The sequence below is a fragment of the Pan troglodytes genome, chromosome 5 (assembly GCF_028858775.2).
Source record: "Pan troglodytes isolate AG18354 chromosome 5, NHGRI_mPanTro3-v2.0_pri, whole genome shotgun sequence".
Classification (NCBI taxonomy): Eukaryota; Metazoa; Chordata; class Mammalia; order Primates; family Hominidae; genus Pan; species Pan troglodytes.
This window is the reverse complement of record NC_072403.2, coordinates 37,127,876-37,191,104: the sequence shown is the minus strand read 5'-3', so window position 1 is coordinate 37,191,104 and position 63,229 is coordinate 37,127,876. Positions and strand designations below refer to the sequence as shown.

The window sequence follows — 63,229 nt, the reverse complement described above, 5'->3', positions numbered from 1 at the left end:
AATACTGAATGTTCTTACTTATAAATGAGAGCTGAGCTAAGCTATGAGGACACAAAAACATACAAAATGACATAATGGACTCTAGGGGCTTGTTGGTGGAGGTTGGGAATAGGGTGAGGGATAAAAGGCAACACTGGGTACAGAGTACACTGCTCGGGTGACAGTGCACCAAAATCTCAGAATTCACTACTAAAGAACTCACACACATAACCAAAAACTACCTGTCCCCCAAAAACTATTGAATAAGTTTTAATAAATGTGGGGTTGTAATTTAAAATTTATTTTAAATTCAAAATAAATTCAAAATAAATTCAAAATTTATTTTGAATGTCTAATACAAGAACAAGATTTAAAAGATTATAATAATAAAAATGTGTATAGTGTGCAAAGCAAATTTCCTCCTCCACCCCATCCACAATTCTTCCAAATTCCTTGCCTGGACACAACCACTGTTACCAGTTTCAGCAAGAAATTAGACAGAAATTAAAGTTCTGCTCCTCATAATAATCAGGATCAATTATCCCTGCTTATACAGTAATCCCTCCTTTTCCCAACAGCCTCCTAGCATGAGGAATCCTAATTGAACAGGTAACAAACATACCCCTAAACATAATGTAACTTGTACTCTGTTCCATGGTAGGAACTTCCTTCTCTGGGATCTCAAACTCCTAGACCAGCTGAGTTCGTTGAGGGGATGGGAAGCACCAACACCCCATGTGGATTACTGGAAGTGCTGGTGAGTATAGTCCTTCCTTCTTCCACCACTGGTGGTTAGAGACTTACTTACTCTGCCTGTTGGAGACTTGGCACCATATAACAGCTGCTGGCGTAACCTTAGTGTATGCTTCATCCTGAAGGACATTACCTATCCTGATAGGATGTGATCTTCAAGATAAAACCCAGCTGCACCCTCAAGAGACCATTCCACTGCTCTATCAGCTGGCAGCGTGTGTGATGCAGTATGGGGTAGAACCAGGAGATCTCATGGTCCTGTGCCCACTACCAGACAGCCTTTGCTGTAAAGTAAGTCCCTTAGTCTGGGGCAATGTTTTGTGGGTCCCCTATTAGAAGATCATACATATGTGAGCCCTTAGATAATGTTTCTGAGTGTGGCACTGTGGGAAGAAAGAACAAACTCATACCGCTAATACAAGGCAACCTAAATCTGACAGAACCCCTGCATTTTTCATTGTGAAAAAGTAGGCATAGAATCAATTTGCCATCAAATTGCTCATTGGCCTCCATAAGCGAAGGTAATCTGTTGGAGTTTATTTATCGCTGGAAGGTAGGTTGTGACAATAACCATGTCAGTCATGCTGAAGGGATCCCAAGCCTTGGGACCCACCCACAGTGCATCTCTTCCACCATAGATAACTGCTTTCAAGAGCCTGTTTCATGAGCACTGGAGTGGTTAAGGACAGAGGCTGGCTGATGTGTACCGAATGATTCATCCTGTACACGTGGTTGTTTAGACTACTTGTATAGAGGGTAATTTTTGCTGAGTATTAACATCTGATACAAAAGATCCAAGCACTTTGTATCTACTGTATGCCTTTTTCCAGATATTCCTGTTCCTGATCTTCCTATCTTGCTCCTTCCAGGCCCCGGACCCGCTATTTAAGCCATTTGCCGTTGCCTATGAGTCTGTGCATATTCTCACCTCAGGCCACTTCTGTCTACACAAAGTGGGCGAATCAGAGCCCCACCTGCCTATTGGCAGGACCCTCTTCAATGCTGTGTCTGCTCATTCCTGAGTTGCCCACACTGCAGACACACTCTACTGCTGCCTCACACCAACACACTAAGCTGGCATGTTTATGAAGAAGCTCAGAATTTTCCTCTTAAGTCAGCTGGTCATAGAAACTACCCATAAGGTCATTGGTGAGAGTCGAGGTCAAGGCAAAGGTCCAGCAGTGTGAGGTGACATGGGGTCTGAGCAAGGTCTGTATGTAATTAACATCAGTACTCAGAACATACATACTTTAACCCAGGGGGTCAGTCAGTGGTTTCAGTAAAGGCCCATATGGTTTCCCTTTGCTGTATGTGTGTTCATTCCCCTCTCCGAAGCTATGTGTAACCCCATAGGGATCACAGGGGTTCCCATCAACCACAGCCAGTTACATCCACAAAAGCCTTGATCCTTGTTAGCAGATGGGAGAGGGTGGCTTTGAGGATTGAAATCCCTACTTCATAGGACTCTGGATACTTACACAGTTGCTTCCTCCTGTGCTTCTACATGAATCTCAGCACTGTATTTGGGACACCGTCTGCACTCTTATTCTTCATGCAATTCTGTTTGCTCCTCAGATGGCCGGTTTTCCTTTGAAGATCAACAGTGGCCATCACGTACTTGGGCTGAGGGTTACTGGTTAACTCTGTGGGATTCTGGAATCAGTTCCTTCCCATTCTTAGTCATCCCTGTGCTTTGCAAAACTTAGCTTCACAATTATACTCATCTCTCTCTCTCTGTGCACCTCTAAGAAATTACTGATAATACACTTGAGTTTTTTTGAAATTACAAAAATATATTCAAGAAAATGTTTATGGGGCCATTGATTAGCACGGAAAAGCATAAACTTTCCTGTTTTCTGCCTGTCATTAGAATTTAATCCCCCAAAATTGAACTCATTTCAAACTTCTGGCTTAACTAGGAGTTGCCGTAGCCAGCCTATTCTAGACAGCATCCTGTAAACCCCTGGGATTGGCAGACACAAGACCACTTTTTCCATTCATATATGTGGTTCTGTTCTGGCCAGATCAATGGACTTCCAGTGCCCTTCTTGAGTCATACTGAGGTAAATTACTCAGACCACGAACTCACATTTTTAAATAAATAAAATAGCATAGTTAAGAATTTATTTATCCCATTACTGGGTATATACCCAAAGGATTATAAATCATTCTACTATAAAGACACATGCACACATATGTTTACTGCAGCACTATTTACAATAGCAAAGACTTGGAACCAATCCAAATGCCCATCAATGATAGATGGGATAAAGAAAATGTGGCACATATACACCATGGAATGTTATGCAGCCATAAAAAAGAATGAGTTCATGTCCTTTGCAGAGACATGGATGAAGCTGGAAACAAACATTCTTAGCAAACTAACACAGAAACAGAAAACCAAACACTGCATGTTCTCACTTATAAGCAGGAGTTGAACAATGAGAACATGTGGACACAAGGAGGGAAACATCACATACCGGGGTCTGTCAGGGGATGGGGGCAAGGGGAGGGATAGCATTAGGAGAAATACCTAATGCATGCGGGGCTTAAAACCTAGATGACGGGTTGATGGATGCAGCAAACCACTATGGCACATGTGTACCTATATAACCAACCTATACATTCTGCACATATATCCCAGAACTTAAAAGTATAATTAAAAAAACAATTTATTTCATTTGTATAGTCCATTAAATTTTTTGTACATTTTTTAAACCTGCACTTTTCATAGTTTTTGATACATCCTTGCTCCAATAAATAGCTTGCTAAAACTACTAAATCTCATAGATGTACCAATGGTTTGCATCATCTAATGGCACATTTGCTTGTCAAACTGAGGTCAGCCAGTCCTCCTTCATTCACTGTTAGTAACTCATGTGTTGCATTGTTAAAAACCCAGTATCACCTCATCTCCCCTCTAGCATCTTCTCTGCAGAGGAGAAGCCAGGCACTATATCTCCCAGGATCCCCTTCCCTGGATAGTTCCAGTTTACATTTTCCAGTGAGAGAGACTTGCATAAGAAACGGGGCCCTGGAGAGATGGCGGGACAGACCTGTACCCATCAGTGGTGGCTGCAGGTAGAGGAGCAGGCAGATGTCAGGTTCTCAGTGGCTTCCCTGCTAGGCTTAGAGACCCACCTGCTTTGCTTGTGTGGACTAAGATGAGTGATAAGAGCTTTCTCATAGGTTCTGGAGAATATAGCAATCTCGCAGCAGGATTCTGAGAACCTCCCATCCATGCTTCAAGCTGAAGTCTTCAGTATATGCTTCCCTGACCTCCCTACTGCAGCTTCCAGGAGCTCCAATGGTGACTGGTATTATTATAGTATCCCACTGCTGCTATAACAAACAACCACAACTATGTGGCTTAAAACAACACCAATGTATTCTCTTATAGTTCTGGAGGTAAGAAGTCAAAAATGGGTCACTATGGGCTAAAATTAACATGTCGTCAGAGCTGCATTTCTTCTGAGGCTCTAAAGGAAAATCTGTTTCCTCGCCCTTTCCAGCTTCTTGGGGCTGCCTGCATTCTTTGGCTTGTGGTCTCTTCCTCCATCTTCCAAGTCAGCAGTCACATCACTTTGACCTCTGATTCTGTTGTCACAGCTCTAACTCTGATGCTGCTCTCTACTCCTTTCACTTATAAGGACTACTGTGATTACATTGAACCTGCCCAGATAATCCAGGATAATCTTCCCATCTCAAGAGCCTCAGCTTAATCACATCTGAAAAGTTCCTTTTGCCCTATTAGCAGACATTTTTATAAGTTCCAGGGTTTAGGACACAGACATATTTCAGAGACCATTATTCTGCCTGTCACATGACTTCACCAATATTTGCTACCTGTGGTTTCCAAACATTAGTGTATGCTCTTATTTCTATTTATTCCTGAAATACCAGAGTGAGTCTGTTTTTCTGAAAACAGCTCACTAATGCCCAGAGGAGCTCAAAAATTTTCTGTCTGTTGTCTCAAAGTCTCCAAATTGTACTGATTCTTCAGTGTGCATGGCTGTAAATTAGGCAATAATCTTGCTGGGGCGTTGGAAGGAGAAGAAAGGGAATGATTAGACAGCCCTTCTGATTCGGGACAGAATCTGATTCGGGACACTGTCCCTGATGGCTGGCCATCTTGGGCTGTAATCCAGTTTCCCTCCCACGTAGACCCAGTCATTTCTGACTCCCCAAGAGGTTTTCACAGTATTCATGTCCACTTCCTTCATCAGTCATCTTCTTGTCTTATGTCTCCATGTTTACATTTTTCTTCTCTTCTACCACTGTAGTTCTGCCTTGATTCTTCAGCTATTGCCTTCCTTTTGCATGCATGTGCTTCAGCCAGTTCTCTAGGAAGACATTCCAGACAGCTCATTATCATTTGTTACTATGTTTATTTGACTGCAGAGCTTTCAAGATTTGTAACTTTCTATTTTTTAAATTTTAGTGTAAAAATAATTCATGCTCACAGTAGGAAATGAAACAATCAAAATATGCATAAATATACTTTTAAATCTCTCCTTTCACTAAATCCAAACCCACTTAACCAAGGTGATTACTATTGTATCAGCCTACTCTCTGCATTTCTGCTTTCTTCACTTGCACGCAAACCATAGTGAGTGTTTTTATCTGGTAGCTTTTGTTGAGCTGTAATGACTATAAGTTTTATATGTAATTTAATCATTTTCAGGGCAACTTGAGATATAATTTAAATAGTATAAAATCTGCACATTCAAAATATACAGTTCAGTGGCTTTTAGAATATTCACAGTTGTGCCTCCATTACCACAATCAATTACAGATCCTTTTATCTCCTCCCAACCCTGCAGAAAAATCCATATCCAAACCCCAGCCCTAAGAAACTACCAACCTATGTTTTAACTCTACAGATTTACCTATTCTGAACATTTTATGTAATGAAATTATACAACATGTGGCCTTTTGTGTCTGTGTTCTTTTACTTACCAGAACGTTTTCAAAGTTTGTGTGGGTCGTAGCTTGTATCAGTACTTCACATCTTTTTCATCGCTGAATTACATTCCATTGTATGGATATATCACAGTTTATTTATTAGTTGGTGACATTTTGGTCCTTCTCATTTGGATTGTGATTAATAATGCTGCTATAAACATGGCATATAGGTTTTTATGTGAACTTATGTTTTCATTTCTCTTGGGTATACTGTATCATAGGAGGGGATTGCTGGGTCATGTAATAACTTAATGTTCAACAGTTTGAGCTACTGAGAGCCTGCTTTCTAAAGGGGCTATGTCTCTTAAATCCCCACCAGCAAAGTGTGAGTATTCTAGTATCTCCACATTCTCATCAACACTAATTATTATCTTTTTAATTATAGCCATTCTAGTGGGTGGGAAATAATATCTCATTTTTGGGTTGATGTGCATTTCCCTGATGGTTAATGATGTTGAATACGTTTCTATGTGCTTATGGGCCTTTTGTATATTATTTGTCTTATTATTATTTTATTATTTATTGTTTATTATTATCTTATTATTAATATTATTATATTGAGTTACAACCATTCTTTATATATTCTAGATACAAGTCCTTTCCTTGCCAGATATAAGATTTGCAAAACTTTTCTCCCATTCAATGAGTTTCTTTTCACTTTCTTGATGGTGTCCTTAGACTCACACATTTTTAATTTTGATGATGTTCAATTTATCTTTTATTTCCTCTTTTTGCTTGTGCCTTTGGTATCATTTAAGATCAGGTATTTTTACCTAATCCAAAGTCATGAAGATTTATGCTTATGTTTTCTTCTAAGAGTTCTCTAATGTTAAGTCTCACATTTAGGTCTTTGATACACTTTGAGGTAATTTTTATATGTGGTGTGAAGTAGGGATCCAGCTTTATTCTTTTGCATAGGGATAGCCTGTTGTCTCTGCACTATTTGATGAAAAGATAATTTCTTCCCCTCACTGAATTATATTAGCACTGTTTTATAAAACCAATTAACCATATAAGTGAAGAGTATTGCTGGGCCCTCAATTTTGTTCTGACTTCATTCTTTTTAATGCTGTTGTAAGTTGGATTTTTTAGTAACATTTGTATTAATGCATTGATACTCTATAGAAGCACACTCAATTTTTGTATTTTGATCTTGTAGCCTACCAATGTGCTAAACTCATTTAGTATTAGTGGTTTAGTAGTTGCTAAATTTGTTTTTAGTGAATTCTTTCATATTTCTATATAAGATTTTATCATCTGCAATTGAGATAGTTTTACCTCTTGCTTTTTAATCTAGATGACTTTTATTTCATCTTATTGCTCATTGTAGCTTTTGAAAAATTACATTGTATTCACAGTGCCCTACCATTTGATATTTTTATTTCTATTATATCATGAACATCCTTTGAATTTCACAGAAAAATGGTTTAACTCATCATTTTAATGCTGTTCCATAGTATGTTATATGCACCTACTCCCCTGGGGTAAATATTTAGGTGGTTTCATTTATTTGTCACCCACTCTACAGCCGTCTATATGCACATATTCTCCCAGCCATCCCAGAGTTTTCTGATTTCCCATAACGTCAGTGATTAAACTCCTGATCTGTCTGACTAGCTAGACATGCTGACTGACTGACAGTTCCATTGCTACTTTGCATAATTTAAGATCAACAGCTACATTTGGATCTCAGATCATCTAGGCCCAGCTGCAGTTCGTCTTTCCTAGTCTCAGAGATTCCCTCTCTGCCTGTTAATTTCTCTATCCCTGAAACTGCCCTTGTACTCCAACCCAAGCGGTTTCCTAGCCCAATAGTCCTAGATCTGCCACTTGCTAACTAGAAGGTGTCATCCGCAGAAGGTATGTAAGGCATTTATCTCCATTCACTTTATATTTAGTTATCAAATCTCCATGTAGCTCAGGTAGATCATGCTGAAAACATTCTTGTGTTTAGTAATATAGCCATTAAGCACACCATCATTGCTCTTTTCATACCTTAGTCCTACTCAAAGATTAAAGTGACAGCTTCCCAGTTATGATAAAAAAGTATAAAACATTCTGAGGGACCTGTAAGCTATAAAGCTAAAATATCAGCTTCTGCATGCAACATATATGTCAAATTCTATGTCCAATACTCTTCTCGTTTTTAGAATTAATTCTGCAAACTTGAAGACTGAGCTTTTTATGAACTGATTGGCATCTGCTATGCTCACCAGATTATTCCCACTTGACTGAGAGGATGGTGGTAGCAAGAGCTCCTTCCTTTCAGAGGCTTTTAAAAATACTTATTGGGAAGAATGTACCACATAAGGCATTTAACTAATGAAACCACAGATATAACCACTGGCAAAAAAATCAAACAAACATTTCTTTAACTGCCCTGTACTTGGTACATTCTCTTCCTCCTGCTAAGGAAGTATCTCCTCTCCCTTCACTTCACAGACTGGAATTTTCCAAATTCCTAGTCTCAACAAGACAAACTGTATTTTGAAATCACTGTTTTCCCAGAATACCCGGAGTATTACCATGACTCCAGAAGATGCCTTCAACCAAGACTCATAATCTGAGTGTAAGAAACCTTCAGATAAGGTATTGGGGACTTCTGTAAAATTGTAGCTGGGCTGTGATTAGAGAATTTTCACAATATCAACAAATCTTACAAAAGAGCTGCTGATCCAACAGGTCCTCAGAGATCCTGTGTGGGAACCAGAAGGTATTCTGTGAAAAACAACAATAAGAATAACCATAATAACAATAATGGCTGCATTTAAAAGGCTCTTGCTATATTTCAGGCACTGGCTTTAGTACCTACATGGATTATTTTGTTCAATATTTATCACAACCATATGAGAAGGATGCTATTATCCACAATAAATAAATGAAATCTGTAAACTATAACTTGTTCAAGAAAATTAGGTACAGAGATGTTAAGTTACTTGCCCAAAGTTCCATAATTTTGAAGATATGAGGTTAGAATTCAGTTCCAGGCCATTTTACACTAGATCTACTGCTTTAGCCACTGTATGATTGTACCAAGACTGACCTAAAGCTACCTCCCCTTCCCCAACAGGTTCTTTTATGACAGTGAGTATAAAATACAGGGCTAATGAAGTATTGGGTGCAGAGAGGGGTTGGAAAGAATGTGGTATTTCAGACTATGCTTACTATGCTTAAAAATCACAATTCCGTGGTGACTAGAGTTTATCTTAAACTTTCCTCCCTGGCATTCCATTGCATCCAGTTGAGAAAGCACTCTAGCTCCCTACATCCCAGAACATGTAGATCTGTCCGTGGTTCTGAAAGACACACTGGCAGGTCCCGCCAACTACATGAATGGCATTCATATTGTGGAAAACTGCCCACTAGTAAAAATGTACAGTTGAATTTGTACATTCGTTACTTACAAGGCTGGAGAACGTGAAGTACTGGACAATCCAACAATAACTTGGAAAGATACCATAAAAAGACCCGCAGAATATTCTTTTATATGCATTATACTGAAATGTACAAAACAAAACCAGAATAGGACACATTATGAGTGAGAAGTTTATCTTGAAATTTTAATCAGAATATGAAGAAAAGAAATCCAACATTAGACCTGGAAAAAGATAAAATAATTTGTATTTCATTTAACAATATTTATAGATTCTCAATATATACACTATCCTTTTAAACCTCAATTTATATTTAACCATCCATTTACCTTTATTTTTTGTTTGTTTTTTTCTTTCACCTCATACTTTCTACCTGGGATATCTTTTTGTGACTAAAGTACATTCTTTAGAACTTCTTGTACTTTACTAGGTGTGTTTGTGTTAAATTGTTTGTCTTCAAAATTCATTGAGATTTAAATTTTATTATTATATTTTCATGCTTAAGTGTTATGTGTTTGTCCTTCAAATTTTTCTGAAGATTATTTATAGTTTTATAGTCACTAAATGTATTTAACAATCTGTTCTTTAATCATAGCCCATTTAGCAATTTTATATCCTATATGATTATTCTGATTTCTCAGTTATATGATTGTATGAGTCTGCTGTCTGTTGTACTTTCTTGTTCTTTCACGCTGCTTTGTCTCTTATGAACATCGTTCTCTGTTGTTGTTCTTAACTGTTAACTGCTCCTTTTGCTGGTGTAATGATTTTTTGGAATTTTCAGAGTGCCAATGACAGTAGAAATTTTCCAGAGAAGTTTTGCTTGATTTTCCAAGGTTCCTTGGAGTCTGCACTACTTTGAAATAAATTCATGGCTTGATGATTTTCAGACCACCCAGGGAGTGTGAACTCGGGCTGCAAATCCACTTCTCTTTAATCTCAGGAAAAGGTTTTGCCCCTCTCCACTCAGCACCAAGGTGACTTTCTGGGGAGACCTTCAAGCATGGATGTTTTCCTTATACTGAGGAGCTGGCTTTGGGATCCTGGTGAAATGAGGAGAATACTCTATTAAATTTCCCACTCTGAGCGCTACCTGAACTCTGTCTTCTATTCCAAATGCCTTAGGAGGCCATGAAAACTAAAGCTTAATTATCCTACATTAAGTAAATAAGCTCAGCAAAAAAAGTAAATGCACAATTCCGTGATTTAGGATTTGACAATTTTTATTAAAGTTTAAGCCTCTCAATGCTTCTACATTGTGTTTTATTTTTTCACCATCCATTTTTGTTAGCATGAGGGTAGGTATGTTTACCTAAATGTGCCATGTGAGTGGTTCAAATCTCCTCCGCAATGCTCCTTATCACAAACCTTCCCATCTTATTCCTTTAAAGTCACTGACTATCTAAGCAAACTACTAGCTACTGCTGTGCATTGATTAGGACCCAACAGTAAGACGTTTCTCCTTTTGGTGAACTGCACTTCCAGATGGTCTAATTGAACATCTTCTCACTGGAAGTATTTTTATTTCCATTACTCTTAATGATGATTCCTGAAAGAGACTCTAATGCCCTGACAGTTAACTCTGGGGTATCCAAGCATACTCAAATTTTTTTTCCTTCTACAGTCAATTGTCCTTAGGGAACTCCTCAAGACCTCAATAATGAGACAAGGGAGAGTGGACTCTCCAGTGGTAATAAGAACATTAGGAGTATAGTACAAATTATTAGGCAACTTACCTGGCCTTATGGAACCTGCTAAAGTCTGATGCTGTGTATACCATTTCCCCTTGCAGACTGAGGGCTGGTGAGCATGAGTGACCTGATAAAACTCAGGTCATAATGGGCATCTCAAGTGACTTGGTCATTTTCTGTATCATGATCATAGAATTCAGAATCTACCAGGGCCCAGTAGTAAGCCAGAAGCTATTACTCAAATTCAGAAAAAGAATGGAACTTTTTCCCCAAACCCTGAAACTTGGGCAATGAGTCCTATGACTGCCACACACAAACACACACACACACACACACACACACACACACACACACACACACTCAACAATATCCAAATAAGCATTTAGGGCCAAATGGCAGATATGCTTGACTTTTGCCTGGATCAAAATGACATTTCCATTTGTTATGGAATGTTTCTGTACTTGTACTAGCTCATAGGATTTTGGATTAGAGAAATGCCCTTGCAGGATATGAAGTCATACTTTTTCATTGGTGAAATCATCTGTCCTCATTAGAGTTTAATAATATCATGCAGTTATTTCTCAAAGAGCTTGTACTCCTTAGATTTGCTGGAATTCCTCAAGTTAAAAAGACCAGGGCCTCAATAATGGGAGGTCTCATTGCCAATGGCTACAACCGGCTGTAGAATTTATTAAAAACATGTGAGTGCATTGTTTGGGGAAAGAATCAAGAACAAAAGCAGTGCTTGTTTTGTACTTCACTGAACTACTTCCATGGCCTCCATTCAACTTTAGCTGCAGTTTTGGTGACTTGATTCACAGACTGTCGGAAAGTTATGAGCTATGGAATGTGCTCTCTCCAATACTAAAGAGGCCAGTCATATATATGTAGGGTGTCCTTCTTTATCATTGTAGGTTGTATGAAGTCAGTGATTCCCATAGAACCTTGGGGTCACAGATGCCAGGCCTAATCTTCTTTTATTATTCATTCAATCTTTATTTTTTCAAACAATGGTCTCACTCTCTTGCCCAGGCTGGAGTCCAATGGTGCGAACACAACTCACTGCAGCCTCGACCGCCCCAGGCTTAGGTGATCCTCCCACCTCAGCCTTCCAAGTAGCCGGGACTACAGCTGTGTGCCACCGCACCTGGCTAATTTTTGTGTTTTTTGTAGAGATGGGTTTTTGTCATGTTACCCAGGCTTGTCTTGAACTCCTGGGCTCAAGCAATCCACCCACCTTGGCCTCCCAAAGTTGTGGGATTACAGACATGAGCCACTGCACCCAGCCCTAATCTTATTTTAATTTTAGAAATCTAACGACAGTTTCTGGTGCCTGGATCCATATTTGTCTCAGAAGATTGAATTGTGGACTGTGACCTTCTCTCCCAAAAGTCTCTTTCAGGGTAGAACTTCTGGTTATGGCAACATGAAGAGATAGACCAGCAAGTTTTCCTCCAACAGCAACATGAAAACTGTACTAAATACTAAAAACAAACATTTGAAGTCACTGGAAAATTAACAAAGGCAAGCAATATGTGATAAGAGCTTTCTTGTTTAAGACTCCTTCTGTCTTAGGTAAGGACTGCAAGTTGGTGGCCTTTCCTTCTTACCTATGAGTGCTCTCCAGCCTCCCAGCAGATAACTGCAGCCCTAATGGCTCAATATGGGCAGTTTATAGAGTTCAGAGCCCAAATCAGCTAGAAATGTAAATGAGAATGTTGAAAGAGAGCTGCAGAAGAGTTGAGATCAACAATGTGAATGCAAATTATGCTCATCCCTAGTTGAACACTAAACTCTGCATGGGTGTGGGCCACTTGGGAATCTGGTGAAAAACCAGAAAGAAACTAGAGGGAGGTCTACCCTCCAAAGAGACAAATGATCCTGGTGAGATCTTCAAGTCTTCAGTAACATGGACTGAGTGCATTTGCCAACCTGCACAGAGCTCAGTAGGAGAAAGCAAAAATCTTACTGGCTTGAGAGGTGAAAAGGCAGGATTTGAGGCTAACAAAACAATTGGAAATTCAAAGAGAATTCCAGAAACAAAGCAACCACAATGAAGTTGAATCACAAAATCTGAGTATAAATGACCCAAATACTTGGTCAACCTCTAAATTACACAGATGCAGGACACACACCCAGAAACCCCTGCTGAAACCCGTAAGATACTAAGTGGAAATTCTCAAACAGAAAAAAAAGAAAATGAAAGTATTCTGGAAGAGGTCCACAGAAGTTTTGAGATGGCAGAATAAAGAACAAGCCTGTGACTTTGAATATAAATCTCTAGAATGTGCTCAATTCTAAAATCCAAAACACAGATTGAAATAAGATTAAAGAAAAAAATGAAGAGAACCTCATGAACCCATCAGAGAATATAAAGCAGGTGACCAGATATGCAAGTGGATCCTCAAAAGAAGACAGAGACACAGGATCAGAAAAAAATATTTGAGAAAATAATAGTTGAAAGTTTCCCACAGTTGGTGGGGGATTTTAGCTCATATCTAAGGTGTTCAATAAATGAAAGCAAAATAACTGCATAGAAAATTACAAATAGGGTGACCAAGGCCTTGGCCTGGCCTGAGGCAACTTAGCTAGCCCCAGGGATGTGTGTTCTGGTGTGGAGTAAGATCAGGGAGCTACCAGTGCAATCTCTGCCTCTACATCAGCGGGACTGATCATTTTAATTTTGATTGCAGTTACTGTTGGTATCTGAATCAAAGTGGTGATGCTTCCTGAGGAAATTTCTGAAGCCTTTAGTCAATTAGACCATTATAAGCCATGCCTCCCGTGAAGAGGAGCATCTAATCCCAGCATTTGCACCAGGGAGCTCTGCCTGAAGGGATTACCAGTGACTTGAAAGTGTAACCAACAACAATCTTGTCACTATTACGCACCAGCTAAGCAATCTGAACATACATGCTGAAGACATATTTGGTGATCTAGTTAAGGAGGCTAACTACTTCCACATTAGATCAAATTCTCTTAGAATTTGTTGCCTCATGGTCAAAGTCACTCAGCTGGATTCAGCAGTGGAAGAGGTGTCACCACAGGACATCAACATGGAAAAAGCCCTCAAAAGTTCCCCAGCCCAAGACCAGCAAGCAGTTTCAAAGAGCAGCATTCCTACTCCTGCTGCTGACATTTACAATCAGAGTGATTGACCACCTCCCCTGAATAGCATGAGAGCACACGGAGATGATAAAGACAGGCTGAAGTTCTATACTGATCCTTCCCATTTATTTGACCTCTGGAAAGAAGAAGTGCTGCAGGACACAGAAGACAAAAGGAAAGACAGAAGGCATCAAAAGCAGCCAAACCACATAGATGGCACCACTTATGATGTGAAAAGGATTACAAAAGCCAGAAACAAGCACCATAAGTGGAATATGATGGCATATGACAAAGAGCTTAGACCCAGCAACAGGTTGTCTCAGTGTGTACCATGGAGCATCCTCCAAGAACCCCTGTCCCTAGACAGCAGGTCCCATACAATGGATGTTAGGGATGCTCTTATTGAGCTACTCCAAACCATTCTCACGACCCTTCCTAGGCAGCTGAAGATGCATCTCCACATGGGCCCACAAACCAGTCCCCTGAGCTTGAGTGCCACCCCTCCTCTGCCTCAGTGAGGCACATGGCCCTAAATGGACCTCAAGAGCAGCCCCCACTTCCCTGCCTTACCCCAGCTGTGTCCCAATCCTGTGCACTCATGGCTCCAGGAGACTACAGGATGCTCCCAGCACAGGTGCTTGCATATTACAACCCGTCAAGACCTCCTTCTCTTCCCCCTTTTACAGTACAAACTGCCTTTGTTGCCTTCTGCAAATCCTCCTGCCGCCTCCTTCCTCATATCAGCTGGCTCCACACACCCTCCTCCTCACCCTCCCTCCACTGGCCCCTGGGTCCAGCATTCCCTCCTCCAGCCACACACTTTCCCCACCAGGCCTCTTGGCTCAGTTCTTCTTTTTTGTCTTCCCCATGCATTCGCCCCCACACCACCACCAGTAGCTGAGGCAAAGTGTCAAGAACCTGCACAGCCACCAAAAAGTGATACTAGAAGTGATCTCCTTGCTGCTATTGGAATGGGGATTTGAGTGGAAAAGGTGCAGGATCTGTGTGAGCAAGAGGCCAAGAGTGAGCCCCTTGGGAAGGACAAGGTCACAAGGTCACAACCCTGTCAATACATTGCAGTGGAGAAGTACAGAGATTCTGAGGGAGACTTAGAGTTTGACAAAAACAACCGGCCCAACCAAGGCAGTGCTGGGGCTAGCTCTGTGCAACAGGTGGGTAGCTGGTACCAGGCTGGGTGACAGCCAGGAGACCATATGCTAAGAATGTACTTAAGATTTCAAGTGGTCTCAGCACTCAATGGTATTATAATCCCGCAGCTGAGCACCTTTTGTATTAATGATGTGATATTGCTTCTGCACATCCAAAAATTCTGGGTTTTCTCAGTATTTACTGTGTAACATTTAAATGCCATTAAGCATAGAATATCATGCTGCACATGAAGAAATAGGATGTAACTATTACATCGTCCTGAAAAGAGCGTTTTGTTTTCCTGTAGGCCATGAAAGTATTTAGTGTACTTTGGGTTTACTCTTATTGATCATTACAATTCTGCAGATGTGCTGTGTGAAGCTGCCTGGTGCTAGGCCTTTGAAGATTAATAACTGTGTTTCAGGTGGATATCTTCAGATGAGTAATTGATACTGTTTTACTGTTTTGGGGTGTTTTATGAGTTTGAAAAGCTGTTGGTTCTAGAGGGAAAGGTTTAACAAATAAGGAGAATCCAATATTTCTGCTTTCATTTTCTTGGCGTGGTATCCTCTGCGTGAATTAGAATGCTCGGTTGAATAGTTTTATTGCCTTAGTACACACTTGTCAAATGTAAAGTTGGAAGGACCCTTTTCAGGAAGGGTTTCCTGTGAACATTCACTTAGTAAATTCTTGTGGATGACTCTTGTAAGAGGTCTCAGTCCTTAGAAGTAATGAAAATGAAGAACAAGATCCTTTCACCTTCTAGGGCCTTTGGGACCAATACTCAAAATATTTGCCAGCCCTTACACCTTGGGCACCAGCCAGCAGGAGCAGAGGTGAGTGGTCCAGGAGCTGGGCAGCTCTGGGCAGAGCAGCTGCATGTGGGCCCTGGGTGCTAAAGCAGGCCTGCTCATTGTGTGTCCTGGAAGAGCTGTGTTCTAAAGGAGGCCACAGGAGTTCTTAGCTCCTTAGTGTGTGACAGACTGTGCTTCAGAGGGCACCGTGCTCCACTTGGTCTTAATTTTGAAAGTTTACATTGAGGTGAAAGTAGATATTGACAGCTGTTCACTCTTCATGTGCTGTGTTCAGATTACGGATGAATCCATGAGCAGGGCCTTTGCCTTATCCTAGAAACACGTAGTTATCTTCCCTCATGTTGTTGCTGGCACACCGCATGTTGATAAGTACCTCTCAAGATTACTTTGATAGACCCGTAGCTGTAGAAGAGCACTTAGTTCTCACCTCTGCCCTTCCCCTTATTCTCGCACCGTGGTCATGCTAGAGACCCATGGGGTTTATTTTCCTGGCTAAGGCAAACTGTTGGGAAATGCAACAATGAGAGCTTCTATTGTGTAATTCTGGATGAAGAATAACTGCTTGTTTAGAACAAATAAATGTCCCAGGCTTTGATTATAGTTATGACTTCAAAAATACGCTAAGACCATTTACTTACTGAGGAAATCTTACCTACTTACAGTATTTCAAATTGATTGCAGTCATTAGTGACTTTTAGTTACGATGAAGGGAAGAATCTTGAGCTAAATGCAGGGTTGTCTGAGATGATGATAGGAGTGGAAACAGGATGGTAACTAATGGATTTAGGTTAATGAGTTCTGAGAAAATCAACCAGCCCCTGCAAGTCACAACTCTGTGTCTCTGGGTGACACCTGTCTGTCTGGAGGCAGTCATCATATAGTACGCATCACATAGATTTTAGTCATATGGATTTTGAAACTCTGGAAACCATATGTCTGCAGCTCCCTTTCATGACCATGCTTGTGCTGGTTTATCTGATCTCCTCAGCTGTACCAGCTGCTGTGGCATGAGCTTCTTGAGCTTCTCTTTTTAGAGCTGATTATTATCTGGCGGCTGTTGCTATAATTTTCTTGAATACAAGTAAACATTATTTATAAACTTTTAAATTTCTCTGTTTAATTTTTCTCTCTCTTTTTTTTTAATGTAGAGGCCTACTTTGCTGGCATCTTTGGGTCCTACTCAGTCATAAACCACCCTCCCCACCCTAGAGTAGCCACTCTTGATTTCTAATACAGATGAATTCTGCCAGGTCTAGTTGAATGGCATTATACAGTCACCATCATGACCCTGGGTCTCATCATCTCGCTGTGTGTGGTCGTAGCCTATTCACTCCCATGGTTGTCCAATGCTCCACTTTATAAATAGCTCACATTTCTTGTCCTTTCACTGTTGGTAGACAATTTTGTTGTATCCAGATTTTACAAATCGTGCTGCTATGAATAATATTTTCATATAGTTTGGCACACACATACATGCATTTCTATTGGTTTAGAACTAAGAGTACTATTACTGGATCATAGGTGAGTAGATGCTTGGCTTAGTCTCTCAAAAACCAAGTTTCTAGTAGTAAACAAACAGTAGAGGAGGGTGAATCTCTTACTTAGAAATTATTCAGATAATAAATGAAGAACGAATGAGAGACAGACTATAATAACTCCTTTGCAACCCATCATGAATTAACAGATTTAGCCATTGAATAGCAATGGCAATTAACAACACAATAAAAGAAAAAACTAATGTGAGTTTCTTCCTCTTGATGGAAGAACACAATACAGCACCATCAAACAAGTCCAAGTGAGAAAGAAACCAAGCCTGAATAGAAGCTGATCTCCATAGCCAATTACCAATTTAGAGGCAATACAGATAATAGAAATACATATTAAACTATGCCTTGGGGAGCAATCAGCAAAATGCACGCTATGGGAAGCTCTACCACACAATATAAATTTCAAGGAAGAATCTATAGAATAAAGACAACAAAAGCATATTTCTAAAGGTAAAACTAAATCATAATATTGGATGATAAAAATAAAAATAGAACAAAGAAGTGATGATCGTAAAAGTCAGGTTGTGTTTTTATTTGAGGGAAGAAAGAGTTTATTGCTAAGCTGGAGCAAATGATGGGGCTTCTGGTTTGCCCCACAAACATCTATCCCTGGTGATTAATGGGTGTTTACTTTGTATTAAAAGACACAAATTTTAGACATTTTTTTCTTTTGGAGTCCTATATTTTATTTTATGACACAAAGGCTAATGAAAAAATGATTTATAGAGTATGGTTACTGTTTTGCACAAAGCCTCCTCCCCATCTTCTTTTCTGGACACTGAGCACCCAGAACAACCAGCAGCCCCAGGACCCCCAGCAGGGGTGACCTCACTTCTAGGTGTGCATGCAGCTTACGTCACCAGAGGCAACATGCAGGTCTACTCCTTGACTCCTGGAAGAACCTGATACGACACAGCTGAGGGGAAGCCTTCTCCGCCATCTGCAGGCTCTTGGCCATCAGTGTAGAGGGAGCGGGTCCTCACTTCTCCACAGGCGTCTTCACGGCCATAGCCTCCTCTCTGCATGGGGAGTAAGGCCTGGCCCTTCGCCTGAACACGGTGACAGGGATCTCGCCAAAGGTGGAGATCACACCATTCCTCCTTTAGCAACCTCACGCTTCTTTTGCTTTATAGGAAAGTTGACTCAGGCTGGTGTCCAGTAAAGAAATCCCAAGGAGAGGATGGGTGCGGTGGCTCACGCCTGTAATCCCAGGACTTTGGGAGGCCGAGGCGGGCGGATCACGAGGTCAGGAGATTGAGACCATCCTGGCTAACACGGTGAAACCCCGTCTCTACTAAAAAATACAAAAAATTAGCCGGGCGTGGTGGCGGGCACCTGTAGTCCCAGCTACTCGGGAGGCTGAGCCAGAATGGCGTGAACCCGGGAGGCGGAGCTTGCAGTGCTCCTGCTCCCAGGAGGCGAATGCCCAGGATGAGCTTTAAGGTGGAGAGAGGAATGTCATTGCTCATCCTCCAGGTTCCAAGTAAGAACCTTCCTGCCCAGCCCATCTCGATCTCCCTGAATCCTCAACGCTAATGAGGACTGTCTCCTTCTCACCTCCCTAGACTGGGCTTTTTAACACTGGAAAGTGGATGTGATTTCTAGTTTCAGCATGTCCTGGTTTATTGTGCTGCCAGTAAAATAAAATCAAAATACACATTGAATAAATAATAAATAACCCATAGTGAGCAAAGGCTTACAATGTATTTTTTTGAGTCAAGACCTCACTCTGGCCTGGGCTGGAGCCCAGTGGTGGGATCGTAGCTCAATGCAGCCTTGTATTTATGAGCTCAAGGGATCTTCCCACCTCAGCCTCCACAATACCTGGAAATACAAGCGCCCACCACCAGGCCCAGCTGTTTACTTATTTTTATTTTTTTTTAGAGACGAGGGTCTCACTATGTTGTCCAAGCTGGTCTCCAATTCCTGATCTCAAGCAATCCTCTTGCCTTAGCATCCTGAATTGCTGAGATTACAGTTACAGGCGTGAGCTGTCATGCCCAGCTTGTAATGTACTGACACTATCAAGGTTTCTTTTTCCAAGTGTGGACACAGCAGCAGACACCCCTTGTCTCTTGGGTCAGGACACTGGGTAAAGTGGCATAGCAAGGCAACAAAGTCACTGCAGAAAGCACCCACGTGGAAGAGGTCCATCAGGGAGAGCCACCTGTTCCAGGGACACCATATTTAGGGATAACTCCTCTTTCTGGGCAGGACTGTTCTTTGATTACTTTTGTATTCACAATAGTTCTGAAATCGTAGGATGATGAGACTCAAGACTGGCTAGGGTTTTATTTTGGTTTAGTTTTTAATTTGTTTTGTTTTGTTTTTTTCAAAAAACCGTCATGAGATTTGTTAATCTTTTGAATGGTTTTTGCGTCTCAATTTCCTTCAGAACTTAACTCATTCTTAACATTTCACAGTCCACTTTCAGTTAAAAATGTACTAGTACCCATAAATGGAGAAATCTTGCAACCATTTATCCTCTATAAAATGTCTATCTTTATGGTACAGATATTATATGTAATATATCTATATAGGTTATAAGTCCCACAAGAAAAAAACTTCTTATCTTTAAACAGTTCTATGTATATAAATTAGAGTAAATGAGGGGAACAAGTTAGCCTTTTGCACTTAGCTCAGTATTTACCATTTTTGATCATCTTCATCTTTTCTGATAACCTCATTTCCCACCTGGTATCATTTGCCTTTAGCCTGAAGAATTTTCTTTACCAATTGTTATTGTGCAGATCTGCTGGTGACAAATTCTCTTAATTTTCTTTTACCTGAAATATCTCCTTATTTTGCCTGTCCTTGAAGGACATCTGTGCTGGATATAGAATTCTTAGTTGTCCTTTTTTTCTTCCAGCACTTTGAAGGTGTTATTCTACTTTCTTTTGTTTTTATGGTTTCTAATAGGAAGTCGTTGGTCAGGACAAGAGGAACAGAGAAACCAAAACTGAGGAAATAAAAAGGTAGACCTAAAACTTATCAAAAATGAAAAAAAAAACCTATATGAATCAACACTCCAATGAAGGGCAGAGATTGTGTGAATTGGTTAAAAAAAAAAAACAAAACACAGAACCCAACCATATGCTCTTTCCAGATATGCACTTTCTTTGTTTCTTTTTTTTTAATTTAACTTTTATTTTTAGTTAAGGAGTACATGTGCAGGTTTGTTATATAGGTAAACTTGTGTCATGGGGTTTTATTGTACAGATTATTTCTGTACCCATTAGTACCCACCCAAGTATTAAGCCTTAGTACCCCTTAGCTATTTTTCCTGATCTTCTCCCTCCTCCCACCCTCTACCCTCAAGTGGACCCCAGTGTGTGTTGTTCCCCTCTGCGTGTCCATGTGTTCTCATCATATAACTCCTACTTATAAGTGAGAACAAGTGGTAGTTGGTTTTCTGTTCCTGCCTTAGTTTGCTAAGGATAATGGCCTCCAGCTCCATCCATGTTCCTGCAAAGGACATGATCTCATTCTTTTTTATGGCTGCACAGTATCCTATGGTATATATGTGCCACATTTTCTTTTTCTTTTTTTTTTTTCAATGGAAAATAACTTTTATTGAGACCCCACCAGTTGCAAAATCTGTTCCCGGCATTAAGCTCTTTCTTCCTTTGCAATTCGGTCTTTCTTGAGTGGTCCCATGAATGCTTTCTTCTCCTCCATGGTCCGGAAGCGGCCATGGCCAAACTTGGAGGTGGTGTCAATGAACTTAAGGTCAATCTTCTCCAGAGCCCGCTGCTTTGTCTGCACCAGCAAGGACTTGCGGAGGGTGAGCACCCACTTCTTGGTTCCCACCACACAGCCTTTCAGCATGACAAAGTCATTGGACACTTCACCATAGTGGACAAAGCCACCAAAAGGGTTGATGCTCTTGTCAGACAGGTCATAGTCAGTGGAGGCATTGTTCTTGATCAGCTTGCCATCCTTGATAAGGTAGCCCTAGCCAATCCTATAGATCTTCTTGTTGATCTCAGTGCGGTGACGGTAGCCTTTCTGCCCACCACGTACCACAGAGAAGCCCACACGAGCAGGATGCCATGCCCCAATACAGGCCACCTTGCACAGGCCTTGGTGGGTCTTGCGGGGCAGCTTCTTGGTGTGCCAATGACTGGTGACCCTTTTGTAGCCTTTGCCCTTGGTCACCCTGATGACGTCGATCATCTCATCCTGCCCAAACACTTGGTTCACAGGTACCTGCTGCTTGAGCCTCTCGCCAGCCCAGTCCAGCTTCTCAGCCACAGTGCCTCCATTCACTTGGATCTCCATCAGGTGGGCCTTCTTCTGGCACAGAGGAAGCAGGTGCATCTGGGTGTGGGCAATGACGCGGATGACTTGGCAGTACTTCTTCATGCTGCTGAAGTCCTTCTCCAGCTGCTTCTTGCCATCCTCATCCTGCCATTTCTTGCAGTACTTGGTAAAGGCCTTCTTCTTAGATTTTTGCCAGTTCTTGTAGAAACGCCTCTTGCATTCATCACTGATGTGCTCAGCGAAGACAGTCTTGCAAGTCCGGAGGCCTTGAGGGGTTTCCACGTAGCCCACAATGCCCACTGGTGGCCTCTCCACAATGGTCACAGCCTCCACCACCTCCTTCTTGTTCACCTTGGATCCTGGCCTGTTGACTTCCCTCACGATGTGGGTCATGCCAGCCTTGTATCCCAGGAAGGCTGTGAGGTGGACCGGCTTGGACGGGTCATCCTTAGGGAAGTTCTTCACCTTCCCACGATGCCTGCTGCTGCGCTTCCAAGGCAGGAAGCCGAGGGACCCATGTCTGGGAGTGGAGAACTTTCTGTGAGACATCACGCCATCAAATCCTGCCGGTAGAGCATATTTGCCATATTTTCTTTATCCAGTCTACCACTGATGGACATTTAGGTTGATTCCATGTCTTTGCTATTGTGAATAGTGCTGCAATGAACATATGCATATATGTAAGACATGGGCTTTCTTTTTTTAATTTGCTTTATTTTATTTTACTTTAGGTTCCAGGATACATGTGCAGAACCTGCAGGTTTGTTACATACGTATAGTCTGCCATGGTGGTTTGCTGCACCTATTGACCCATCCTCTAAGTTCCCGTCCCTCGCCCCCCGCACTCCTCAACAGGCCCTGATATGTGTTGTTCCCCTCCCTGTGTCCATGTGTTGTCATTGTTCAACTCTCACTTAGGAATGAGAACATGAGGTGCTTTGTTTTCTGTTCCCGTGTTAGTTTGCTGAGGATGATGACCTCCACTTTCATCCATGTCCCTGCAAAGGACATGAGCTCATTCCTTTTTCTGGCTGTGTACTATTCCATGGTGGTATGCACCACATTTTCTTTATCCATCTATCACTGATGGACATTTGGGTTGGTTCCAAGTCTTTGCTATTGTAAATAGTGCTGCAATAAACATACGTGTGCATGTGTCTTTATAGTAGAATGATTTATATTCCTTTGGGTAGATACCCAAAGGGTCAAATAGTATTTCTGGTTCTAGATCTCTGAGGAATGGCCACACTGTCTTCCACAATGGTTGAACTAGTTTACATTCCCAACAACAGTGTAAAAGTGTTCCTATTTCTCCACAGCCTCACCAGCATCTATTGTTTCTTGACTTTTTAATAATTACCATTCTGACTGGCGGGAGATGGTATCTCATTGTGGCTTTGATTTACATTTCTCTAATGAGCAGTGATATTGAGCTTTTTAAATTTTTCTCATTAAGATTTTAATGTCTCATTTTTAAAAATTAAAGGAAGTTTCCATTTATTTTTTAGGATAAAGATTTAGCACACCCAAATGCCCCCAAAGCCAACAGAAAAATAGCTTTGCCCTGTCATTTCCCTAAGAAAGCACTGCAGTTACTCAAAATATGCTCAAAGAAAAAAATGCAATCCTCTGAGTTCTAAGTTTCACGAAAGGACCACATGTTAAACTATGTACATCGATTTGATGTGTAAGTATGCAATAAATATGTACACATACATTCCTATCTGCTTCACATCATTCTAGAGTATTCATAGTATATGAAGATGGGATTTAGAAATGTGAAAAGGCTGTAACAGTGAAAAGGAAAAAAAGGGTACAATGGTTTTTAGACCAGTAGAATAATAATGCTTAGCTAGTTAATTATTTTAACTTTGGAGCAGACTAAAAAAGTTGTTTTGAAATAAATGGTACCTGTAAGTGATGCTTACTGCAATACTTGTTAAGTGTTATTTGTCACCACTGACAGGAATTATATAGTGCTAGTAACACAGCTCCCACTGTCCTAGAATTCCTCTAAATGGCCAGCTATTGCTACCATTATGTTGATAAGCATTTCAAGAATTGTGTTGCTGAGCCTTTTAAAAGATAACTAGTTTATAACCTATGTCTCCTTATGTGCCTACATCAGTTACTCATGGTCCCAAAGAAGTATAAAAGAGGATATAAGCTGCTGAAGATTTCACAGAAGAAACAGAGATATCAGAAACTTCATGATCATCAAACTTAAACCACCGCTGTTTTGCTGCATTTTTACAGTAGGCTGTGTAATGGCCTCCATCCAGCCCACTGCAGTGATCTGAAACAGAAAACAAATTATATTTCTTCAAATTGTTCTTTGGACCAATAACATACTGTGACAAGGCAAGATTTTCTAACGGGAAGTCCACAGATGTCTGTAATTTTTGTTTCCACCTGCCATTGTAGGAAAAATGTTTCAGATGCACTAAAAGCACAGGTGGTAACTTCCAGATTTCTTTTTTAAGAATCCCGTCGAGCTCTGCAAAGATTGCAGTAAAATCTGTTATTATCTATGAGTTTTTCTTCTTTAGAAAATAATCTAAGGCAATCCTATAATGTACATTTACTTGTGGATGCTATCAGTAGAGACAAATACATGAAGGCCTCAAGTGTCCTAGACTTTTTGTGATGGGTGAGGCACTGTACTGTAGATTTGAATTGACCCTGAAAAAGTGCAACAATAATAGACTCATAGAGCCGCTTGTGTTTCTGCCAGGCATGTTCTGCAGCTTTAAAGTCATTGAGATGATCATTATTTTCTTCTTTATATGTCTTCCGATTATCAGTTTTATTTAGATCTTCATGGAGACCATCCATTAGGAACAGAAGAAATTCTTGTGAATCTTGACTGTATCCTGCAAACTGGTAATTGATCTTCCCAATGGTGATTTTAAGGTCTTTTGGACTGATATATCTATACTGTCCTGTCCACGGGGCTTTCATGATTATACCAAATTCTTCTGCCACTTCACCTTTATGCCCCTAACAAATTTGACTTGTTAATATCATCCTGATAACAGTTTCGGTTGAAATAATCAGCCAAATGTGGAGCATTACATAGGCACTGCAATATTGAGTTCATATAACAAGTATTTCCTAAGTTACGAAGTCCAGTAAGAGCTGGTCCAGAACCTCTGAAAACAGGACTGAGTTTCCAAATCTGAGAAGCAGAAAGCCTTGAGATCTCAGCTTTAGGGTAGCATGTTGGCTTGTCTTCCTGATTAACTGTTGGAGTTACTGCTGGCTTCCTCTTCTCTTCCTCTTGAATAGCCTGGGTTATATCTGGGGAGGAGTAAGAGCATTTCAGTTTGGAAGGTTCCCTATCCTGCTTAGCAGGAATCTGTGGCTTGCCTTTATGAGTTGGAGGGGTGGAAGGAGGTGCAGATGAAGGAGCCATTTCCAGTGGGTACATATGAACAGTGTTAGTGGTGAATGATAATAATGAAACGTTCCAGTGATTGGATCAAGAAACTTGGCCCAGCCTGAAGGCAGTCCTGGTACCATCCTCCCCATTTCTTCACTTCATGCTATTATCGCAGGTTCTCGTTGAGTTTTATTTCTTTCAGTATCATCTGTATCCTCTCTAAAAGTTTCTGTCCTTAGAATTCCAGTTTCTGGTTGTCCTTTAATCTTAAAAGGCTTGCCTGAACCTGAATCCCCTGTCGCAGATGTATGGGACACATCTCTTGTTGACTTTTTCTGTACTTCTGGGGTTGAACATCTTCTCCCCCTGTCCTCTACAGACTTCTCGGCACCAGAGGTTTCATGATCACTTTTACTTTGTCTTTTTACTCTTGTTATTTCTTTGCCCTTCTTTGCTGAGATTTCTTTATCCTCTTTCTTGGCCTGTTCACGTTCTTTCTTCTCCATTTCTTCTTTTGCTTTTTGTTGCTTCTGTGTAATTTCATTTTCTTCAGCTTCTTGTTTCTTTTTGGCTTTTTGCTCGTGTTCTTCCCTCCTCAGTTTCTTTCTGTTTCCCTTGCTGTCTTTCCTGAAGTTCTTTTTCTTGTTTGTTTTTCTCCATTAGAAGAGCAGTTTCTGCATGAATATGAGCCTTTTCTTCATCTGTTAACATGAGAGTTGGAGAGGAACCTACTGGCTTGGCGGAACAATCAGGAATAACTTTTTCATTCTGAGGAGACTGTTGCTCATGATTTGTACTTTCAGATTTCAATATGCTCTTCAGGCAATTTGACTGCCAGTTTTTTAGTATGATCAATCTGTGGAACATTCTTTATGCTAGGCACTGGCTGAATGATGGGTGAAACATCAGATTTAGAAGCAGCAACTGGTTCAACTGGAATTGATATATTCAGTGGTCCCGTCCTCTCATTTTGATCATTATCACTTATTTGATCACTGATCAATTCTATATTTTCATCCACTTCTATAGGTGGAGGTGGCATCTGGGCAGCAGGTTTAGAAGGAATTGATTCTTCCAGTGAGGGATAAGTAAAATCCAATGAGATAGACAACTCTTCATTCTGGTGTTGTGGGGGTGGAGTGACCTTAGCATTTGTTGTATACTGGGAATAGCAAAGGAACCAGTTTTTATAGCCTCCCTCTAAAACCAAAGCCCAAGGCCCATTGCACAGGACAGTCTTACTTTCCCACTTGAAAAGTGCATCTTTCAGATGCCAGAGAGTTGTTCCAATCTGTAAATCTTTTGCAGAACTAAAGCAGTCAAGAAGTACCATATACTCCACATTCCCCCTCTTCTTCCATGTATCTATAGAATTATCTGGGAGGTGTGCTTCAATCCAACTAGCAGTGACTACTGGACTGAAGGCTTCTTCAGGAACACTGAGAGAATGTAAAATACAGGAATCCTGATAATCCTGCATTCTTTGAGCATCCATTATAATCAAGCTGATGTTTTTATCCATCATCATTGTGTATAGTTCCTTTGCTGTGATTGCTCCTTTCTCTTTGGTCTCACATTTTTCATTCTTTTCACCATTGCTCTTTTGGGTTTTGTCTTTGGAATCCAATACAATCTCCAAAGAACCTTTAGCCAACGTGCTGCCATCCTCTCTTCCTGTTTCCTGCCTTTTTTGTTGTAGCCACTGTGCTTCCCCCTGCCTGTCCTTTTCCTCAAGTTTTTTCCAGATTTCAACTTCTTCATATCTTAGTTTAAGGCTTTCAGAGAGTCGTTCAGTTTCTCCAGTGGCTTTTTTGATGTTTGCAGGTCCAAGTATTGAATGGAAGCAATCCTGCTGTTGCTTGAAATCAGGTCTTTTTTGGATAGGATTATAAACAGTCACGTTTCATATACGTGTGTGAGCTTTTTTTCATATGTTTCTTGGCCACGTAAATGTCTTCCTCTGAGAAGTGTCTGTTTATATCCTTTGTCCACTTTTTGATGGGGATGGGTTTTTTTCTTGTAAATTTGTTTAAGTTCCTTGTAAACAAACATGTGAGCTCTCATCATTCTTGTTTAAACACCTAACAGTCATCCTAACCAGTGCAACAAGGACCAGGCATGGTGGCTCATGCCTGTAATCCCTGCATTTTGGGAGGCTGAGGTGGGAGGATCACTTGAGATCAGGAGTTTGAGACCAGCCTGATAAGTGAGACCTCATCTCTACCAAATAATAATAATTTTAAAAGAAAACAGATCAATGGATAAGAAAGGAAGAAATGAAAGTCTTTCTTTGTCACCAGCTTCATTGTATATGTAGAAAACACTAGGGAATTCTGAAAAAGTCTCTGGAATTAATCATTGAATTTGCAAAATAGTTCATAAAATATATGTAATAAGTCACTTAGATGAACATGAAAAGATAGCAAACAATACTAGTCATCTAAGAAGTGCAAGTTAAAATCACAATGAGAAACCATCACACATCACCTAGAGCAGGTAAAGTTAAAAAGACATATGATAAGTCTTAACACTGGCAAGAATATGGAAAAAATAGGAATGTCTGATATTGCTGGTAGGAATGCAAGAAATGTGGCAGCCAATTTGTAAAGTGGTATGGCAATTTCTTATACAGTTACCCATCTATTACCACATGGCCCAGCAATTCCACAAATATATATTTATCCAAAAGAAATAAAAATGTAAGTCCACACTTGTAAGCAGTTATTTATAGTGGCTTCATTAATAACAAGCCCTAACTGGAGGAATCCACATGTCTATCAACTGGAGACACAGAAACCAATGAATAAACTGGGATTCCAGCAATACTCGGCAGCTGCTCAGCAACAAAAATGAATGAATGGCATCATCTCAAACATCGTTATGCTAAGGGAGAGACCAAACAAAAGACTACATAACATATGATTGCATGTCCATGAAATTCTAGAAATGTCACTATTGCAGTGACAGAAAGCACAGCAGTGGTTGAATGAAGGGAAGGGGTGAGGGTGGGAGGCAAGGATTAAATAGAAAGGGGCATAAAGAAAGTTTTTAGGGAAAAGAAACTGTTCTCTACAGTGCCACAATTCAGGAGTGACTGGGAGGGGGAAGAAGGGGAGAAGAAGGTCTGAGGGATAAGGGGCAGAGAGAAGGGCTGGGGAAGCAGGAGGTGAGGACAAGGAGCAGGGGAAAGGACTCTAAAGCAGTGGAGGGGCCTAGTAGGAGGATCTTTGCATTTGGTGTTTCTCTACTGGGCAGTGTGGTAGTTACACTATAAATAATTACCAATATCCACCAAAAAGTGCAGCTAAAACTGGTGAATTTTTTTACACGTAAACGCCCTAATAAGCAAAAAAAAAGGGGGTGGGGAGGGGGGAGGAAAGAAGGCAAAAATAAAGACATTGTTAGATCATCAAACCCATAAAATTCATTTCCTAGGGGTCCTGTACTACATGTAATTTTAAAGGACGTTCTTCAGGCTGAAGGGAAATGATACTAGATGGTGACCCAGATATACAGAAAGGAACAATTAACAACAGAAATGATGCACATACACATATCACATACACACCCATTTTCTTAATTTCCTGAAGATATGTGACTGCTTGTCTAAAACAAAAAGTATTACACTGTATCGTTGAGTTTATAACGTATATTGATGTAACATATACAATAATAATAGCATAATGATAGTTTAAATGAAACTACACCATTTGAAGTGTCCTTTATTTTGCTGGATGCAGCTTAATATTACCTGAATTTCACTGTGAAAAGTCAAGGAATTGGGTTTCAATTCTTACAACAATAAAAAATTAATGTAAAGAAATATAGCTAAAAGCCACTAAGAGAATTAAAACCATAAGCTAAAAAATGTTTACTTGACACATAAGAAAGTAGCAAAGGAGGAACAGAAACAAAAAGATATGAGACAAATTGAAAACGTATAGCAAAATGGTAGACCAAAATCCAACCATTGTAAGTGAAGAAATGACACGACCTGAGTCACATTAGCAGGACTGCTGAGCACTGTGGGGAGAACAGACATGGGCAGGAAGTGAGGGACAGTGTTAGTGCCACAATTCAGGAGTGACAGGGTGGCGGGGACTAAAGGGGAAAGAGGGTGTGAGGGATGAGAGGGGCAGACAGAAGGGCTGGAGAAGCAGGAGATGAGGAAAAGGAGCAGAGGAAAGAATTCTAAAGCAGTAGAAGAGCCTGGCAGGGGGGTCTTTGCATTCGGTATTTAATACATTTTGTGTGACTGCCTTAAAACTAATGGCCTCCTTATGATTTTTTTTAAAAAAAGGGTTACAAAAATATCAAGTGTCCAAATAAAATATGCACACTGCTTAGATGTGCATAGTTCACGAAAACGGGCAGTGCTGGAGCGTCGGTGAAGAGCATTGGGACTGCATTGAGCCCTCGCAACTTTGAGGTGATGACTACAAGCTACCGGTTGCAATAGACAGTAACAAACCCTGCTTCTTTGTATTCAGGAGATGTTCTGGACTCACACAGGGAAACTCGGGCTAGAGAATGAGGATAATTTTAAATGCAACAACCCAGAGTCACAGATCCATAGTCTGCGAAAGTAAAACAGGAGCTTTGAGAATTTAATTGTAATGCAGTTTTGACACAGGTCTTTCACAGATTGGAATTCTAATCATTCAGGGATTACCAATATTGTGCTACCTACTGTATCAATAAACAGAAAGGAAACTGGTCTCTATGAGAATCTCTACCTGGTGCTTTCAGACAAAAACTTCACCAGGTTTAAAGAGAAAACTCCTGACTCTACACGTCCATTCCCAGGGCGAGCTCACTGTCTGGCATCAAGTTCCCCATGGTGAGTTTCCCTGTACAAGAGTCCAAGGGGAGAGGTAAGTGTCCTTTATTTTGCTGGATGTAGTTTAATATTACCTGAGGTAAGGTAAGGCAAAGAGTGGGAGGCAGGGAGTCCAGTTCAGGGACGGGGAATCCAGGAGGAGAAGTGAAGGGGAAGGGGCTGCGCGCAGCCTGGGGGTCTCTCCCTGGTTTCCACAGACAGATCCTTGGCCAGGACTCAGGCACACAGTGTGACAAAGATGCTTGGTGTAGGAGAAGAGGGATCAGGACGAAGTCCCAGGTCCCGGGCGGGGCTCTCAGGGTCTCAGGCTCCAAGGGCCGTGTCTGCACTGGAGAGGCGCCGCGTTGGGGATTCTCCACTCCCCTGAGTTTCACTTCTTCTCCCAACTTGCGTCGGGTCCTTCTTCCTGAATACTCATGACGCGTCCCCAATTCCCACTCCCATTGGGTGTCGGGTTCTAGAGAAGCCAATCAGCGTCTCCGCAGTCCCGGTTCTAAAGTCCCCAGTCACCCACCCGGGCTCAGATTCTCCCCAGACGCCGAGATGCGGGTCATGGCGCCCCGAACCCTCCTCCTGCTGCTCTCGGGAGCCCTGGCCCTGACCGAGACCTGGGCCGGTGAGTGCGGGGTCGGGAGGGAAACGGCCTCTGCGGAGAGGAGCGAGGGGCCAGCCCGGCGAGGGCGCAGGACCCGGGGAGCCGCGCAGGGAGGAGGGTCGGGCGGGTCTCAGCCCCTCCTCGCCCCCAGGCTCCCACTCCATGAGGTATTTCTACACCGCCGTGTCCCGGCCCGGCCGCGGAGAGCCCCGCTTCATCGCAGTGGGCTACGTGGATGACACGCAGTTCGTGCGGTTCGACAGCGACGCCGCGAGTCCGAGAGGGGAGCCGCGGGCGCCGTGGGTGGAGCAGGAGGGGCCGGAGTATTGGGACCGGGAGACACAGAAGTACAAGCGCCAGGCACAGGCTGACCGAGTGAACCTGCGGAAACTGCGCGGCTACTACAACCAGAGCGAGGACGGTGAGTGACCCCGGCCCCGGGCGCCGGTCACGACCCCTCCCCATCCCCCACGGACGGCCCGGGTCGCCCCGAGTCTCCCGGTCTGAGATCCACCCCGAGGCTGCGGAACCCGCCCAGACCCTCGACCGGAGAGAGCCCCAGTCGCCTTTACCCGGTTTCATTTTCGGTTTAGGCCAAAATCCCCGCGGGTTGGTCGGGGCGGGGCGGGGCTCCGCGGGCATGGCTGACCACGGGGGCGGGGCCAGGGTCTCACACTCTCCAGAAGATGTATGGCTGCGACCTGGGGCCCGACGGGCGCCTCCTCCGCGGGTATGAGCAGTTCGCCTACGACGGCAAGGATTACATCGCCCTGAACGAGGACCTGCGCTCCTGGACCGCGGCGGACACGGCGGCTCAGATCACCCAGCGCAAGTGGGAGGCGGCCCGTGCGGCGGAGCAGCTGAGAGCCTACCTGGAGGGCCTGTGCGTGGAGTGGCTCCGCAGATACCTGGAGAACGGGAAGGAGACGCTGCAGCGCGCAGGTACCAGGGGCAGTGGGGAGCCTTCCCCATCTCCTATAGATCTCCCGGGATGGCCTCCCACGAGGAAAGGAGGAAAATGGGATCAGCACTGGAATATCGCCCTCCCTTGAATGGAGAATGGCATGAGTTTTCCTGAGTTTCCTCTGAGGGCCCCCTCTGCTCTCTAGGACAATTAAGGGATGAAGTCTCTGAGGAAATGGAGGGGAAGACAGTCCCTGGAATACTGATCAGGGGTCTCCTTTGACCACTTTGACCACTGCAGCAGCTGTGGTCAGGCTGCTGACCTTTCTCTCAGGCCTTGTTCTCTGCCTCACACTCAATGTGTCTGAAGGTTTGATTCCAGCTTTTCTGAGTCCTGCGGCCTCCACTCAGGTCAGGACCAGAAGTCGCTGTTCCTCCCTCAGAGACTAGAACTTTCCAATGAATAGGAGATTATCCCAGGTGCCTGTGTCCAGGCTGGCGTCTAGGTTCTGTGCCGCCTTCCCCACCCCAGGTGTCCTGTCCATTCTCAGGATGGTCACATGGGCGCTGCTGGAGTGTCCCAAGAGAGATGCAAAGTGTCTGAATTTTCTGACTCTTCCCGTCAGAACCCCCAAAGACACACGTGACCCACCACCCCCTCTCTGACCATGAGGCCACCCTGAGGTGCTGGGCCCTGGGCTTCTACCCTGCGGAGATCACACTGACCTGGCAGCGGGATGGGGAGGACCAGACCCAGGACACCGAGCTTGTGGAGACCAGGCCAGCAGGAGATGGAACCTTCCAGAAGTGGGCAGCTGTGGTGGTGCCTTCTGGACAAGAGCAGAGATACACGTGCCATATGCAGCACGAGGGGCTGCCAGAGCCCCTCACCCTGAGATGGGGTAAGGAGGGGAATGGGGGGTCACATCTCTTATCAGAGAAAGCAGAAGTCCTTCTGGAGCCCTTCAGCCGGGTCAGGGCTGAGGCTTGGGGGTCAGGGCCCCTCACCTTCCCCTCCTTTCCCAGAGCCATCTTCCCAGCCCACCATCCCCATCATGGGCATCGTTGCTGGCCTGGCTGTCCTGGTTGTCCTAGCTGTCCTTGGAGCTGTGGTCACTGCTATGATGTGTAGGAGGAAGAGCTCAGGTAGGGAAGGGGTGAAGAGTGGGGTCTGGGTTTTCTTGTCCCACTGGGAGTTTCAAGCCCCAGGTAGAAGTGTGCCCCGCCTTGTTACTGGAAGCACCATCCACACATGGGCCATCCCAGCCTGGGACCCTGTGTGCCAGCACTTACTCTTTTGCGAAGCACATGTGACAATGAAGGACGGATGTATCACCTTGATGATTATGGTGTTGGGGTCCTGATTCCAGCATTCATGAGTCAGGGGAAGGTCCCTGCTAAGGACAGACCTTAGGAGGGCAGTTGGTCCAGAACCCACAACTGCTTTCCCCATGTTTCCTGATCCTGCCCTGGGTCTGCAGTCGTAGTTCTGGAAACTTCTCTTGGGTCCAAGACTAGGAGGTTCCCCTAAGATCGCATGGCCCTGCCTCCTCCCAGTCCCCTCATAGGGCATTTTCTTCCCACAGGTGGAAAAGGAGGGAGCTGCTCTCAGGCTGCGTGTAAGTGATGGCGGCGGGCGTGTGGAGAAGCTCACCAACTCCATAATTCCTCCTGTCCCACATCTCCTGCGGGCTCTGACCAGGTCTTTTTTTTTGTTCTACCCCAGGCAGCAACAGTGCCCAGGGCTCTGATGAGTCTCTCATCACTTGTAAAGGTGAGATTCTGGGGAGCTGAAGTGGTCGGGGGTGGGGCAGAGGGAAAAGGCCTGGGTAATGGGGATTCTTTGATTGGGACGTTTCGAGTGTGTGGTGGACCGTTCAGAGTGTCATCACTTACCATGACTGACCTGAATTTGTTCATGACTATTGTGTTCTGTAGCCTGAGACAGCTGCCTGTGTGGGACTGAGATGCAGGATTTCTTCACACCTCTCCTTTGTGACTTCAAGAGCCTCTGGCATCTCTTTCTGCAAAGGCATCTGAATGTGTCTGCGTTCCTGTTAGCATAATGTGAGGAGGTGGAGAGACAGCCCAGCCCCGTGTCCACCGTGACCCCTGTCCCCACACTGACCTGTGTTCCCTCCCCGATCATCTTTCCTGTTCCAGAGAGGTGGGGCTGGATGTCTCCATCTCTGTCTCAAATTCATGGTGCACTGAGCTGCAACTTCTTACTTCCCTAATGAAGTTAAGAACCTGAATATAAATTTGTGTTCTCAAATATTTGCTATGAAGCGTTGATGGATTAATTAAATAAGTCAATTCCTAGAAGTTGAGAGAGCAAATAAAGACCTGAGAACCTTCCAGAATCTGCATGTTCGCTGTGCTGAGTCTGTTGCAGGTGGGGGTGGGGAAGGCTGTGAGGAGCCGAGTGTGGACGGGGCCTGTGCCTAGTTGCTGTTCAGTTCTTCATGGGCTTTATGTGGTCAGTCCTCAGCTGGGTCACCTTCACTGCTCCATTGTCCTTGTCCCTTCAGTGGAGACTTGTTCAGCGGGAGCTGTGACCACAGAGGCTCACCCATCGCCCAGGGCAGCCCCTGCACACGGGAGTCCCTGTGCTTTCTGAGACAAATTTTCAGACCCATTCAGCTCTTGCCCTCCTTCTAGGGCTCCTCTTCTGCTTTGGTCTCCTGCCCTCTCTCCCTTCCCTGATTCCAGTGATCTTCGTGCTGACTCCAATCCCAACTCATGAATCTAAAGCAGAGCCTAATTTAGATTTATATTTGTTTGTAAAATTGGGTCCATAGTCTAGAATTGTTCCTTCCTGAAGAGAGAAACCTGATTGTGTGCTGCAGTGTGCAGGGCGGTTGCTGTGGGAGGAGGGATAGGGGAGGGAGGACACACAAGCAGCCCTGCTGAGAAAAGTACAGGCGGCCTCGGTGTCAGTGTGAGGGGACCTTGTGCTGCAGCTGCCACAAAACAGCACTTGGCCTGAGGCTATGTTAATAAAGATACTGGCTTTAGAATAGGAGGTGCTCTACACTGATCATTCAACTGAGCTTTGTTGTCAGCCAGACACAGGACAGAAAAGTTCTGCATCTGGGGAACGCCATTGAAGTAAAATCAGAAAAATATCTGAGCATATGCTCCAGTGGTAAGAGGCAGACGATACATACACTATAACCAGAGTAAGAAAAGAAAGTGATGGAAGGTGGTAAGTGCTATGAGGCAGGTGATCCGGGTATGGGCAGTGGGGACAGGGAAGGTGGCTGTTGGACAGGAGTGGTCAATGTGTGCCTTGTTGCAAAGATGACCTTTCAGGAAAGATTTGAGGGATATGAGGATGTCTGGGGAAGTTCTTTCTAGGCAAGGAAACTCCAGTCCAAATGCACAATGGCAGGAAGGTGTCTGTGTTCCCAGAAGAGCAAGGAGGCCGGGAGGGCTGGACAGAGAAACTAGATGAGGTCAGAGGTGTGGCCAGAACAGGTGGGCTTGAGAGGAGTGGGGTGAGCATCTGACCTTTGCTCTGAGTGGGATGGGGAGTTAGAGGACAGTTTTGAGCAGAAGAGGGCCATGATATGACTTCTCTCTTAAAAGGATCTCTGATGGCTGTGCTGAGGACAGAATTGAGAGGCGAGGGACGAGGGAGGCAGAAGGGAAAACAGGAATCGAGTGCAGTATTCCAGGCTGGAGATGTCGGTTACCTTGACTGGGGTGTGAGCACAGGAAATAGTGGGACGTGAGGGGATTCTGGATACATTTGAAGATAGACTCACAGCATTTGCCAATGGATTGTATCTGTCATGTGAGAAAGACGAATCAAGGACACCCATAGTTGTAAAATGAGTGAGTAGAAGGAAGGGTGGAGCTGCTGTCAGTGGAGATGGGGAGACTCTGGCAGGAGCGTCCTGAGGAGGGGGCATCACAGGCACTCAGTGGAGGACATGGCTACTAGGAATGCAGGTGGGGGAGCTGGGGTGGCAGTTGGGCAGACAACTCCACAGTTCAGGGGAAAGGACTGGGCTGGAGAAATAGATTTAAGAGGTCACACCACATAAAGGATACTTAAAACCTCAAGCATGGATGAAGCACCAAGGGAGTGATTGACTATGGAAAAGAATGAGTGCAAGGACTGAACCCTGGACCTCCAGTTGTAAGGGATCTGATCAGACCACAGAGCAGACTGCACAGTTCTGGCCCCACGTCTAGACGACACTCAGACAAGGAACCCCCATGTGCACCAGGATCACCTGTATGTGGTGCTGAGATCCAGGAAGTCTGGAGTTGAGCAAGAGATTCTGGATTTATGACAAGGCTGGAGCTCATGTTACTGGTCTCCTGATCACACTTGGAGCAGCCAGAACACCAGGATCCCACATGTCTGCATCAGCCTCGCCTGTAGGGCTTGTTATGTAAATGATTCCTTGGTCTTGTGCATAATATTGTGAGACAGGGGTTCTGAGGAGTGGCCTGAGTATTTTCTAAGCCTCCACCAGAAATCTTGTTGCTCAGCCGGATCAGGAACCTCAGTGATCAGAGAGTGCCCAGGGTGTGTGAGTGGGTGGGGTGGGGTGGGTTTTCAAACCCTGTTTAAAAGAGGATTTTTCTTGCAGAAAGGAAAGGGAGGATTTATATCATCAGTTAAGAGATGTGATATTCCCTGTTGATCTCTCCACCATGAGGTAGACGCCAGGTAGACAATTCAGGCTGTGGCTGTCACACAAGGAACACCTCCGAATGCTGCTCTCTGACCCTGGTCCATAGATTCATTTCTCACTCACCTCTTGGAGAAAACTATGGAAAACAAATTTCTGTAATTTACACATAAAGTAGTATATCTGGTATTGGGGGTTAATTTTATTGTGGGGAAGGCCACAGAACCAGGCTGAAAACTACACATCCTGGAACAGAATCCATAGCCCACGCCCCTGGATCAGGTCCCTCCTAGGAACAACTGCCCCTGCTGCTGAGCAGACACCACTGCTCACACCTCTGACATCCTGGTGCTGGACACTGGACCCCAAGGCTAGGATAGATGTCACTGCTGCACCTGGCAACTGGACATCACTACTGACACTCAGCCATGTTTACTAAAATGCATTCTGCACAATCCCAGCCTTTCTGTGTCACCTCATTCTAGCTCAGAGTCTGGCAGTGATATAGGATTTAAGAAGAAATTATTTAGGCAGGTAGTGAGGGTACAGAAGTCTCAGTAAGGTTTTCTTTTTAATGGAAAGCAGGCCCCAAATCATTTTCTTTTCTGACAAAGACCAGCCTGTAAAATCAAGCTTCAGACATAGACAAGCAAGCTGGAAGCTTGCACGAGTGAATGCTGGCAGCTGTGCCAATAGGAAAAGGACACCTAGGACTAGGCGTGTTCACAATGATGGCTCCATCTTCCCTTCTTTTTGCCAGCCATGTGTTCAGTAAAGAGCAGGCAACATAGCACCGGCCAATAAACTCACTCCTTGTGTGTCACTGTCCTTAATCTTCTTGGCAAGATACAATGAACCCTGAGTATTTACCTGAGACAACAATGCCGCTTCAGCAGGTGGTCATCTGACTGATGGAGTTTAAGACTCATGTCCATTATCAACTGCAGGGGTGACTGGAGTGTTGTGCTATTCTAGGGATGCGGGTGGTTTCTATCTCCTCTTAACACTTTACATGTTGTAAACCGAAAATAAACTTCAAACTCACCCTCTCCCAACCATCTTAATGGACACCCTCCTCAGCCAGGGTGCTCAAAAGTTAACTTGAAAGACTGGCTCAAGCCACCATGGGAAGCAGGTGTTGAACATGCCTCATTATGGCCTCTTCCCTTTTGGAATTCAGGAAAAGCTGACCAGCAATTAACATCAACACAGACCTTAAGTCTGATCAGAAACATTATAATCTATTCTCTCTGAAGCCTGGCACCTGGAGGCTTCAACTGCATGATAAAATTTTGGACTCCACAACCTCTTATCATAACCCAGACGTTCCTTTTTATTGATAATAACTCAACCAATTGCCAATCAGAACATTTTAAAATCTACCTATAACCTAGAAGCAGTAACCCCCAACCCCCGCTTGCTTCAAATTGTTCTGCTTTTCTGGACTGATCCAATGTATATCTTAAATACATATTATTAGTGTCTTATATCTTCCTAAAATGTATAAAACCAACCTGTACCCCAACCACATTGAGTACATGTTCTCAGGGTCTCCTGAGGGACGTGTCATGGGCTGTGGTCACTCGTATTTGGCTCAGAATAAATCTCTTCAAATATTTTATGAAGTTTGCCTCTTTTCATTGACAGTGTGGAATTCTGATGTAGTAAGAGGGTTCAAGTGCTGGAGTGTGAAGGGTGGGAAAAGAATGATAAATTTTAATTATTGGAGCAGTGCTCCAAGACAAGAAATTTATCTAGTATCTGGTAGGGATTCAGAGTGTCTGAATGAACCAGTGACTAATAAATAACATCTTTCCACCCATTCCCTTGAAAATAAGTTATTACATCAAGTTTTTGTCTATCCCAGTTCATACTCCAGATTATTGGAGTGGCATTGTGTGATGGTGAAATGATTATTCACACATCTTCCCTTGGCATTGTCTCTTACTAGGATTAAAACACCCAGGTTTGTAAGATCTCAGAGGATCTGGTTGCACACTGATGTTTTATATTAATATTTATATTTTCTTGTGTGTGGAAATATTTCTGGGGAGAGAATCTCTGACACTTATTAGTTTTTATGTGACCCCCTCAAAGGCCTAAAAAATCCTAACTTCTAGGTTAGAGGTAGGGCCACTCCATGTCTGGACAATGAACAGCTGGTAGAAACCTGTGTTTAGCAGACTTAGGGACATGAAATAAATGCTTAATTTTTTTTTATCTTTTCCTCTGGGACCGAAGAAGGTAGAGGTTTACTTGCTTACTCTTACTGTTGTTGCGGGAAGTCAAGGACCCTGAATGGAGGGACTGGCTGGAGCTGCGGCAGAGGAACATAAATTGTGAAGATTTCATTTTAATATGGACATTTAACAGTTCCCAAATAATACTTTTATAATTTCTTATGCCTGTCTTTACTTTAATCTCTTAATCCTGTTATCTTCATAAGCTGAGGATGTACATCACCTTAGGACCACTGTGATAATTGTGTTACAATTTGATTGTAAAACGTGTGTTTGAACAATATGAAATCAGTGCACCTTGAAAAAGAAGAGAATAACAGCAATTTTTATGGAACAAGGAAAGACAACCATAAGGTCTGACTGCCTGCGAGGTTGGGCAAAAAGAGCCATATTTTTTCTTCTTGCCCAGAACCTATAAACAGACGTGCAAGTAGGAGAGATATCACTAAATTTTTTTCCTAGCAAGGAATATTAATATTAATACACTGGGGAAAGAATTCATTCCTGGGGGAGGTCTATAAACGGCCGCTCTGGGAATGTCTGTCTTATGCAGTTGAGATAAGGACTGAGATATGCCCTGGTCTCCTGCAGAACCCTCAGGCTTACTAGGGTGGGGAAAAACTCTGCCCTGGTAAACTTGTGGTCAGACCACTTCTCTGCTCTCAAACCCTGTTTTCTGTTGTTTAAGATGTTTATCAAGACAATACGTGCACTGCTAAACGTAGACCCTTATCAGTGGTTCTGCTTTTGCCCTTTGTCCTGTTCCCTCAGAAGCATGTGATCTTTGTTAGACCCCTATTAGTAGTTCTGCTTTTTGCACTCAGAAGCATGTGATTTTTTACCTACTCCTTGTTCTTACACCCCCTCCCCTTTTGAAACCCTTAACAAAAACTTGTTTGTCTGAGACTCAAGCGGACATCACGGTCCTACTGATATGTGATGTCACCCCTGGTGGCCTAACTGTAAAATTCCTCTCTTTGTACTGTCTTTCTTTATTTCTCAGCTGGCCGACACTTATGGAAAATAGAAAGAACCTATGTTGAAATATTGGGGGTGGGTTCCCCCAATATACTGTAAGTTTCTCTCTGTGGGATGGTGATGGGGTTTTCCTCCAGCCAAATAATTTTCTGATTCTCCAACAGCAACTGGGAGTCCTAGAATTTGACTCAATTCTGACACTAACTACCTGGAGTTAGCCTCAGACTCCACAGGTTTAAGGACTCAGTCCCACAAGTCTGTCCTCACTTCAGATGCAAGTCACAAGTTATTGGGTTCCAGGTTACCTGCACTTCTGTCTATCATGGCTGCAAAGTCAGGGGTTTCTCACCTCCCAAGGTTTGGGAATTCTTAAACTAACTCAAAGAACTCAGGAAGTTCCTATAGCCATGTAAACCAAAAAACATCTGAGACAGGTATCAATCAGTTTAGAAGTTTATTTTGCCAAGCTGAAGATGTACCTTGGAAACAGAGACACAAATTATTGTAGCATCTGTGGCCCATGGTTTTTACTAAGAGGGTTTTGAGGACTTCAATATTTACAGGAGAAAGAGCAGGCAGGAGAGGAAAAAGGAACAGGCAACTATGCTTTCATCGAGTGCTCAGTAAATCTGCATTTTACATAAGACAAAGTAAATGTTGGGTAGAGAAGTCAAATACACATTTGTCTCCAGGTGAGTGGAGGGATGATTTCTGGTCTTGTCTTTGTCCTGTACCTGTGAAGATAAGCTGTTAATTTACATTGTTAGGGTGAAATTCAACAAAACTCTGTTTTAGAGTAAAGATGTTGGGGCCCACAAGGAATTATCTTGTGAGCAATTTGTGAGGGAGGCCACCTGGAGAGATATGTGGTCCTCTATCTTTGCAATTATTTGTTTAGGAACAAAAGAAAGGCAGTTTTTCCATCACTCAGTTACCAAACTTAACTTGTCCCTTTGGTATAGTGAATTTGGCGTCCCTAAATTTTATTTTTCTTTCACACTCAGTATTGTAGTTTATTATTGTTATAGCTTAAATCAGTGGTCCCCAACTTTTTGGCACCAGGGACCAATTTCATGGAAGACAATTTTTCCATGGACCAGCAGAGGTAGCAGGGAATAGAGGGGAATGGATTGAGGATGAAACTGTTCCACCTCAGATGATCAGACATTACTGTTTCATATGGAGCATGCAACCTAGATCCCTCGCATGCAGAGTTCACAATAGGGTTCATGCTCTTATGAGAATCTAATTCCGCCACTGATCTGACAGGAGGCGGAGCTCAGGTGGTCATGCTCATGCTGTCTCACCCACTAGTGACCTGCTGTGCGGTCTGGTTCCTGCCAAGCCAGGAACCTGTACCAGTCCACAGCCGGGGGTTACAGACTCTTGGTTTAAATTATGCCACTATAGTAGAACACCTGAGACTGGATAACTTAAAATGAACAGAAATTTATTTTGTTCATGGTTGTTGAGGATGGGAATTCCAAGACCAAGGACTGTACCTGGTAGAAAGCAAAAGGGCAAGAGAGGGTGAGAGGTAGGGGGAATAAGAGGTCAAACTCACAGCCTCAGGTCCTTTTATGATCAGACTTAATTCATTAATGGGGGCAGAGCTCTGATGGTCCAATCACCTCTCAAAAGTCCCACCTCTTAAAAATGTTGCATTCAGGATGAATTATCCAACAGATGCTTTTCTAGGGAAACATTCAAACCATAGCAGTTATAAAGGGTACAAATGAGCAGCCAGATGAAGAGGTGCACAGGGTGAGGCCTGGAAGGGCTCTGAGCACAGGAGCCTCTGTCCCCATGGAGATGAGGTTCACCATCCTCCCAGCACATGGACACACGGATGTACTCACCAGTTGGGAAGCTCTCCGAAACCCAATCTCTAGAGGTTTCTATGGAAGTTTCATTGTGTAGGCAAGATTAATTAAATCAATGGCCACTGGTGACTGAACTCAACTTCCAGCCCCTCTTTGCTTCTCAGAGGTAAGGGATGGTGCTGAAAGTTCCAATCCTCTAATTACAGCTTCGTGTTTCTGGCAACCAGCCCCCATCCTGAAGCTATTTAGGAGCCCCTCACCCCATAGTCATCTCATTGGCATATTAAAGTCATACTTATCACTGACGAGATTGCAAATGTTTTGGAACCTGCTTGTCAGGAAACAGGGAAAAAGACCAAATATTTTGATTGGGCCACAGATCACACCCTGCTCTTTGACCACATTATCTCTTTTTATAATATTTATTTATTTCAGAGACAAGGTCTTGCTCTGTTGCCCAGGGTAGAATGCAGTGGCACAATCATAGCTCATTGTAACCTTGAATTCCTGGGCTCAAGTGATCCTCCTGCCTCAGCCTCCTGAGCAATAGCGTTACAGGTGCACGCCAGCATGCCCAACTAATTTTTTAAAGATTTTGTAGGAATGGGGTCTCACTATTTTGCCCCAGTTGGTCTCAAACTCCTGGCCTTAAACAATCCTCCTACCATGGCCTCCGAAACTGATGGAATTACAAGTCTGAGCCACTGTGCCTGGCCAATCACAGATCTCCTATACCAGAAGAATCATAACAGTGAGAAGATCCTGGTACATTACCAGAATCCTTTTTGGTCATGAACAATTATCCCAGGGGAGATCGTTCCAAGATAACCAAATAGGAACAGCTCCAGTCTACAGCTCCCAGCGTGAGCAGTGCAGAAGATGGGTGATTTCTGCATTTCTAACTGAGGTACTGGGTTCATCTCATTGGGGCTTGTCACACAGTGGGTGCTGCCCACAGAGTGTGAGCTGAAGCAGGGCAAGGCATTGCCTCACCAGGGAAGCACAAGGGCTTGGGGAATTCCCTTTCCTAGCCAAGGGAAGACATGAGAGATTGTACCTGGAAAATCGGGACACTCCCACCCTAATACTGTGCTTTTCCAACAGTTGTAGTGAATGGCGCACTAGGAGATTATATCCCACGCTTGGCTCAGTGGGTCTCACACCCATGGAGCCTTGCTCACTGCTAACACAGCAGTCCAAAATTGAACTGGGAGGTGACAGTGAGGCTGGGGGACGGGCGTCTGCCATTGCTGAGGCTTGACTAGGTAAACAAAGTGGCAGGAAGCTCAAACTAGGTGGAGCCCACTGCAGCTCAACAAGGCCTGCCTGCCTCTGTAGACTCCACCTCTGGGGGCAGGGCATAGCTGAATAAAAGGCAGCAGAAACTTCTGCAGACTTAAATGTCCCAGTCTGACAGCTTTGAAGAGAGCAGTGGTTCTGCCAGCATGGAGTTTGAGATCTGAGAACGGACAGATTGCCTCCTCAAGTGCGTCGCTGACCTCTGAGTAGCCTAACTGGGAGACACCTCCCAGTAGGGACCGAATGACACCTCATACGGCCGGGTGCCCCTCTGAGACGAAACTTCCAAAGGAAGGATCAGGCAGCAACATTTGCTGTTCTGCAATATTTGCTGTTCTGCAGCCTCTGCTGGTGTTACCCAGGCAAACAGGGTCTGGAGTGGACCTCCAGCAAACTCCAATAGACCTGCAGCTGAGGGTCCTGACTGTTAGAAGGAAAACTAACAAACAGAAAGAATAACATCAACAAAAAGGACATCTACACCAAAACCCCATCTGTAGGTCACCATCATCAAAGACCAAAGGTAGATAAAACCACAAAGATGGGGAGAAACCAGAGCAGAAAACCTAAAAATTCTAAAAATCACAGCACCTGTTCTCCTCCAAAAGATCGCAACTCCTCCCTAGCAATGGAACAAAGCTGGATGGAGAATAACTTTGACAAGCTGACAGAAATAGGCTTCAGAAGATTGGTAATAACAAATTTCTCCGAGCTAAAGGAGGATGTTCGAACCCATCGCAAGGGAGCTAAAAACCTTGAAAAAAGATTAGATGAACGGTTAACTACAATAAACAGCATAGAGAAGACCTTAAATGACCTGATGGAGCTGAAAACCATGGCATGAGAACTACATGACGCATGAACAAGCTTCAGTAACCAATTCGATCAAGTGGAAGAAAGGGTATCGGTGATTGAAGATCAAATGAATGAAATGAAGCGAGCAGAGAAGTTGAGAGAAAAAAGAGTAAAAAGAAATGAACAAAGCCTCCAAGAAATATGGGACTATGTGAAAAGACCAAATCTACATTTGATTAGTGTACCTGAAAATGACCGAGAGAATGGAACCAAGTTGGAAAACACTCTTCAGGATATTATCCAGGAGAACTTCCCCAACCTAGCAAGGCAGGCCAACATTCAAATTTGTGAAATACAGAGAACACCACAAAGATACTCCTCAAGAAGAGCAACCCAAAGACATATAATTGTCAGATTCAATAAGGTTGAAATGAAGGAAAAAATGTTAAAGGCAGCCAGAGAGAAAGTTCAGGTTACCCACAAAGGGAAGCCCATCAGACTAACAGTGGATCTCTTGGCAGAAACTCTACAAGCCAGAAGCAAGTGGGGGCCAATATTCAACATTCTTAAAGAAAAGAATTTTCAACCCAGAATTTCATATCCAGCCAAACTAAGCTTCATAAGTAAAGAAGAAATAAGAGCCTTTACAGACAAGCAAATGTTGAGAGGTTTTGTCACCACCAGGCCTGCCTTACAAGAGCTCCTGAAGGAAGCACTAACATGGAAAGGAACAACCAGTACCAGCCACTGCAAAAATATGCCAAATTGTAAAGACTATCGATGCTAGGAAGAAACTGCATCAACTAACAGGCAAAATAACCAGCTAACATCATAACGATAGGGTCAAATTCACACATAACAATATTAACCTTAAATGTAAATGGGCTAAATGTCCCAATTAGAAGACACAGACTGGCAAATTCGATAAAGAGTCAAGACCCATCAGTGTGCTGTATTCAGGAAACCCATCTCACGTGCAGAGACACACATAGGCTCAAAATAAAGGAATGGAGGAAGATCTACCAAGCAAATGGAAAACAAAAAAAGCAGGGGTTGCAATCCTAGTCTCTGATAAAACAGACTTTAAACCAACAAACATCAAAAGAGACAAAGAAGGCCATTACATAATGGTAAAGGAATCAATTCAACAGGAAGAGCTAACTATCCTAAATATATATGCACCCAATACAGGAACACCCAGATTCATAAAGCAAGTCCTTAGAGACCTACAAAAAGACTTAGACTCCCACACAATAATAATGGGAGACTTTAACACCCCACTGTCAACATTAGACAGATCAACGAGACAGAAAGTTAAGAAGGATATCCAGGACTTGAACTCAGCTCTGCACCAGGCAGACCTAATAGACATCGACAGAACTCTCCACCCCAAATCAACAGAAAATACCTTCTTCTCAGCACCACATCACACTTATTCCAAAATTGACCACATAGTTGGAAGTAAAGCACTCCTTAGCAGATGTAAAAGAATAGAAATTATAACAAACTGTCTCTCAGACCACAGTGCCATCAAATTAGAACTCAGGATTAAGAAACTCACTCAAAACCACTCAACTACATGGAAACTGAACAACCTGCTCCTGAATGACTACTGGGTACATAACGAAATGAAGGTAGAAATAAAGATGTTCTTTGAAACCAATGAGAACAAAGACACAACATACCAGAATCTCTGGGACACATTTAAAGCAGTGTGTAGAGGGAAATTTGTAGCACTAAATGCCCGCAAGAAAAAGCAGGAAAGATCTAAAATCGACAGCCTAACATCACAATTAAAAGAACTGGAGAAGCAAGAGCAATCACATTCAAAAGCTAGCAGAAGACAAGAAATAACTAAGATTAGAGCAGAACTGAAGAAGATAGAGACACAAAAAACCCTTCAAAAAAATCAATGAATCCAGCAGCTGGTTTTTTGGAAAGATCAACAAAATTGATAGACCATTAGCAAGACTAATAAAGAAGAAAAGAGAGAAGAATCAAATAGACACAATAAAAAATGATAAAGGGGATATCACCACCAATCCCACAGAAATACAAACTACCATCAGAGAATACTATAAACATCTCTATGCAAATAATCTAGAAAATCTAGAAGAAATGGATAAATTCCTGGACACATACACCCTCCCAAGACTAAACCAGGAAGAAGTTGAATCCCTGAATAGACCAATAATAGGCTCTGAAATTGAGGCAATAATTAATAGCCTACCAACCAAAAAAAGTCCAGGACCAGATGGATTCACAGCCGAATTCTAACAGAGGTACAAAGAGGAGCTGGTGCCATTCCTTCTGAAACTATTCCAATCAATAGAAAAAGAGGGAATCCTCCCTAACTTATTTTATGAGGTCGGCATCATCCTGATACCAAAGCCTGGCAGAGACACAACAAAAAAAAAAGAGAATTTTAGACCAATATCCCTGATGAACATGGATGCAAAAATCCTCAATAAAACACTGGCAAACCGAATCCAGCAGCACATCAAAAAGGTTATCCACCATGATCAAGTGGGCTTCATCCCTGGGATGCAAGGCTGGTTCAACATACACAAATCAATAAACGTAATCCAGCATATAAACAGAACCAAAGACAAAAACCACATGATTATTTCAATAGATGCAGAAAATGCCTTCAACAAAATTCCACAGCCCTTCATGCCAAAAACTCTCAATAAACTAGGTATTGATGGGACGTATCTCAAAATAATAAGAGCTATTTATGACAAACCCACAGCCAATATCATACTGAATGGGCAAAAACTGGAAGCATTCCCTTTGAAAACTGGCACAAGACAGGGATGCCCTCTCTCACCACTCCTACTCAACATAGTGTTGGAAATTCTGGCCAGGGCAATCAGACAAGAGAAAGAAATAAAGGGTATTCAATTAGGAAAAGAGGAAGTCAAATTGTCCCTGTTTGCAGATGACATGATTGGATGTTTAGAAAACCCCATCATCTCAGCCCAAAATCTCCTTAAGCTGATAAGCAACTTCAGCAAAGTCTCAGGATACAAAATCAATGTGCAAAAATCACAAGTATTCCTATACACCAATAACAGACAAACAGAGAGCCAAATCATGAGTGAACTCCCATTCACAATCGCTTCAAAGAGAATAAAATACCTAGGAATCCAACTTACAAGAGATGTGAAGGACCTCTTCAAGGAGAACTACAAACCACTACTCAACGAAATAAAAGAGGACATAAACAAATGGAAGTACATTCCATGCTCATGAATAGGAAGAATCAATGTTGTGAAAATGGCCATACTGCCCAAGGTAATTTATAGATTCAATGCCATCCCCATCAACCTACCAATGACTTTCTTCACAGAATTGGAGAAAACTACTTTAAAGTTCATATGGAACCAAAAAAGAGCCTGCATTGCCAAGACAATCCTAAGCCAAAAGAACAAAGCTGGAGGCATCACACTACCTGACTTCAAACTATATTACAAGGATACAGTAACAAAAACAGCATGGTACTGGAACCAAAACAGAGATATAGACCAATGGAACAGAACAGAGCCCTCAGAAATAATACCACACATCTACAACTATCTGATCTTTGACAAACCTGACAAAAACAAGAAATGGGGAAAGGATTCCCTATTTAATAAATGGTGCTGGGAAAACTGGCTAGCCATAGTAGAAAGCTGAAACTGGATCCCTTCCTTATACCTTATACAAAAATTAATTCAAGATGGATTAAAGACTTAAATGTTAGACCTAAAACCATAAAAACCCTAGAAGAAAACCTAGGCAATACCATTCAGGACATAGACATGGGCAAGGACTTCATGACTGAAACACCAAAAGCAATGGCAACAAAAGCCAAAATTGACAAATGGGATCTAATTAAACTAAAGAGCTTCTGCACAGCAAAAGAAACTACCATCAGAGTGAAAAGGCAACCTACAGAATGGGAGAAAATTTTTGTAATCTACCCATCTGACAAAGGACTAATATCCAGAATCTACAAAGAACTTAAACAAATTTACAAGAAAAAATCAAACAACCCCATCAAAAAGTAGGCAAAGGATATGAACAGACACTTCTCAAAAGAAGACATCTATGCAGCCAACAGACACATGAAAAAATGCTCATCATCACTGGTCATCAAAGAAATGCAAATCAAAACCAAAAGGAGATACTATCTCACACCAGTTAGAATGGCAATCATTAAAAAGTCAGGAAACCACAGGTGCTGGAGAGGATATGGAGAAATAGGAACACTTTTACACTGTTGGTGGGAGTGTAAGCTAGCTCAACCACTGTGGAAGACAGTGTGGCAATTCCTCAAGGATCTAGAACTAGAAATACCATTTGACCCAGCCATCCCATTACTGGGTATATACCCAAAGGATTATAAATCATGCTACTATAAATGCACATGTATGTTTATTGCACTATTCACAATAGCAAATACTTGGAACCAACCCAAATGTCCATCAGTGATAGACTGGATTAAGAAAATGTGGCACATAAGCCGGGTGCAGTGGCTCACACCTGTAATCCCAGCACTTTGGGAGGCTGAGGTGGGTGGATCACGAGGTCAGGAGATCGAGACCATCCTGCCTAATACAGTGAAACCCCGTCTCTACTAAAAATACAAAAAAATTAGCTGGTCATGGTGGCGGGTGCCTATAGTCCCAGCTACTTGGGAGGCTGAGGCAGGAGAATGGCATGAACCCAGGAGGCAGAGCTTGCAGTGAGCGAGATTGCGCCACTGCACTCCAGCCTGGGCGACAGAGTGAGACTCCATCTCAAAAAAAAAAAGAAAAAAGAAAAAAAGAAAATGTGTCACAAATACACCATGGAATACTATGCAGCCATAAAAAAGGATGAGTTCATGTCCTTTGCAGGGACGTGGATGAAGCTGGAAACCATCATTCTGAGCAAACTATCACAAGGATAGAAAACCAAACACCGCATGTTCTCACTCATAGGTGGGAATTGAACAATCAGAACACTTGAACTCAGGGTGGGGAACATCACACACCAGGGCCTGTCATGGGGTGGGGACAGGGGGGATGGATAGCATTAGGAGAAATACCTAATGCAAATGACGAGTTAATGGGTGCAGCACACCAACATGGCACATGTACACATAGGTAACCAACCTGCATGTTGTGCACATGTACCCTAGAACTTAAAGTATAATAAAAAAAAATTGTCCCGGTGCAGCCCAAAAACAGGAGTAGTCTCAGCAACATATGGCTGCACCCTTTCAGGCATTTGGTAAAATTGAGTTAAGAGACAATATCATCTCTTGCTTATATCTCTTTTGAGTAGTTCATGTAACATTGGATTTTCCTCATTGCATAACCCATTTATTCATTCATTTACCCTCAGCTACTATTTCTCCTTCTCTTCATTTATACCAAACATTTCTAGTTATGGAAGGGACATGAGGTTCTGCTGCTGTGCTGACCTAGACTGCAGGGACCAATACTGTTCTAGCAATTGTCTTGCATCATCCATTCCAGTTCATAGAGGGTAGGGTTATGCAGTAGAGAACTGGTTGGCCATCTGACCCCAGGCAATACAGCTGCATTCAGTGTTAACCCCAACTTTGCCAGATGCAGCGAAGGCACAACCTACTTCTCCAGACCCTTAGGAATCATTACATAATGGACACAAAATATATTTACAGTTTGTTGCTTAGGAATAATTCCTGTTTCTGGACTTTTATTTGCATCCCTAGTCCTGAGACTACTGCATCAGGTATGAGAAAAGCAAGTTGAGGTAAAGTACAGTCATCATTCCAGTGTCTTCCCACCTTGGGAAGGATTGTATATAGATCACACCAGCACCTTCCCCTGATCCACAAGGAAAAGAGAGGATACTTTCATATCAAGTGTAAGCACAGTCATGAAGGTGTGTAAGCCCACCCTTCATGCTTGTTTCCCCACTCTTGCTTTATACAACCAATGTTTCAATGGACTATTTTAATTCTCTATGGAACTCTTCCTCTGAGAAGGATGTCTTTCTGACATTTTGAGCAAGCGCATTTTCTGGTGTAAAGAAATGTGACTCGGTGGTCCACATGGTTGCAGTACCTCCCATTCAAGCTCTTAGTAGCACTCCGAGCATTTGCATCTGAGATAAAGCAGGGACCTCTCTTAGAAGCCTGCCAGGGCCTCCCAACATGGAAATAAAGAAAAACCTTCAGTTCCTTCAAAAGAAATTCTAGGCATCTAGCCAGCCCTAAAAAGTAAGTGAGTGACCTTATAAACAAGAAGGTAACGATAGCTTAAAATGATAGCCAAGGAAGTTAGAGTCACAAGATGTTGGATTCTCTATGGAAACCAAAGAGAACATCTTAACATATGTCCCTGAGTTGTTTTTCAGAAACTCGGATTCCCACCTAATAGATCCACTGACAGGAAGACCTCAGATAAGGGGAAACTGAGGACTGAACTCTGACCACTGTTCTTTGTTCTAAATTTCTTCCTGAGGGGCCTGGAGAGACTAAAGCCCACAGGCCAGGCCTGAACATTCCTCTCTACTGCCCCCAACTGTGTAAGGAAGCTTTGCTTCCTTATGAATCACAAATCAGAATCTTTATCTCTATCTACGACTTGTAAGCTCCCTCATCAGGATATTCCTCCTTTTAAGGCCAAACCAGTGTGTAACTTCTATGCATTGATTTATGATGTTGCCTGTAACTCTGCTTTCCTGAAATTTACCCCTATCTTTAAGAAACCTTGCTTGTGAGCCATTGAGGAGGTTGGGTCTTAACTGTGAGCTGGCTGATTCTCCTTGCTTGGCACCCTACAAATAAATGCCCTCCTTTCTCTCACTACAAAATCTCAGTATGGATGTTTGTTTTTACTGCCCCAGGTGAGTGGACTCCAGTTCTGTTTGGTAACACATCTACCAGCAGCTGAGCAATGCCCAGCTCCAGGGTGAGTATCTATTGCTGCCAAGACCCATTTGCTGCTTCCTGGGTCTACTGGTATCAGTGTAACTTGCCAGCTCTGTATTTTCAAGATCTTCCCATAAGAGAATCTGCCACATAGCCATACGCTATCTCTGTCTCTCTCTCTTTTTTTTTGTTAAAGAAAACACTTATATGTATTTTGTGCCTGTGATGTGGGGAATGCAAGAGGAATATGCCTTGATTCCATCTCTCTCTGCATTGCTACAGCCCCAGTGTCTACTTATTTCATGGACCCAGGTGATCACCACAAGCAAATGTGGATTTTTTTTAGATGCGGTCTTGATATCTTTCTCTGGCTGAACTCAAATGCTGCTCAGGCCAAACTCTAGCTCCTGGACTCAAGATATCCTTCTGCCTCAGCTGTTGTCATAGCTGGAATTACAGGTGCACCTGGCAAACACTTGGAGATAAATGCTTGTTTATTTCAATCACCTTCCAAACCTGGAAGGGAGTTATTCTGATGGGCATTGATGGGCACTGAGGGGATGGTGTTAAACCATTCATGAGAAACTGCCCCCATGATCCAATCACCTCCCTGCAGGTCCCACCTCTAATGCTGGGGATTCCATCCAACATGAGATTCGGGCAAGAACAACATCCACTCTATATCAGGCATCAACGTGCCTTACATTAATGAACCTCTCAAATTACCATAGTGATTTCCATATGACTGTGTCTCATTTGGGCACTCTTTTCATCGGCAAGTTTTCAATTGCTTTCCTGATTAATTATATGGCCAGGCCATTAGTCACTGCCTGTAAGTCAATAAAAACTAAAACATAGGAGCTTTATTGTTGTTCAATTCTTCCACCACTGCTGAGAAACACCCTGCAATTCAGCCCACAAGAGTTGTTCTGTTTTTATCTTCTTTGATCAAAGCAGTGGACTTCCAAACAGGATGTTGTCCATTCATCTTCCAAATGCTATACACAAACCAACCAGCTGTTTGAGGTCAGTTGATGGATATTGCAGTTCAAATCCCAGTGCTGTCTGCTGCAGAGTTCCATCTTGCTCAGAGAAGGTCAATGTTTTGTTTAATTTACACCTTCAATGAATTGAATGAAGCCCACCCACATTATAGAGATCAATCTACTTTACTCAAAGTCTAGTTATTTTGCATTAATGTTATCCAAGAAACATTCTCACAAATCATCCAGAATAATGCTTGATCATCTATCTGGGCACTGTGGTTCAGCCAAGGTGACAAATAAAATTAATTGTGACATTCTTCAATATAAGAATATTCTGAGGAAATTAGCCTTTGTCCTAATAAAACAAGGAACAAACAACTGTTTCTAAAAATTTTCAACCGACAGTCAAAAAGCCATTCCTATAGATTGTTGCTCAAGTTCATTCTATAACTGTGGGTGAAAAAAACATGTATTTGTTGAAAACAGAAGGAGAGAAAAATGAATAAGCAGAAAGTAAAAAAAAAGACATGAGAATAATAATAAAGATGACAGCCGTTATTTCACTGGAAACAATGCAAATGAGAAGACAGATGAGCAACATCTTTAAAGTCCTAAAAGGAAAATACTGTGAAACTAGATTCTATTCCCAGAAAATAATACCTTTCTAAAACATATATATGTATAATTTAAATTGACAAATCATAATACATTCATGAGATGTTGTGTGATGTACTGATATATGTATACCATGTGTAATGATTAAATCAAACTAATTAACCAATTAACATACAATGAATATAGCTATCAAAAAATAGATTTTAGATACATAGGGAGTGAAAAAAGTTATAACTAGCAGATCTAAACTATAATAAATGTTTCAGTCCTTCAGGCAAAAAGAAAATTAAGGGACTAGTTGGCACAGCATTTAATGATGAAAAGACAGCTTCATTTCCTTTTTCCACTGAGACAGAGAACATAGCGCAGGGTCCTGGGAATTGCTCAACCCAATCCACCACTGTGGACACCTGAGCACTCCTCCTGGGTACCTCAGGTTGGGTGCTGTCACCTTAGCTGTCACCTACCTGCAAACACCACCTATGGGCATTCCACCCAGCCTATCATAGCTACTGCTAACATTAATGCACACTTCTTGGGACCAGTAGTTCTCCTTGTAGACATCTTTTACCTCCCAAATTAGCATTATTCCTAGGTATTGTATTCTTTTTGTGGCAATTGTGAGTGGGAGTTCATTCCTGATTTGGCTCTTGGCTTGCCTGTTGTCGGTGCGTAGAAATGCTGGTAATTTTTGCACATTGATTTTGTATCTTGAGAATTTGCTGAGGTTGTTTATCAGCTTAAGAAGCTTTTGGACTGAGGCTATGGGTTTTTCTAGTTATAGAATCATGTCATCTGCAAACAGGAATCATTTGAATTCCTCTCTTCCTATTTGAACATCCTTCTTTTTTTTTTTTTTTTTTAATTTCACTTGCCTGATTGCCCTGGTCAGAATTTCCAATACTGTGTTGAACAGGAGCAGTGAGAGAAGGCATCCTTGTCTTGTGTTGATTTCAAGGAGAATGCTTCTAGCTTTTGCCCATTCAGTATGAAGTTGGCTGTGGGTTTGTCATAGATGGCTTTTATTGTTTTGAGGTATATTCTGTCAACACCTAGTTTATTGAGAGTTTTTTAAAAAACATGAATAGAGTTTGAATTTTATCAGAAGGCTTTTCTGCATCAACTGAGACAATCATGTAGTTTTTGTCTTTAGTTTTGTTTATGTGATGAATCACATTTATTGATTTGCATATGTTGAACTAACCTTGCATCCTGGCAATGAAGTCTACTTGATTGTGGTGGATAAGGTTTTTGATGTGCTGCAGGATTCGGTTTGCCAGCATTTTGTTGGAGATTTTTGCATTAATGTTCATCAAGAATACTGGCCTGATGTTTTCTCTTTTTTTGTCGTTGTTGTATCTCTGCCACATTTTGGTATCAGGATGATGCTGGCCTAATAGAATGAGTTAGAGAGGAATCTCTCCTCCTCATTTTTTGGAAATAGTTTCAATAGGAATGGTACCATCTCTTCTTTGTACATCCATTAGAATTCACCTGTCAATCATCTGGTCCTGGGCTTTTTTTTTTTTTTTTTTTTTTGTAGGCTCTTTATTACTGCCTCAAGTTCAGAACTCATTATTTTTTCAGAGATTGAATTTCTTCCTGGTTCAGTCTTGGGGGCGGTGTATGTGTCCAGGAATTTATCCATTTCTTCTAGATTTTCTAGTTTATGCGCATAGAAGTGTTCATAATATTTTCTGGTGGTTGCTTGTATTTCTGTGGGGTCAGTGGTAATGTTCCTCTTATTTTATTTTATTTTTTTTTCCTTTTTAAAAGTTTATTTTAAAAACAAGAAGAGGGCCGAGGGTGGGAGAAAATGAATTGCTTTATCCTCAGAGAGGCAGGTTCAGGAAGGCTGGGGGGTGAAGAATAGAGACTTTTTAATATATATATATATAATTTTATAAGTTCTGCTTTGCTCTTTGTGTTTTTAATTTTTAAGTTTTTTTTTTTTGGCAGAGATTTAGATCTCGCTATCTTCTCTGGCTGGCTCAACATGGAAGGATCCCAATTTTGAAAGAAAAAGCATGTGAGACACAGAACAGGCGAGAGAGTGAGGGCCCGGCATGCCCCCAAGTCCCCCCCAACCCGCTTGCCGCGAGGGCTCCCCAGTACTCCCCACGGCAGCCATCGCTCTCTCGCCAAACAAAACAGAAGCCCCCAAACAGAACAAAATGGAAAAAAAAATAAAGATTTTTCACAGATGAAGAAGTTCACATTCATTCGATTCATTGAGCCTGCTGCTGTCCCTGCTGCGTGGGCGGCGGCTGGGGGCCGCCAGGACCTGGGGTCTGTCCGTAGTAAGCGGCCTGCTGTCTGTAATATTCCGCCCAGGCGGCACTGTAGTCTGGCTGGGAGCCTGGGGGAGCTCCTGGACCCCCTCCGGTGGCCACTTGCGCTTGCTTCTTGTAGTACTCCTCCCAAGCCTTCGTGTAGTCCTGCTGTGGGGGCGCTCCGGGCTGCTGGGGCTGCTGGCCGATCTTTTTGTAATACTCTTCCCAGGCCTTAGTGTAGTCCGACTGGCCGGTGGGTGGGGGCTGAGGGGGCTCACCCTGAGCCGGTGGGGCCGCAGGGGCCGGTGCGGGGCCGGGGACGGGGCCCGGGGGCTGCTGGTAGTAGTGTGAGTAGTAGGCGGCCCACGCGGCGTTGGGGTCCGCGGCCGCTGCAGCTGCTTTGCTTGGGTCATGAGGAGCAGGCGGCTGCCACTGGGGGTAGGTATTGCCCCAGCCCTGGGGTGGGTACTGGTGAGGAGGGGGCCCCCCGGCATGGGGGGGAGCCCCGGGTGGCCCCTGGTTGAAGGGCCCAGGATTGAAGGGCCCCATTGGGCCAGCAGGGCCTGGGCCACCTGGGCCTGGTCCAACTGGGCAGAGAGGACCCTCGATCTTTTCCTCGATAAGCTGCTTGGCGTGGTCAATCTGCTGGGGTGAACCCCGGATGATGAATAACTTGAAGTTGGGGTCCCCGTTGGGTGGCAGCTGCCGGGAGATCTCTACGAAGGCTCCCGTCTGCTGGTTTATGGCTTTCACATTCTCGCCACCTCGGCCGATGACCAGCCCACACTTGTGAGTGGGGATGGAGAAGGTCATCTCCCCGCCAGGGGGACCCCAATTGCCTTGGCCTCTTCCTCGGCCTCGGCCCCCCGGGGGCATGCCTGGACCCCCTGGAGGACCTGGGGGACCACTCCTGAGGCTCTGGAGGAGGTCGTTGATGATCCGGGCTGCGTGCTCGCACCTGTCTGGGGGCCCCATTATATGAGCAATCTTCTCCGGCCCTGTCCCGTCATCTTGCTTGAACTGTATCCGCACGCCAGCATCATTCTGGATCTTCTTGATCATCTCTCCACTCCGGCCAATGACCACGCCAACAGAATGCCTGGGCACTGGCACATCGATGCCTCCGCCAATCCGAGATCCGTACTCATTCCGGTCCCCAAAGCCGCCTTGGTCACGTTCCCGGAGGATGTCCATCACCATCTCACAGGCTTGCTGCACTTTGTAAGGATCCCCAATGATGCGGAGAGGTTTGTCCACATTCGTATTCTGAGATCCGTCCTGAATTAAGATCATCTTCACTCCAGCGCGTTCCTGCAGCTGCTTAATGGTCTCCCCGCCCTTGCCAATGACCAGGCCGGCCTTGCCCGCGGGGATCATGATCTCCTGCACGGTGCCGTTCTGGCCCCCGTTGGCGTTGTCGTGGAACTGTCCTGGGGGGCCCCCACGACCCCGAGACACAATGTCGTCCAGCATCATCTTGGCTTTCTGGACAGATTCTGGGGCTCCTGTCAAGGACACACTGCGCTCGGGTAGGCCACCGCTGTCTGGAGAAATCTGTACTTTGCAGCCTGAATCCTGTTGGATTTTGTTAATTTGTTCACCTCCTCTGCCAATGATCAGGCCCACCATGCCGTCTGGGACCCTGTACTCTTCTGTCATTGAAGTCCTTGGGGGAGGATGGATGGGTCCAAGTTGAGAACTGATTGAGTCTCCCTGGGAGGCCAGCTTCTTGCTCTCCGGTTGATCTCCATCTTCCAACTGTCTCTTTTGGCCCCCAAAACCAAAATCAGGAGTGCTGTTATTCACTGTCGTGGCAGCATCGCCTCCAATTTTGGCTGCAATCTGGCGGGCCCGCTGCACGGCGTCGGCGAAGGCGTCCTTGCGGATTCCCGGGCCGCCTCCGCCGGGTGGCTGAGAGGGGCCCCCGGCCGACCCCCCGCCCGGGCCGCCGCCGCCGGGACCGCCGCCGCCCCGGTCCCCCGCGCCTGGCGGGCCCGGCGGAGGGCCTCCCCCGGCGCCTCCGGCTCCCCCGCCCCCGCCGGCGGGCGGCGGCGGCCCGGGCGGGGGTCCTCCCGTGCTGTAGTACGACATGGCGCGGCGGGGCCGGGCCTGGCGCGGAGGCTGAAGCTGAGGAGGCGGCGGCGGCGGCGGCGGCTCAACGCGGGAACAAGGCCTCGCTCCACACGGCCGCGGAGCACTCTCAATGTTCCTCTTATTGTTTCTGATTGTGTTTATTGGAATTTTCTCTCTTTTCTTCTTTATTAGCTTAGCTAGTGGTCTATTTTATTAATTTTTTTAAAAAACCTCCTGAATTTATTGATCCTTCAAATGGTTTTTTGTGTCTCTGTCTCCTTCAGGAGACAATACCTTTGTTAATTTTTTTTTGGTTATTTCTTGTCTTCTGCTAGCTTTGGGATATGTTTGCTCTTCATTCTTAAGTTCTTTTAGGTTTGATTTTAGGTTGTTGACTTGAGATCTTTCTAACTTTTTGATGTGGGCATTTACTACTATAAATTTCCCTCTTAACACTGCCTTAGCTGTTTCCCAGAGGTTCTGGTACATTGTATCTTTTTTCTCATTAGTTTCAAAGAACTTCTTGATTTCTGTCTTAATTTCATTATTTACTAAAAGTCATTCAAGAACAGGTTATTTAATTTCTATGTAATTGTATGGTTTTAGTGAATTTCTTATTCTTGATTTTGAATTTGATTGCACTGTAGTCTGAGAGACTATTTGTTATGATTTCAGTTCTTTTGCATTTGCTGAGGAGTGTTTTACTTCTGATTGTGTGATTGATTTTAGAGTAAGTGCCATGTGGCAATGAGAAAAATGTATATTCTGTTGTTTGGAGTGCGGAGTTCTGTAAATATCTGTCAGGTCCATTTGCTCCAGGGCTGAGTTCAGGTCCTGAATATCTTTGTTAATTTTCTGTCTTGATGATCTGTCTAATATTGCCAGTGGGGTATTAAAGTCCACCACTTCTATTGTGTGAGATTCTAAATCTCTTTGATGGTCTCTAAGAACCCTCCTTATGAATCTGGGTGTTCCTCTATTGGATGCATATATATTTAGGATAGTTAGATCTCTTCATTGAATTGAACCCTTTACCATTACATAATGCCCACCTTTCTCTTTTTTGATCTTTCTTGGTTTAAAGTCTGTTTTGTCAGAAACTAGGATTGCAACCCTGGCTTTTTTCCTGCTTTCCATTTGCTTGGAAAATTTTCCTCCATCTCTTTATTTTGCACCTATGTGTGTCATTGAATGTAAGATGAGTGTATAGTAGGCAGCATACTGATAGGTCTTGGTTCTTTATCCAGCTTGCCCTTCTGTGTCTTTTAAATGCAGCAGTTAGCGCATTTACATTTAAGGTTAGTATTGATATGTATGGATTTGATCCTGTCATCATGGTGTTAGCTGGTTACTTTGCAGACTTGCTTATGTGGTTGCTTTATTGCGTGACTAGTTTATGTACTTCAGTGTGTTTTTGCAGTGGCTAGTAACTGTCTTTCCTTTCCATATTTAGTGCTTCTTTTAGGAGTTCTTGTAATGCAGGTCTGGTGGTAATGAATTCCCTTGGCATTTGTTTGTCTGAAAAGAATTTTACTTCTTTTTTGGTTATGAAGCTTAGTTTGCCTGGATATGAAATTGTGGGTTGGAAATTCTTTTCTTTAACAATGTTCAGTATTGGCCCTCAATCTCTTCTGGTGTGTAGGGTTTCCACTTGGAGGTCCACTGTTAGTCTGATGGGCTTCCCTTTGTAGGTGACCTGGCCTTTCTCTCTGGCTGCCCTTAACGTTCTTTCTTTCATTTCAACCATGGAGAATCTGATGATTGTGTCTTGGGGATGATCTTCTCATGGAGTAACTTACTAGTGTCCTCTACATTTCTGAATTTGAATGTTGGTCTGTCTAGCTAGGTTGGGAAAGTTCTCATGGATGATATCTTGAAATGTGTTCCAAATTGATTCCATTATTCCCATCTCTTTCAGGGATACCAGTAATTCATGGATTCAGTTTCTTTACATAATCTAATGTTTCTCAGAGGTTTTGTTTCTTCCTTTTCATTCTGTTTTCTCTGTTCTTGTCTTCCTGTCTTATTTTAGAAAGCCGGTCTTCAAGCACTGAGAGTCTTTCCTCCACTTGTTCTATTCTGCTGTTAATACTTGTGAGTGCACTAGGAAATTCTTGTAGTGTGTTTTTCAGCTTTATCAGGTTGGTTTCATTCTTCTATAATACTGGCTATTTTGTCTGTCAGCTCCTGCAGTGTTTTATCATTATTTTTAGCTTCCTTGGATTGGGTGACACTGTTCTCCTTTAGCACAGTGAAATTCTTCCCTCTCCGTATTCTGAATTCTACTTCTGCTCTTTCAGCCATCTCAGCTTTAGCCTGGTTCCAAACCTGTGCTGGCTTTTTGAGTTTTCAGCATTCTTGTGCTGATTCTTTCTCATCTTAGTGGGCTTATCTACCTTCATTCTTTGAGGTTGCTGATCTATGAATGGGTTTTGTTTTTCTCTTCTTTTGTTTTCTCTTTTAACAGTCTGGCCAATTTTCTGTAGGGCTGCTGCAGTTTGCTGAGGGCTCCAGTCCCCAGTTGCCTCAGATTTTCCAGTAACTGGAGATATCACCAGTGAAAGCTACGTAACAGCAAAAATGGCAGTCTGCCTTTTCCTTTGGGAGCTCCTTCTCAGGAATGTACAGACCTGTTGCCAGCCCAAACACACCTGTAGGAGGTACTGGAGACCCTGGTTGGGAGGTCTTGCCCAGTCAGGAGGAATAGGATCAGGATCTAGAGGTTTACCAAAGGGAGGAATACTCCCTCAGGAGACACAGAAATGATTCCATTGAGCTGGAAGCTAAGACACCCACCCGGGCCCTTCAGCTCCTCATGTTACTGAATCAACAGATAAAGGAAGGAATTACTGCACTTTCTGGGGTGATTGGTCCTGGTCATCAGGGGGAAATTGGTCTGCTACTACACAATGGCAGTAAATAAGGCTATGTTTGAAATACAGGAGATCTTTTAGAGCATCTCTTAGTAATACCCTGCTCTATAATTAAAGTCAATAAAAACTACAACAACCCCAGTCAGGCAGGACTACTAATGACCCATGCCTTTCAGGAATGAAGGTTTGAGTCACCCAAGCAGGAAAAGAAACCTGATCAGCTGAGGGACTTGCTGAAGGCAGTGGGACTATGGGATGGTTAGTGAAAAAAGCTATTTATACTAGTTGTGGCCAGCACGGTGGCTCATGCCTGTAACCCCAGCACTTTGGGAGGCTGAGGCAGGTGGATTCCTTAAGTTGAGGAATGTGAGACCAATCTGGGCAACATGGTGAAATTCCATCTCTACTGAAAATACATACAAAAAATTAGTCAGACTTGGTGGTGTGCTTGTAGTCCCAGCTACTTAGGAGGTTGAGGTACAAGGATCACTTGTGCCCAGGAGGTGGAGTTTGCAGTGAGCCGAGGTAATGCCACTGCACTCCAGCCTGGGCAAAAGAACAAGACCCTGTCTCAAATAAATCAGTAAATAAATAAATAAATAAATAAATAACCAGCTGTAACCATGTGATCAGTTGCAGAAATAAAGACAGTAAATGTTATGAGTATTACTTCCTTATGTTTTTACAATGATATTTTTGTCTGTGTGTATGTATCCATACATGTATTAAGGAAATACCTTTGTTTTCATCTTTTCCTTATCATCTTGTAATAAAACACAAAATGTGCTAATAATAGTTCCCTTTTATTAATGATGGTTTAACTTTTTTTAAACATGGTGTTTAGGTTACAGTATATCAAAGAGAAGAACGCATATCATGCATTGAGTTTGAATTTTTTTCTGAGGAAAGGGTTAGTGTTTTTAGTTGGATGCAAGATAGCTGTATCATCTTTAGCAAAAGTATGACTTTATAATTGTTTTTATATGGAGACTAAGTATGGTTTAAGAAAATGTTATTGGGTGCCAAGTTCACAAGCATGGACTAAGGTGGTGGATATTACATGTCAATTTTACTAAACCATAGTATCTAGTTATTTAATCAAACACTAATTTATATGTTGCTATGATGGTGTTTTGCACTTGTGGTTAAAATCTGATGTCAGTTGATTTTATGAAAAGGAAATTACCCTCAAAAATGTGGGCGGGACTTTATGAATCAGTTGAAGGCCTTTGGGCAAAATGTGAGCCTTCTCAAAGAAGAAAAAATTCTGCCTCAAGATGACAGCAGCAACTACAGTTTAGATTTCCAATCTGCCAGCCTGGTCTACAAATTTTAGACTAAAGACTGCAACATTGTGACTTTCCAGCCTGCCAGCTTGCAGAGGTGTAATTTGTGACATCAATAATGTAAAATGAGGGGTGGAAAAAGATGTAAAGAAGCAGAGTTTTCATATTGGTTTTAATTCAAAATTGTTATAACTGTATTGTTATGTGCAATACCATAGTAATTACAAAGAAAATATATAAAAAATATACACAAAAGAAAATGAGAAGGCAATTAAAACATATCACTAGAAAAAAATCGACTAAACACAAAGGAAGGTTGGAATGAGGAAGATAAGGGATGGAACAGCTATAAGACATGCATAAAACCAACATCACAATTACAGAAGTAAGTCCTTCCTCATCAGTAATTACTTTAAATGTAAATGGATTAAACTCCCCAATCAGAATTCAGAGATTATCACAATGGATATAATAAAAAGATTCTAACCATATGCTGGCTACAAGATACTCACTTTGGATCTAGGGACACATACAAGTTGAAAATGAAAGGATGGAAAAGGATATTCCTGAAAATAGTAACTAAGAATTTTTAATGATCTCTCATAGAGTTCTATGTGTTGGCTGGGCTCAGATGATGGCCTTGGAGTTTTACATGGTTCAGGGATTGAAGTGGAAGGAACCAGATGCAGGCAGGATGGTTAACAGCAGTGCCCAGAACTGACACAACCACGTTTCTGCCGTATTTTATTGGCTAACGCAGATATCAGATCTGCTCATGTTTAAGGGGATGGCGAGAACTTACCTCTTGATGAGGGAGTGGTGGATCAAACTAAAGAAAACAAAGTGTGATGGAAAATACCTCTGCAGCCATCTTTGGAAAATACATGCAATCCAAAACATCCTATCTGCCAGAAAGGAAGAACACCATCACGCCTTACCCCTCCAGTCTAAGCCCTGTGATTCTGTAGTATCCTGGGGAAGGATCATGTCTTAGGAAGCAGGTGGGGAGTCGAAGCTCTAAATAAAGCCCCATCTACAGCCACAATTTCACTTAATTTTGATGAAATTTTGTGTCATTTTCGATAAAATGGGGGCTCACAAATCTCTCTTCAGGGATCTCTCCAGTGGTGGGGATGATATGCTTCCTTCTCCACAGTTCTACTTTACAGATAAGTGGATCTAGGTCTCAGTTTCAGTTATTTAAAACACCAGAGACTTGGATGCATGCATGTCACAAAAAGGTGAAAGAATGCTCTCTGTCACTTTCCCTTCTCTCGCTCACTGCGCCCTGAACAAGAACCTGCTCTACCTTGACCTTTTGAATGGGGAGGAGGGTCACACTCCTGACTAAGCTTCATGCTTCCAGAGATAAACCTGCTACCCCAACAGCATGGTTTATTATAAAGACCAAACCCTACACCAAGAGCTCTCCCTTCACCTACCAGGGCAGAAACTGAATCCCATGGAAAGGCCCAGAGAAATTGTGGCTCAAAAGGTCCAATGTCATGTCCCTTCTGCCAAAATGAAGCCAACATATTCATCACAATATGGGGTATTGATAAGGATATCAAAATGATTACCACAAAAATTTCACAAATATGTTCTTTTTATTACATCAACTTTTTTGTCCTACAAATATAAAGAAAATAAGCCTGCATAGCAGGAGAAGTTTTTCCCCTGGGAGAGAATCCTCTTCCCAATGAAAAAGCTGAAGCCAGACTCACTAGAATGGAGCAAACTTTCAGGAATGACACAGCACTGCGTCTTGGGGCAGCCAGAGTTAGGGAGGGCTCACCTTCTGGGTGACACCAACCTTTGGCTCTATTTTTTTTTGGTGTCACTGCAAGAATAAAATTTCGGAGTATTAAGAGACAGGGTCAAGCCAAAGAGATTTACTCTGTTTTACTCTTTAGAAAATGCAATCTCGGCCAGGAGCGGTAGCTCGTGCCTGTAATCCCAGGATTTTGGGAGGCCAAGGTGAATAGATCACCTAAGGTCAGGAGTACGAGACCAGCCTGGCCAACATGGTGAAACCTCATCTCTACTAAAAATACAAAAATTAGCTGGGCGTGGTGGCAGGCATCTGTAATCCCAGCTGCTCAGGAAGCTGAGACAGGAGAAATGCTTGAACCTGGGAGGCGGAGGTTGCAGTGAGCCGCGATGGTGCCACTGCACTCCAGCCTGGGTGACAGAACAAGGCTCCATCTCAATAAAAGAAAAGAAAACAAAAGAAAGAGAAGAAAAAGAAAGGAAGGAAGGAAGGAAGGAAGGAAGGAAGGAAGGAAGGAAGGAAAAGGAATCTCCAGGATAATCCAGACTGTTATGGGCTAAATTGCATCCCTCCAAAAATTGGCATGTTGATGTCCTAACCCCCAGTACCTGAGAAAGTGACTGCATTTGGAGAGGTCTTTAAGGAGGTCATTAAGGTAAAATGAGGTCATATGAGTGGGTCTTAATTCAATGTGACTAGTGTCCCTATAAAAAGAGAAGATTAGACATAGACAGATGCAGAGGAATGACCATGTAAAGACACAGGGAGAACACAACTACAAGCCAAGGAAAGAAGCCTCAGAAGACATGTGCACTGCCAACAGCATGATCTTGGACTTCCAGCCTCCGGAACTGTGGCACAATAATTTTTCTGTTCTTTACGTCACCCAGTGTGTGGTACTTTGTTGTGGCAGCCCTAGCAAATTAAAACAAACATATTACCCTGCCTAGTATCTGGACATGAAGTTTTTTCAAGATTATGAATTATCAGGGATTTCTAAGAACTGAGTGAATCAATTGAAAATTGACAAGCGTAGATGATAAAGGGTCATTTACAAGCCACTTTGGGTCCCATGGTCACCACTCAAAAATGGAGATATCCCCATTTCTTTTCAGTTTTACTCAGAACAAAGCTTGTGGTTCCAATCTGATATATAATCACAAGCTGTATTTAAGTTACTTGAGATGTTGAGGAAATGAGTTTTCCTCTAATTTTCTAGAAGTTATGAGAAATAATTATTTTGTAATCATTACTGAAGTAAAAGGGGATTTTTACCCAGGGCTTTGCAGGTATTATGTGTTTTCTTCCTACTTTT

General features: G+C 43.0%; 2 protein-coding genes and 3 pseudogenes across 5 annotated transcripts; 1 reads left to right on the top strand and 4 right to left on the bottom strand.

The window, feature by feature from the left end:
• Nucleotides 1-20,923: 20,923 nt before the first annotated feature.
• On the bottom strand, nt 20,924-22,238 carry LOC471964 (large ribosomal subunit protein uL3-like; annotated as a pseudogene).
• Nucleotides 22,239-23,755: 1,517 nt separating this feature from the next.
• Nucleotides 23,756-24,705, bottom strand: LOC129144398 (ubiquitin carboxyl-terminal hydrolase 8-like; annotated as a pseudogene).
• A 405-nt stretch (nt 24,706-25,110) lies between these two features.
• On the bottom strand, nt 25,111-26,933 carry LOC107975449 (ubiquitin carboxyl-terminal hydrolase 8-like; annotated as a pseudogene).
• A 2,159-nt stretch (nt 26,934-29,092) lies between these two features.
• On the top strand, nt 29,093-33,727 carry PATR-C (major histocompatibility complex, class I, C). 4 transcript variants are annotated; one of them, XM_063812287.1, is made up of 10 exons: nt 29,093-29,455; nt 29,833-29,866; nt 30,328-30,482; nt 30,613-30,882; nt 31,128-31,403; nt 31,991-32,266; nt 32,391-32,510; nt 32,951-32,983; nt 33,091-33,138; nt 33,303-33,727. In XM_063812287.1, exons 3-10 carry the CDS (start codon nt 30,410-30,412, stop codon nt 33,305-33,307), a joined length of 1,101 nt encoding a protein of 366 aa, XP_063668357.1. In that variant the 5' UTR covers nt 29,093-29,455; nt 29,833-29,866; nt 30,328-30,409; the 3' UTR covers nt 33,308-33,727. The 4 variants fall into 4 exon arrangements, with proteins under 4 accessions (XP_063668357.1, XP_054542663.2, XP_016810209.2 ...); XM_054686688.2 differs by having other exon boundaries at nt 29,445-29,900; XM_016954720.2 differs by lacking the exons at nt 29,093-29,455; nt 29,833-29,866 and having other exon boundaries at nt 33,091-33,135; nt 33,301-33,727.
• A 19,653-nt stretch (nt 33,728-53,380) lies between these two features.
• Nucleotides 53,381-56,094, bottom strand: LOC100615066 (far upstream element-binding protein 2). The gene has a single exon (XM_054686687.2). The coding sequence runs from the start codon at nt 56,000-56,002 to the stop codon at nt 53,867-53,869; it is 2,136 nt and encodes a 711-aa protein (XP_054542662.1). The 5' UTR covers nt 56,003-56,094; the 3' UTR covers nt 53,381-53,866.
• Nucleotides 56,095-63,229: the final 7,135 nt, after the last annotated feature.

Bases quoted from the DNA above. Each gene is read 5' to 3' on its own strand.
- LOC100615066 (XM_054686687.2), bottom strand. From the start codon at position 56,002: ATGTCGTACTACAGCACGGGAGGACCCCCGCCCGGGCCGCCGCCGCCC.
- PATR-C (XM_054686688.2), top strand. From the start codon at position 29,749: ATGAGAATCTCTACCTGGTGCTTTCAGACAAAAACTTCACCAGGTTTA. The intron at 30,883-31,127 runs GTGAGTGACCCC...GGGCGGGGCCAG, and splicing joins CTACAACCAGAGCGAGGACG to GGTCTCACACTCTCCAGAAG. The intron at 31,404-31,990 runs GTACCAGGGGCA...TCTTCCCGTCAG, and splicing joins GGAGACGCTGCAGCGCGCAG to AACCCCCAAAGACACACGTG.